Here is a 72,089-nt window from a genome sequence, read left to right as displayed (position 1 = left end):
CCTAAACCCGTATTATATTAGCCCGGATCTTAATTAAGTTCAAGTTCTAATGGAATTGACCTCAACCCCTAACCAACCTGTGGTTAGAAACCTTGGTATAATGTAGACGCCACAATAGGGGATGGTAAACCTATTGATAAGTCAAGCTAAAACAACCAATTCTCTAATGGTGTTTTAGGCGTTCTCAAAGAACAAAGAGATAATTAATCTCACAAGTATTTTCTCAATCAAATCAAAGTTGTATTCTTATTGAAAAATAAGCCTTTAAATAGGCTACAAAGCCACGAAATAAAACCCTAAAAACAAAGGGAAAACCAGCCATACAAAGTAGTTTCCTATGGTGGTCGAAATTCTCACTCCTTTCCTAATCTAATTTGGATTAATTAATTCCTTTATTTTGAATTAGGAATTAATTAATTTACAATGAAAATAATAAAATAATAAATTTCCTAAACTTATTCTTCCAGAAAATAAATAAATAAAAACTAAAAAGTAATGGTAGTTTCCTAAAACAAAAAGTAAAAACAAATTAGGAAACTAAAAATGCTAACCTTTTGATCAAGTTGACTTTGATTAATCTTTGACCTCTTTGAGCTCCAAATCAGCTTCTAGATGCTTTTTAGGATGCCAAATAAGCTGAATATGAAGTCCCACACGTTGCCCATGCTTGGAAAAATAAGAAAAGGCTAATACAGTAAAATACAGTAAAGCCAGCAAGCAATACAGCAAATTCGACCAAATTGTTGATGCTGTCCGTACAAGCCCTTTTTGATTGCATTTGAGGCTGCTTTAACATGATTCCATGACCTCTTCAGCATATGTATTGAACCCATAAAGCATTGGAACCATCTCATGCTTCTCGGACTCCAAAAATGTACCAAAACCGTCATCCTGGTCCGTATCGGCTTCAACCACTTTGATGCTTCGAATAGGCTTTGTATCTTCAAGTATGGACAAGCTCTGTTGAGATTGATTACCCTCTGTATAAATACTCCTAGGTTGCCCTTAAATCTTTTAATTTGAGCTCTTGTGATTGGCCTAGTCTTCATCCGTGTCGAGTCAGCACCCCAGCGGGTTATCGGTGGAGCGGGCTCGGGTGGAATCACATCACCTTTTACCCATTTTTGGCCACCAGAACAGTACAAGCACCACCCCACCTTGATGCCCACCTGAAAAACGACCGGCCAACCGACAGCCGATGCGCAGGGATCGAGACTTTTTCCGACGGCGGTGCCGATTACTTCAAACCCAGATTTCTCTCCATTCCGACCTCCATTTGCCTCACTGCCGGTCCCGTTGAGTCACCCATTCCTTGATTTACCTTTCTACCAAAAATCACGACCAGTGGCCACCTGACGCGCCACCGACAGTGGCGGATTCCGGTGACCACAGCGGCTCGTCGGGAAATCGACTTTCCGGCGAGTTTCCGGTTGCACCGCCCATCCTTTCCCACTAATTTCAATCCTCTAAACCCAAATCCGATGTCCACTTCCCTCAATTCTTAACGGATTGTGAGAATCGAAGTCCTAAAATTTGAGAGTTTTCCGGCGAGATTCCAGCCACCTCGGGTCTGATCTCCGAGAAGTAAGACCAGATTCGTAATCTTTGTTCCATAAGTTTCGTTTCGGTGTATTACTCATAAATTTTGGTTAACATTTGTGTTAAACCCCCCGGGTACCGGGTATTATTTATCTGAATAAAATATTAATTTATTTGAGATGTATAATATTGTTGTTCTAGGAGTACGTGTGCGTCGTGGAATTAATCCCATGGAGGATCTTGGTTGGATTGCGTGCTTAAGGTGAGTGACTCACCTTCAAATTAATTTGGGAATAAAATTTGTGAATAATTTGTATTAATTGAATATTTGAAATTTATATTCTATGTGATAAATATTTAGTAGATTCATATTTGGAAATTTGATGCTCAATTGAGTGAAACAAAATAATTATATATTAAGAAATATTTTGATCTAAAAAATTTTATGAAATTGAAATTGAAATTATTAATTATTAAATTAATTTGTTGGAATATTTCATAATTGAATATTTCAAAAATATATTTATGTGTTTGATATTATGAGAATTTCTATCTAGAATTGTATTGCCAATTTATAATGTTTTTAATATATGTTTTGGTGACAAAAGAATATATTTGGGAATTTAAAGAAATTGTGGTTTTGATTTATTTTAATTATTTCTATGGTTATTATTCAATTATTGTGCACAATTATATGAATTAATTATATATGAAATTTATATGGTTTTCATATTATTGATTTAAATTGATTTTTGAGAATTTGAGAAAAATATGGATTTAAATTATTATGTTTCAAAAATATTGATGCATTGAAATATTAATGGCTTGACCTTATGCCATTGAAAAGTTTGTATATTCAAATTGATAGATTTGAACTTGATGGATTTATAATGATGATTTAAAAGAGAATGTGGAAAATTACGGGTTTAATTGGATGGAATAAACCCGATGATATTTATGAAATTTTGAGATTTTGAAAAATATTGATTTATGATTTACGAGTTTTTAGATGCACCATACACGTACTGGTGTTCTGTGTGTATGGATGGAATTAGTGCACACATGGATATGATTAGCGTGCAGGTGTATGTGAGTAGCGCGCAGGTGATTTATGGGGTTGTCCTGTGGTTGCCATTGGATGAGGGTAGGCCGCCCCTCCATGGCCGGAATGCCTATTAGCAGCGGCACGGTAGGACACCACGCGACTGTATGCCAGTTTCTCTCTTTAACCTCCTGTCTAGCGGTACCTTGAGACGCTGGGAACCATTGGCGCCACTGGTATATAGTGGGTGCATCAAATGATTTTCAGAATATGGACTTCAAAATAAATATTTTGAAATTGTATTTAAATTAAGAATATATTTAATGTTGTTTTTATTATTTATTTCAAATGGAGGTTTTAATTTGGTTTAATTATTCCTTTTTTTAATTGATCAATTAATTAATTCATTCTAATTATTTTAATTATTTCCTGAATTGTCTTAATGTAAGTTTCATTAATATTTTTGTATTAATTGTTTATGACATTTATCAATCATTTAGTAACTATTACAAAATTATTTTTATTTCTATTTCTATTTTATTTTCATTATAAATTTTGGATTCTTGATTTATTATATTTTATTTGATATTCAGTTGACTAATTGTTTCCTTGGTTTTCGGGGAATACAAATAGCGGGTTTTGTAAAATGTTTTAAAAAAGGGAACATTTCTAACAGAGTGAATTGTGAGAGAAAACATTATTTCAAATATTTATTATAATTATTTATTTAATTGTTTAGTATTGATTAATTAAGTTTCTTTTATTGTTATATTATTAATATTATAATTGTGTAATAGATTGGGTCACTCACTAAGATGATTAACATCTCATGTTTTTAAATTCCATTCCCTTAGGTTCATGTTAGTAGACATTGATCGTCCGGGACGAGCCCGACGTATCAGTTCATTGCCGAAAGTCCAAGAGAAGCTTTTCCTCCCTTTTTCCTCTCCATCTTGTATTGCTTCTTTATCTGTCATTGTATTAAAGTCATATTTATTTGTATAACGCTCTGTATACGGATTGGATAAATATTTGTTTAATTGCTTACTGATTCCCTGTTATTATTTTGGAGTGCTGTAAATTTGTGAAAACAAATTGTAGTAAGGTGGGAGGAATAAGGTGGTATTTATTGGAGTGTGTTTTATGTGCAGAGAATTTTGTGGTAAGTCCTACCCTTAAGGGAGATGCTACTGGATTTTCCGTTGGAAGGTTCGGTGGTATTTCCTTGGGATCAGGGCTTGTCTAGGGTTCTGGTAAGGAATCTTGGACGGGTCCTGATAGAAGTCCTACTGGACAATCCCTAGAAAATATCCAATGGAACCTCACCTTAAAACGAGATAATCAAACACCAGCAGTAACATTAATACCTCAATATATATATATATATATATATATAAATAAGTCCACAACCGGCCTACTGTACTACAGGCCATAACTGCACACATGAGTATCATGGTCTCTATTGAGTCCCGTATTTAAAATCAGAGTATTCTAAGAGTGTGAACAAAGTCTATAAGTACAAATAAGTAATAAATAAGTCCAGAAGATAACAATAGGTAAAGGAAAGATAAATACGGCTGCTGTTGTGGAAGGAACAAAACGATAAGCTGTGCGTGAGGTAGACTGCTACTAGCTGCCTGAGCCTAGGGGAACGGATTTAAAACAATAAACGTGAGAGAAAAAAATCTCAATGAGTGGCATAGTATAATAGAAAAATAATGATTTATTTCTGAAAAATCTTTCTCTCAAGACCTTTCATTCCACTCATTTGAAAAGTTCCCCGTTTAAAAGTCATTTCACAAAACCCAAACTTGTACCCCAATTAATATCATAAAAACCGATGCTCAAAAGTATGAATGAACGATCATTATAATATAATGAAATGTCTCAAATCAAGATATAAACATTTAAGCATAAACTATAATAAATACAGTTCTACCAAATAAATATGAAAATACAGAAATCACCACAATATTTGTAAATCAACAATATATACAAACATATACAATGTACCATACGATGTACCAATTTATGAACCGTGGGATACACCCACCTCACGACCCTCAATATATGAACGGTGTCGTGGAAATAATAAATAACCGTCGGGACGTACCCAACCTCACGGTCCGTGGCAATAATAAACCGTTGGATGATACCAACCTCACGGCACCGTGGTAATAATAATAAACCGTGTGATAAACCCGACCTCACAGTCCATGGTAATAATAGATAACCGTTGGATGAAACCAACCTCACGGCACCGTGGTAAACCCAGCGCGCTTTAATATAATATAATATAATACTGATCCAAGGTATTGGCATTACATGGTACATCAATTTAAAAATAACCAATACAGTATACATGAAACAATCTTGTAAGATTATACATATATTTTTCCAAACGATACTATATCATAAATCATAATTTAACATTTAAACTTACACCGCTTAATTAAATACTTCAAAAATCTCAAAATATCATTTCATACGAAAACCAGAAATACCATAGTGAAATATATTCACCATAAACTAATTTTAAGCACATAACATTATAAAATATTTGATCATGCTTAAAATTATATGATTTCAACCTGGTTTCTCAAACCAAATAGTTTTCAAAATGATTTAAAACCTCAATTTAATTACCAAAATATTTAAAATTGGAAATCACTTAAAATATTATCAAAAGTCATATAAATGATAACACATATATGTGAAAGCAGATATTTATATATGCATAAAACAACATTTCAATCAAATGGTATATACGTAAAATATTTAAACCACATATATATTATACTATATACCCAAAACATTTAAAAATGATATAATCAATTACAGTACTGTAGATGCTCACGTCTGCCCCTCTACAGGATCGCCTCCAGGCTCAACTCAAGTGCCTGTAATATAATAAAATATTCGTCATGCTCTAAATGACTAAACCAGGGACACTTGTGTAATCCAAATGTCTTAAAATAATTTACAGTACTACAAAATTGCATAAATTGGACACGGACAGTCCAATTATACCGCATGTCCTTAGGACCCGGTACCCAAAATTGGGGATTTTCACCCGAAACCTAATATTTCGAAATCGAACCACCTAATGGATCCTAATAATATCCAATTTCACTAATTCAACTCCAATTTTAACTAATTTGACCAATTTTATCCAAACACAGTCCCAACTTATCCGAAAATTAACTAATTGATCCAAAAATGGAAAAATTATCAAACGACCTCTAAAATTCACAAACTTTATATTGAAGGAAAGCCCAAGAGACAAGGAACTCATCAGTATGCTCACCTTGGTCCAAAGTTTCCTTCGGTGGCCGAAAAACGCTGTTGAAGTGTCGGCCGAATTTCCCGTTGTCGAATCTTTCAAACGGTGAGGAATCTAGACAAAATAACCACGAAAATGAGTTCAGAGGGGTCGAAAATAGTAGAAAAGGTGTATGGGTTGGCCTGAAATGGGCAAAACTGCGATGACCTGGTTCGACGGTAAACGGGTCCAAACGATCCAGCTCAGACCCACGAGTCTGAGGAGAGAATTTCTCGGGTTTTGGGGAAGAGATGGGTATTTTAGGCTTTGTTTCCTGCTTGATATGCTTACCTAGGCTTATATAAAGCCTTGGCTCACTAACAGACAAAAACTGGGGACTGGCTTGGATACTGATTTAAAACTTATGCTTAAAAATTCTCAGAACCATAACTTTTTATCCATAACTCAGAATTTGACGTGCTGCTAGTCTATGAACTCATATCGATGAGATCTCCATAATGGTACCTTAGTCAAACCAAAAATATTGGCTATTGAAAAAGTCAACTTGAACCCATATATTGTTCACTTGGTCAAACTTGTTTAATCATGCATATTTTTGGTACGGGGTGTTACATAAGGTGGTACCATATACGAGTGTATCTTTGTGCAGGTAAATTTTGTGGTAAGTCCTTCCCTTAGGGGAGATGTCGGATTTTCCATTGGAAGATTTGATGGTGTTTTTCTGGGATCAGGGCTTGTCTAGAGTTCTGATAAGGGGTTTTGGACAGGTCCTGACAACAATCTTTTATAAATTTTCAAGAATCAGCTTTGAAATAATAAGGCCAAAGGTCAAAAGTATTGTAAGAAAAAGGCAAACAAAATAAAACAACAAAAGAAGGTGATTCATTTGAGTAATTATTTACATAAAATACATTCAGCATTGAAATAGTAAATACATGTAAAAATCACTTTTAGGAAAAGAAAGAAATGGGATAACTTCAAGCATCATATTTTTTTATTTTTTATTTCTTATATCATTTTCCATATCACAATACTCATATCACAATACTTTAACATTATAATTTTTTATCATTTCCCATATCACATCTCTTTAACATTATATATAACCAAATGCATATAAATTAACTTTGACAATATGCATCAATTTTAAAAGAAACAATTTACATATATGTTTATATTGCAGATGTTAATTACCACAACACAGCTCAGAAATGTTTTTTAAAAGTTTAGAGCAATACTAAACTGTATGCATGGAAAAGAAATATGTACCTTAATAAGACCAGGACGACCAATTGTAACAAGATCTTCAAGTGCTTCCACTTTGTCATCCAAGTGTAAGGAAGTATACAGCTTATCAACATCACTAAACTTTAGCAAAATACTCCTGCAAGGCATTTGGAAAATTTAGAAAGATTATAATTCAGGAGTACTCAAATGAAAACTCAAGGAAACCACCCCCCCCCCCCCCCCCTCCAAAAAAAAAAAAAAAACAAGGAAGATGAGCACCTTAGGGGTTCATTTGGTGCCAAGCACAAAAAATATCTCAATTGTTTTTATCATGTTTTCATAATATTCTATAAATTGAATATAACTTTTTAAATTTTTAAATAATTATTACTTATATAAATATTTTCTCTTTAAAAATTATTTTTTAAAACATTTTTTTTAATGATTGTTGCAAATTAATGTGGTCCCATGACTATGTCAGAGTTGAACGTTGGTCCCCGTATTAGAGTTTTGAATGGCAAATAGGCTAAGATCTAGCGGTTGACCTTTCGGAAATGCACCAAAAAAAAAAAAGAAAAAAAAAATCATGGCTAAATGTGCAAAAAGGCATTAAAAATCAGCGGTCAACAATGCAAACAGCGCTACCTTTAGCCGTTGTAATGTAGATTTTTGTAAGGGAATCTTGGAGGGACCACCGGCTCAGTTCATTTTTTTTTTTTTTTAATAAATCGAACCAAATCAAATCACAAACTTACTTGATTTGGTGGGATTGAATGTTTTATTATTTTTAATATTTTAATAATGTTTTAAAAAAGATTTTTTTAATAATTTGAATTTAACATTATTAATATTATTAATTAAATAATCTAAAAACATAAAAATATAATTAATTATAATAAAATGATAAAAATTATATATAATATATAAATTCAATTTGATTTGATTTGGATTAAAAACAACCTAAATTCAAACTAAACCAAATCATAAATCTTTATAAAATAATTCTAATTAAATTGAACCGATTATTAATTAAGAGTTGAACTGAATTAAATCAATCCACCCTTAGTGCATATCCTATTTGAAGTTTTGAGAATAGTTTTAAGTTTTGACATACTCAAGTAGTTCATGAGCCAACTACACAACGAAAGTGAGTATTAATTATAAGCAGCATAATACCCTTCAAGTTACCTAATGATAAAAAGAATAATTAAATTGGTTATTTATGCCCATTATTGATTATTATGGTGGGATTCGATGTTAATATATATAACAATTATTAATGGGCAGTATTTATTATTTTACTTTTAAAAAATAAATATAAAAATATAATATGAGAAAGTCAACTCATTAATAATAATCAATTACCTTCCATCTTTACGTAAGTTGAGTAACACACACAATGACACAAAACCATGTTAGGACATTTCGATGGAACAACATGAGGCGTGCTCAATTCATTTCTTTAACTTCTTACAATATAATACTGCAACTCTACGGAATTTACACTATTTTTTCTCCAAGTTTTTGTGTAACAAACAAATTTTTTTTTTTTTCCCCAAACTATTTTCTTGCGAACACTCTTTGAACAGTGCCACCACCGCAAGATGACTGACCACTGGAATGTTCTTATGTACATCTTGATGGACATGAAGCATCGCCACATTTTCCGAGCAGATTTCTCCCTTCACCATGCCAAATGCTACGCAACAAAATATCATAAATATTTGTTTTTATTTTTATTTTTATTTTGTGTTCTTGAAAAAAAAAAAAAAAAAACTTCAGCTGGGGAAATTTAAATAATTGAATAAATTCAATAGGATAGATAAGTATGAAAATATTATGTCCAAAAATATGTATATATATATATATATACAAGTATTAAAAAAAAATAGAAAATCAAAATTCAAATAAAAATAGAAGAAAGAATTGAACAAAGAGATATAAAAATAAATAAGGCATTAATAGGAGCGGTTGAATTATTCCACACAGTTGGATTTCTATTTTCATATCAAGAATACTAAAGTTCTCAAAATATTCATCAAATATCAATGGTTTCAGCTGATGTAATAACATTTAGATTATTTAGTTGGTTTATTTTTCTAACTAATTTATTTATTTTTAAAAAGTTACTTTTCCAACTAATAATATTTTGATAATGTTATTTAGTAAATAAATTTAATGAATATTTTAGTACTTGTAATATCATTATTTTTATATAAGATAAAATTATGAAAATTCCATAATAAAAAGAGATTTTTTATATATAAAAGGAAGGAAAACGATTTCATGATCAAGGACTCTCCAAAATCTTTTTCTTTTTTAATTAAATAAGATTATCCAGATATTTAAATGTGAATTTTCTAGAGTCAAACATAATAATAATAATAGTAATGAATCACAATTCCTTTTCATTCGGGAAAAATAAATTAGGGTCAAAAAAATATATTAAAGATAAAATATTATTAATATGTATATATGTATCAGAAAAAAAAAAAAGAAAGAAAAGAAAAGAATTTGAGATCTTACCTGATATGAATAGGAGTAGAAAAAGAAGAGTGCAATAAAGTGGGGAGTAACTTTATGGGAGTAACTTTATTGATGATATGATGATATGATATAATCATCACCGAACACCTAATAAATTTTGTAAATTTTTTATGAAGTTCATATGTCTTAGTTTGACATTGCATAAGAATATTACACATTTCTTTTGGTAATTAAAAAAAAAAAAACTATTACACATGATAATTTGAGTTGGAGTTTACACATCTGATGTGACATAATATTAGGTAAAATACTTTATCCGTTACCACAAGTCAAATTATCCCAAAACGAAAATGGAATATATTCTTCTAAAATTTTAAAACATAAAAATAAAAATAAATAAATAATATGAGCATAAGGTAAAACAAAATATGGAATGATATATACTTTGGCATTTCCTGAATTAATTAATTAATTTTTATATTGGCTGACTGATTTAGTTCAAGTTGACCAAGTATGGTGGAATACAATTATTGTTCTTCATAATTTTGACGTTACATATAATTATTATATTTTTAAATACGTTAAATATAGTTAAATATAATCAATGTTCATGAAATCATTAGAATTCTTATTAATCAATTAAATAATTTTTTATTTGTTTGCAAGTTGAAAAAATTAATTAATTTTCTTGAAACTTACCAATATGGAATAAATTGTAAAATCAGAGTCAAGTATGGAATATTTTAAATTTAAAAGTTTAATATGCAGTGTAACCCAAAAAGTACTGCAAAAACATATTTGAAGTCTTCAAATTATATTTATTTATTTTTAAAATACTTTGCTGATAATATAGTTTGATCTTATCCATTAAATTAAAAATCAACGGTGAGATTCAAAATCAACTATAGACAAAATGAAAAAAAAAAAAAAAAACATACGTACAGCATACAGAGCATCTTAATTCTATAGGTATTAGGCTGTGACCTGACCCTGAGGATGATATATCATTGGGATATTCTGTCCAACGTAGGGCCTTTTTTCTTTTAAATTGCCACCGCATGGCCCTATACTCCTCCTGCACATTTTATTTGGCAATATCACCTCCACCCTCGCCCTGCTCATTTCCTATCGCCATTTCATCTGCTGCTGCATGCATCCATGTCAAAATACAATTATATAGTACATTAGTATTAAATATATATGTGTAGGAATATTATACGGTGAGATCCGTACACATGTAAATCCCACAAAAAATCAATACTTTTTTAAAAAAATCAATCACAATTATTTACAAGCTAGCTTGTTTAATGTGTCAAAAATGGAGAAAAATTGGGGGATATATGTGAATGGAAAGAAAAGTACCTGATGTGAATACAATAAGTATTAGGAGAATGCATGAAATGGCGGGCTTAGTTGCCATCTTCAATTTCATCTGTGTTTTCTTCATTGCTGCATGTTCTTGAAATAATAATTGTGATATATTATTTTACAGATATAAAGTAACAGGATTAATCAATAAAGCATGTAAAATATTTAATGTTTTAGTATATTATAATCAGGGAATTTCTGGTGGAATCCAATATTTGCCTAATGCGAGATTCTATATTAATGTCGAAAAGAAATAAATGAGATTCTATATCTAATTAAAAAAAATTATTAGTTGGAAGTCAACGATGGAAAAAGATATACTTGATGAATTAAATATTGTATGCCTTTTTTGTCTTGTCATTCAAATTCATTGTTTACCGTGCTGGCTTGAGTTGATTTGTACATCGACACTTTGATAAATCTGCAATTATATAATTACTAGGTTTAATATAAAATTTGGATATTTAATAGTTTATATAAAATATTTTTAATTAAAATAATTTTATGATTGTAATGATATAATAATTTGAAAATCGTCTATTTATTAATTATTTTTTAATTTTATATTAATAGAAAGAAAAAATTTTGTTTGAATAAAATAATTATATAAAGCATTTCATGAAAAGTGATTTATTTTTGTAGAAAATAGATCATTTTTTTATTAAACAAAAAATTAAATGAACAGTAAAAATACAATGTATTTGCATTATAAATGATGATATTTTAGCACAATTAATACTTTTATAAGATAATTGCAAGATTTAATAGAAAAATATATAATATTTAAACTATTTTATATTACATCTTGCATTTTACAAAATATTAATGTTAGTGCTATTAATGTAGAATATTAAAAATAAAGTATTTTGTAATAGTATACAAAAAGTTACAATTGTCTATCATTCCAATATTGACGTAAAAAATATTTCATGATAGCCAATTAAGCATTCTTTGTTTGTCTTTATGCTGAGCAAACTTTTTCTCGCTACTCTCATTATACTGTAAGAGAGATGTTTGCATATATCATGGATTATGTTTTCATCATATAGTAAAAAATATAAAAATATTAATATTTGTTATATTTCTATTAACTTAACTAAGCCATTGATTTCTCTTCCTTTTATATTTTATTCATTATATTATACTTTTTTTATTTTCAAGTAACTTACTAAATAAAAATTTTGATTTTTTTAATTTCTTATTGGAGTTGGGGAATTTGATCTTTAAAAAACAATGTGTGAGGAGAGCTACTTGATTGTCCTCATAGACAGCATTGTTACACTTCAATACTCAAATATGGTAAATATCAAATCCAAAATGTAGTCAAAACGTAATACTTCAGTAATATTTTCTAATTTGTATGGTTATAAGTATTGTTTGAGGTAACACTTTACTGAATTAAGAATTAATGTTTAAAAAACAATAATTTTATTATTGATTTTTTTTTATAAAAATCCTTAAAATTTATTTAGAATAAAATGATATATAATAATAAAATATGGAAATATAAATCTATAGCTTTATTATCCAACTCTTACTACAGTACTCCCTTTGTTTTTACTCTTTTTATTTATTTCTATTTTTTTGCATTACTAATAACACTCATATTATATATTACTCTTTTCACCCAAACCATAAAATAGATATTTGAACATGATTTTGTATTAATGTTGAAATAATGTCTAACTCTTATGTATGACTATTATCATATTATGTGCATATCCACTGTATTTTACCACAACTATTTGCTTTTTATCATTTTAGCACCACTATTATATTAAAATAATGATTTAAATATCTTTTGATAAATTAGTGTTTAATTTAGTGCAACTAAAAAACTTGCTAAGTTATTAAAGTTCAAATTCCTTTCCATATATCAAAAAGTGAAAATTACATACTTCCTTTTTATTTTGACAAAATTAGACAAAATTTGAAATAGACAATACTATCATCTTACTTGTAATTATGTTTAATATTGTAAATAAAATAAATGATTTAAATATCTTTTGATGAATTAGTGTTTAATTGAGTGCAACTAAAAAACTTGCTAAGTTATTAAAGTTCAAATTCCTTTCCATATATCAAAAAGTGAAAATTACATACTTCCTTTTTATTTTGACAAAATTAGACAAAATTTGAAATAGACAATACTATCATCTTACTTGTAATTATGTTTAATATTGTAAATAAAATAAATGACATAGGCATTATTGACCTGAATTAAATAAATTTAATAGTAAGTGTAAACATTGAAATCAAGCTAAGGCCATACAAGTTATTCCCCCCCCAAAAAAAAAAAAAAAGTTAACTAAAATAAATAAAAATATAAGGAAAAAATAAACAGTAAAAAGGGACCAAAAATAGGTTGGCAAAACACATGGGAGGAGTGCCGTTTTGGACCAAAATGAACAGTAAAAAAGGGACCAAAAACCACTTATCTTCTCCTTTATAGTATAGACTTATAGTATAGATAAAGTATCTATCTATGTCTAGTTTCCACACCTATGTAATCAAATAAAGTAATTATTGTTGGTGTAGCAGCTATTTGCTTGCTATGGCACCTCAATGATTAAAAATAAATAAAAATGGAAAATAGGAAAATTAATCATACATAAATGATAATGTTGACTATTTGTCCAACCGGGTTAGATGTAGCTGTGTATTATCCTATTAGCTGTACTATTTATCTTTATCTACAGTGATATATTAGCTCACAAGAGTTTGTATCTATCTGGTAACTTGTACAGGCTTTAGATAAGTCTCCAATCTCTTGTATATATTTTTGGAACTTGCACGTGAAATACAAGTCAATTACCTTTGGTTATTTCATTTATTTTTAATGTTTTACATGTATGGAGATGTGCATGCAAAGCTCGGAAACATGAGAATGAGCAGCCCACGGCGTTGGGCATCTGCGTCGATTCGCGCAGACGCATGCAACCGACTTTGGCAACGCCGCGCTCAACGTGATAGCGATGAGCACGGCGGGCGAGTTGGTTTCGAAGCCATTGAGTTTTGCAGCGAGCAAGATAAGGGAAGCCATCGAGAAGGTGACAGACAAGTACGTGTGGTCGGCCATTGATTACTTGAAGAATCAACTGGACCTCACGAGGTTTCAAGACCTCCATGCTCTAGGGAGTGGTCAGGGTCCTTTCTATGGAAACCCTAATCTTGGAGTCGTCAGCTAGTTGACCTTGCCCATGTACGGACTCGATTTCGGATGGGGAAAGGAAATATATATGGGACCCGAAACGCATGATTTTGATGGGGACTCGTTGATCCTTAAAGATCCTAATGAAGAAGGAGGTTTGCTTTTGGCTTTGTGTTTTCAAATGGAACATACGGAAGCTTTCAAGGAGCACTTCTATAAAGACATTATACATTAATTATGTTAAGACATAAATTGATGATGCTAAGTAAGAAGGGCTGGCTACCTATATATAATTTAACTGAAAATAATGGTAATTATATAATTTGTGAAAAATAGTTAGGTTGCTGATATTGGTCTATATATATATATTTGTATAATAAGTTGATATATGATTATTTGTTTAATTTCCACCAAAATGAAGGAACACGTCATGTTAATGATTACGGGTTGTTGGAGTTATAGTTCATCTATAGCTGTTTTTCAGATAATTAATGCTTAGGAATGGAGTTGCTCATTTTTTAAATTTTATTAATTAAACGAAGTGAATTATGGTTATAATTGGAATGAAAATTAATATATAATGGAAAAAAAATAAATAAAAAAAATCCTTACGTATTGAATCTATTCGAATAAATTAAAATAGTAATAATAATAATAATAATACTGAAAAAATATTAGTTAAAACAAAAAGAGTTATCTAACCCATCTATGTGTAGGTGGGTTTTCTTTCCTAAGCCCGGTCTATGACCACTCTCAAAGGAATAGGGCCAATATAGTTTGACCAAACCAGGTTCAAAGGCAAAATCGATTATATTATTATGCAGTTTATCTAGCGAGGAATTTTATATAATATACCACAAAAAAAATAGAAAAAGGTTTCTCAATGATCAAAAAAGAAAAAGAAAAAGTAAAAGAAAAAAGAAAAAAGAAAAGAAGGTTTCTCCTTTTTTAGATAGAAAAAATCATTTGGATTATTTTTCTACAAAACGTCAATAAAACAGGAGAATTCGGACCTTTCTTTTTAAGTAAATAATAATAATACTAAATTAATAAATTAATAAAAACGCAAAAGCACACGGGATAAACTTATATATTAGCTCTATTAATATTGCCTCTTGATTCATATGTGATAGGCTTTTAATTATGAAAAATCAATTACATTTTTTTTTTTTGTCCTTTAGGAATATAAAAGCAAGAAAGGCACGCCTACAGATCCACAACAAACTAATAAACTTCCTTTGTAATTTTGTCATTCTTCTTTTTGCAACATACACATATCAAATTTGATTGTAGGATCAGTTAACTATATGTATCCTATTTTATTCTACTGGACTTTATAGCACACCACAATTACATATAATTAATCAGGCGCTAGATGTACCTCTAGAAAATTAGACCATATGTATCATTGTCACCTTTGATAATTTTTTTTTTTTTTTTTGTTTTCCCCTACGGATTTACATTTCTACCTTATATCATTATAGAAATGCTCCTTGAAGCTTTCCATATGCTCCACATGTAAATCCATTTTGACAAGCAAAGATCCATCTCCATCAGGGTTGGAAAGAATGGATGATTCTCCATCAAAATGCTCATGAGTTCCGGGATCCATATAAATTTCGTTTCCCCATCCAAAATCAAGACCATAAACTGGCAAAGTCATCCAACTCATAACAACAACATTAGGGTTTCCAAAGTAAGGTCCTTTGCAACTCCACAGCCCATTGAAATCTTGAAACTTGGTCAAGTCTGGTTGAGACTTCAAGTAATCAATAGCCGACCAAACATATTCCTTTGTCACTTTCTCAATCGCTTCTCTCACTTTGCTCACCACGAAACCTAAAGGCTTCGACTTCAACTCGCCTGCATTGCTCGTGGCGGTCACGATAAATGCGGTGTTGCTGAAATACTCGGCCAGCAATGTCGTCCGCATTCGCTTACACAAATTGGCACAGACGCCTAACGACGTCGGTTGCTCATCCTCGAGCTTTCTTGCTTTGCAAGCACACCTCCAAATGAACCCTGCCAGGATCTCATATCTCGTGTAGGGTTTTCTTTTCATATTCCGTCCTTCGTTTGCCATTAGTTTCAATTTTGCCACATGTTCTTGCGAAAGCTTTAATAGTGCTCCAGCACATTTCTTCTTCCTCTTGTCTACGCTGCAAGAATGTCCGATCAACAGCGGTGGATGATGAAAATCCGAACGGTCGACATGAGGATTTGAAAGCGGGGACAGCGGATCGCCGACTCGCAAAGTCTTTCGAACGAGAAAGGGAATTTTCAAGAAAGGCTCACCGCGGGCGAGCTGGGCCCACTCGGTGATGAAATGCAAGGTGCTTAGACCATCGACGATGACATGTGAAATGGTCAAGCCTAGGCTTAAGCTCTCGCAGGAGAACCTAGTAAATTTGACAAGAAAAAGCGGTTGCTCATCAATTGGACTGGTGTTGTCAGGACCCGTCCAGAATTCCTCCCCGGAACCCTAGACAAGCCCTGATCCCAGGAAAATACCACCGAACCTTCCAACGGAAAATCCGACAGCACCTCCCCTAAGGGTAAGACTTACCAAAAAATTACCTGCACTGAAAACACACTTCTATATTCACCCCCTTATTCCTCCCGCAAAACTACAAGTTGATTCCACAATTCACAGCACTTCACAACAATAGCGGTAAACCAGTGCATAAATAAAACATAAGTGTCCAAATAGTATACAGAGCTTTATGAAGTGCTAATCAACAGAAATACAACAAAGACGAAAGAAATAATACACTGAAATGAATGAGTACAAGGGTACTTCTTGAAACACGATAGCAGCGGAAAATTGGTTCGCTCCGGAAGAACGTCTGCCACCTCTTGCACCTAAGGGAACGGAACTTAAAAACGTGAGATGCTAATCATCTCAATGAGTGATCCTAACTACTGAACACTTTTAATGATAATAATAATAATATAACAAATAAAGGAATTGAATAAATACCAACAATTAATAAATAAATAAATAATAACAGTTGGAAATAATAATTTCCCTCAAAACTCTCACCAATCACTCCGTTGGAAATGTTCCCTTTTTAAAACGATTTCACAAAACCCGATATTCGTACTTCCCGAAAACCAAGGGATCAAACATTTGATAAACCATAATTAAATAAATACCCCAATATATAATTAAAATGTAATAAATTATAATAAATAATTTTTGAACACCTTTGGGGTTTGAAACTTTATTTAAAATTTACACTTGACGCATCATACCATATACCAGTGATGCCCTCCGATACCCAGCATCCTGAGCACTGACTGGCGGGGAGATTAAAGAGAGAAACTTGCAAATGGCACTTCGGCGTCCCGACAGTACCGCTGCTGAAACCATCATCCCGGCCAAGGAGGGGGGCGGCTGTGGCCAATAACAAACTTGCCTGCCCACGGTCCAATGGCAACTCACGGGAGAAATAATAATACTTGCGCGCTGAACCACATATACATATACCAGAACACTAATACTGTATGAATGCGTCTAAAATAATTATAAAACCAACTGTACCGTTTTCCAAAATTACCGTGGGAAATATACCAAAATTTCTCACTTACCATCCCACATATTTTTATTTAACAATTCGGTACGAAAATATCGATAACAAATAAATCAAAATTTTTTCGTAATACGAGGTTCAACAATTAAAATACCGCGGGCATAATTTATACAATTTAAACAAATATTTTCATAAAATATTTAACCCAATTACGCCCGAAAATAATACTTAAAACCTCGTACGATTATTACCGAAATATACTTTGCTCATGCATAATAAATAAATTAAATGACAATAAAACCATAACTAAATTGTACCACATGAGCATAATTTAAATACCAATTAAACATAATTAATTGCCCAAAATATTTTTGAAGGTGGGTCACTCACCTTAAGCGCGTAAATTAGCTAAGATCCTCCACAGGATCAACTCCACTACTCGCGCGTGCACCTAAAACATCCACAGTATACCAACCAAATATATTAATATTTTATTCGGGTAATTCCCAAATGGGTACCCGGGGAGCGAACACAACGACAACTAAAAGTTACGAGTTATATACCGAATCGAAGCTTGAGTGATGAGGATCACGGATTCGGTCTTACTTTCCGGTGATCGGACCCGAGGTGGCCGGAATCTCGCCGGAAAGCTTTCGAATTTTGACTCCTTAATTCTCCCAAACCATCGCGAATTGGCGGTAAAGGATGCTGGATTTGGGTTCAGGAGGTCGAACACAGTGGACAAGGATCGGCGGTGCGACTAGGTACTCGCCGGAACAGTAACTTTCTGCGAGCCGCTGCGGTCACCGGCAACCGTTGCCGGCGGAGGCACGTGCAGTGGCCGTTGGCTGGGATTTTTAGCAGATTTGTAGATCGAGGGGAGAGGAATCCAACGGGACCGGCGGTGAGGCAAACGGAGGCCGGACGGCGGAGAAATTGGGGTTTGAAGATTTTCGGCCCCTAGGCGGAAAAAGCTCCGATCCCGGCGCGTCAGAGGTCCGGTGGCCGTGAAATTTGGTGGGTAGGCCGGACTTGAGGAGGTGGTGAGGGGTGGCTGGCGCGTGTGGCCTAAAAATGGCCAGAAAGGGGTCAAACGGCGGTGGCCGGTGGTGGAGGGAAAAATCATCGCCGATCTTCACCGCCTCGATCCGGGCTCGTCCGACGACCAACGGCCGTGAAACTTTGGGGTTTTTCCAGAAATGGGGAGGGGCGTCTGTCTTGCTGGCGCGTGTAACGTGAATTGGCCGAAAAATTTGAAAATTCCGGTGGCCGGTCGGTTTCTCTCTCTCTCTCTCTTTCTCTCTCTTCCCTGAGATTTTTGTTAAATAAAAGCCACCGTGTGACACTGTTCATTTCACATGGACCAATCAGGTGCCGACACCTGGCTTTACTGTGCACTTAAGCCAGATATAATAAAATATTACGGTATTCGGTGAACTTCAAACGTGCATAACTTTTTAACCAAACGTCCGATTTAAGCATGCCGCTAGTCTATGAACTCGTATCGACGAGTACTTTACAACCATACAAGAGTCAAAACAAAATTACACCACAAGGAAAAGTCAACTCCCGGCACCTTTTGGACTGTTTGCACCTCAACTTGTTTTGCCCATAACTTTCAAACCGTAGCTCCGTTTTCGATGTGCTATAGTCTGCAAACTCGGGGCATCATGCACTTCGCCAAGGTACCCTGGTCAACTAGAAATTTCAATTGGGACAAAAAGTCAACTTTTGACCCGCTCGGTCAACGTGCACGGATTCCGGTGCGATTTGGGACGGGGTGTTACAGGTGTAGTCCACTGACGGGCTAAGCTGACCCAGTATTTCTGATAAATAAGAAGAAGAAGAGAAGTCATCAAATTCTTCTAGTTTAGTTTTGGACTCGGCCTCGATGAATTGGACCCCTATGGCATTGCAGTTGAGCACGAGTCGGCCTCTGCTGATCCTTCGAAGATGGCCTGCTAGTGGATAGTGTAACACCCCGTCCCGAAGTACACCGGAAATTTCTTAAATTTCACAAAGGTTGACCGGGGTTGATTGTCGTTGACCGAGAAGGGTCAAATGTTGACTTTTGGCTCCTGATGAAATTTCACATTGACCAAGGTACCGTTAAAAAGTACACGTTGTCACGAGTTCATAGACTAGTAGCACGTTGAAAAAGAGCTACGATTTGAAAATTATGAGCAAAACAAGTTGAGGTCCAAACTGTACAAGGGATGCCAGAGTTGACTTTTTGTTTATGCAAAGTTGAGTTTTGACTCATGCATGGTTGTGAAGTACTCGTCGATACGAGTTCATAGACTAGTGGCCGGCTTCTTCTCTCTTGACCAGTTTTCCGGCTGCGTGACTAGTCCTTTCCCATGGATTTAGGCCCCTTGAGTTCGTTTCCAAGCTCGGATTGGCTCAAATCTTGCTCATTCGTGAGATATGACAAGAGCTCATTTCGGCAGCAACTTCAAGGCAGGATTCCGGCGACCTCCGACGGCGGTTGGACCAATTGAAGGTACCTTCTTGATGCTTTCATCATAAGCTTCAAATTAGTAGCTAGAATGTGAATTATAATTGAGTAATTAGGAAGTTGCCATTGATGGAGTTAGGTTACGTTTATGTTGAAATTGGATAGAGATTGGACAAGTCCTTAGCCAATTGCCATTACATTTAGGTTCTTAATGGTTGCTAGAGGGTAAAGGAATGGTTAATTTGAATTAATTGTCAAGATATTGAAAAATCCCAAGTTTGCAGTTTATGAAAATACATAATTATATGTATGTGGATATATATGTGTGTGTGTGTGTGAATATATATATCTATGTACTTGTATGCATCAAGACATTTATACATATGTATTTTATATCATTCAAAATTTTGAAGTATATCATATATGTTTTAAATTTTAAGAGATATTGTTATTTGATTTTTATGTGTTATTTTAATGTGATTTAAATATATTCGTTATATAGAATTTATTAGATCATATGTGTTTAATATTTAAGAAATTGCTATTTAAATTTATGATACTAAGTTATGTTGATTTAGTATATATATTGCCTCATATTTATATTTTGGGTTGTTAAATTAAGTATATTTTGTGTTAATTAAATATTTGAAGAATGAATTTTATGTGTTGGATATTTAACTAAGTTATTATTTATATTGAAAATGCCAAATTGTGTTGAATTGAATTATTGTGGAAGAGACTAATTTTCTAAAATTATGATTTAAATTTTATTATGTTTATTGATGCTAAATGGAAATTTGGTTTATTAAGGAATTCTTGATTTTTATTATTATGATTTAATTGTATTCATTACATATGAGCAAGGTGTTTTCATTTAATTAAGTGTATTTGGATTTTAATATTATTTTTGGGCATGATTTGGTTTTAAATATTTCGAGGAAAATATTGGTTTAAGTTTGGTGGTTTCAAAATTATGTAATTATGCCCTTGGAATATTATTTGATTGATTTTATGATTTGAGGAAAAAAAAAATTAATTGTATACTATTATCGGTGGATTTATGCTGGTGCTATTAAAGAAAAATGTGGGATGGTGAATTTGAAAAATGGTATAATTCCCACGGTGAATTTTGGAAAAATTGCGTATTTTAATAATAAATATGATTATTTATGTTAGATGCACCCATACACGTACCGGTGTTCTGTACTGTATATGTGATTATGATAAGCGCGCAAGTTGTAATGTCTCCCGTGAGTTGCTATCGAACCGAGGGTAGGCAAGTTTAATATTGGCCATAAGCCGCCCCCCTCCATAGCCGGGATGACAGTTTAAGCAGCGGCGCTGTCGGGACTCCGAAGCGACCGTATGCAAGTTTCTCTCTTTAACCTCCTATCAGTCGGTGCTTGGGACGCTAGGTACCTTCGGGCACCACTGGTATATAGTATGGTGCATCAAGTATTTTTTTTTATGTGTTCGTACATATATTTGTATGTTATATTATTGATATTATACTGTATATACCGCATCATATGGAGGCGGTGAACCAATGTGGTCCATGTAGAGCTAGCCTCATAACCATGTTGCCTACGAATCCAGGGGATTAGACGGCCATTATAGGCAACCACCCTGGTTTGTATTGGTAGCAAAGTGCCGACGACAGCTGGAATCATGGATCACGTAGCATGTCAGAAGGTATCATACGTATCTCCATTACGAGCGTGCATATTTCATTTTATGCTATGGATTTTAAGATATGATTTTATATATTTATGTTATGTTATCTATTTGTGATTTAATTTCTTACTAATATTCTTAATCGATGTTATTATATTCTTATTACTATTAATTGTATTTGACTATTTATTTAATCATTATTGTCATTGTTATTGGGATTGTTATTATTATTTATAATGATTATTTTTATTGTAATTCCAATTTCTATTATTATCATTATTATAATTATAGTTGATATTATTGTTATTATCAATGGTATTTATTAACAAAACTATTATCAAGTATTATCGCAGTTGCTATTCTTAGTTATTGAGATTTTAGTAAATAATATTGATTATTATTTTTATTTTTATTTTTATTTTTATTAACATTATTATGAGATCTTTAATTTTAATTTCGTTATTTTTTTTATTATTATTACTACCATATGGTACCTTTGGATAAGTATCACAGCTTACGGGCAAGAAAGATAGCCGTCGGACAAGTGGTAGCCTTTGGATAGATGAGATAGCCCTCAGGCAAGTTGCATTAATATATGTATGGGAATATGACAGCCCTCAGGCAAGTTACATTAATATATTTATGGGAATGTAATAGCCCTCAGGCAAGTTACATCAATACCATCATCATTAAAACGTTTGTTATAGTTTTTTCTTGATTGTTAATGTGATGTTGTTTTACCTTTCTTTCTATGTTACACATTGGTATATTTGTAAAACGATATTTAAAGTGTATTTGACATGTGTAGCACTAAGTGGGTGGTGTGGGCGAATGAGAATCTATGATGGTATATCTTAATTGGTTATTTACTAAATTAATTCCATTATATGCCTTTTATATAATTTGTTATCGAAGTGCTGCCAGTTGTAGAACTTAAATTGTAGTAATGTGAGAGGAATAAGGTGGTGTATATAGAAGTATATTTTCAGTGTAGGAAAATTGTGGTAAGTCCAACCCTTAGGGGAGGTTCTGCCGGATTTTCCATTGGAGGATCCGGTAGGGTTTCCCTGGGATCAGGGCTTGTCTAGGGTTCCGGTGAGGAATTTTGGATGGGTCCTGACAGATAGAATGGAACAAGTGCTCGGCTCAAGGATTCTTTGAAGGTGTTGCTCATGGAGTCATCGAACGGTGTCGTCGGACTTAGTTGGTAGAAATACGTGGTGGGAATATGGTTTATGAACCCAATTTGATCCCACTCTGATAGAGATAAACAACCTTTCCATGTTGTCTCTACCGGCTTTATCATTAAACTGCTCTTCAACTTCACCTCCATTTTTTTTTTTTAAATTTGTGAGAACTGTAAGAGTGAACAAGGAAACTTGGTGAAAAAGGTGGGCTACGTTATTGATTATATAGCAAACAAAATTTGAACTTGGATAACGCTCTTGGTTTGCTGGATACACTGGATTTTTTTCTTCCTAGTATAGTAAGAGAAAGGTTATTTATTTGGTGGAAAAGGTGTGCTACGTTATTGATTATATAGCAAACAAAGTTTTAACTTGGATAACGCTCTTGGTTTGCTGGATACATTGGATTTTTTTTTCTCTCTAATATGGTAAGAGAAAGGCTATTTATTTATATATTTATCAAAATGGTAAGAGACAGGTTGATACATTGAATGATAAAAACTCGAAGATATTCTGACCAAGAAAGAATAAATTTCGAGATATCCTTGCTCAAAAAAATGACTAAAACAAATGTATAGATCAGATCTACTTGGATAGAGAACAAATTTAGTTGCATCATATGCAAATGATTGGTAGTTCTTTTATATAGTACGTGCTTTAATTCTAAAATAGAAGAAAATGGTATTCCCACTTTAAACCCATGTGTTTAAATGGGACCTACATGTTCTGGCCCTTTTTTCCATCTTTATTCTTGCCCTATCATTTAAAAATATACACGTCATTTAGGCTCCACTTGGTATAACTGATGAAAATAAAGCTTTAATCTGTAAATATTTGTATAATGGATCTTTTTGAAAAAGTGCTATTATTAAAAAATTAATAAATGTTGGGCTGTAAATCAAAAAGCTATATTAAATGCTCAAAGAGTTTCTATATAAGCTATAATAGCTGTATTAAATGTTCATTTAGTTTCCATATAAGTTTAAAAAAAGAGTTTTTATAAAAGAATATAAATTTTGAGCTTCTCTAAAACAACTTAAAAAAAGTTTTTTTTTTTTTTTGTCAACAAGTGTTTGTTGATTTTTGTCAAACACTCTTATTTTTTAATAAAAAAGCTTTTAACCTTCAAATAGAGCTTTTGATCCAAAAAAAAAAACTCTGAAAAATAGACACTTAGCATACCTCCTCTTCTATTCCTTTCCTCTCTCTTTTACTTTCGTTACTCTCCGTTCTCTAATAAGGCCACACACTTATCAATGAATAATGTTAAATGAGATTTTATTACGTTTTTTTATTATTATTTTTTAGATAATAGAAAGGGGGTTTGATTTCTTGGAGAGGTTTCATGGAAGAGTTTTGACTTTTTTTCTTTTGAAGAAGAGGCATCTTGATATTGTAATACAAAAATATTAGAATATGCATAATATATGAATATATGTGTGGAATAAGACACAAATAAAGTATGAAAAATTAACAAAAAATAAATACAAATATAACCTGAAAGTCCTTTAGCTTTAATCTGTGTATGAAGAATAAATTGATCCGAGGCCTGTGTGGTACCACAGTGTCCTTAAGACAATTTCCGTCCCACCGGTGCAGATGTTTTCTCAACGGTTGTCTCCCAGGATACAATAGAATTGAAAAACTCTCGAATTTAGCACCTCCGAAGCTTTCTCTTCGAACCTTTTAGTGTACTAGAACTTTTCCACTCTTCCTATGTAAAATATGCCAGGAAAAAACAATATGCAAGAAAAACACATTTTTCTTATTTTTTCTCAAAAAACGTGAGGGAGAGTGAGAGGTTTTTCAAAAATTAATTAAAAAAAATGAAAACCCTTTGTTTTCTTTTTCTTTTTCACTTTTTCCAAAACGTAAAAACCACTTAAAGCTCATTAACTCCCCACTAACCCAAATCATTCAATAAAGAAAACGTTTCAAAATGTTACAATCCCCCACATGAATGATTTGACTAGTAAACAAGACTCTTATGGTAAAGTTCTGCAGTTGGAACCTGCATAGGATAGGTAGATGTTATTCTTTGAACCTTCCCTTATGAGACTACATTTTCTTTACTGACTAATGGTAGATGCGATATCTTTGAACCATTTTATCGTTTGTGTAAATGACAACATAGTTCACACAAATTCCTTCCTGGTACACTACAGTTCTCACTGTTGTGTTCATTTTGGCCTTGAACACCTGCCTGGTTCTGCGAGAGTTTCTAAAGAATTGTGCCCTTAACAATTCTCTTTTGAAGCGGTCACTCTTCTCTCTCACATAGGTGATTCCTCTTCCAATGTAATTAGCATAACTATGCTTAGATTACTATAAACATATAATGGAATCATTAAAAGCATACTTTTATGCTTATCCTCTTTTTATCACTGTTTCATCATGGGAATGAGCAGAGACTTAACCCCCACAGTGATCCACACCAGTCTTTACAATTGCGTTGTCCCATTGAACCTAGATCTTGGGATCTCCAATCAACGAGGTTGGGTTTCCATCGTATCGACTTTATTCACGGGCTTTAATCCCATTCCCTTCGATGATTTCTCAACTAATTCTCTATTTAACCCTTTGGTTAGCGGATCCGCAACGTTATCCTTCGACTTCACATAGTCTATTGAGATAACTCCAGTTGAGATTAGTTGTCTAATGGAATTATGTCTACAACGAATATGTCTAGACTTTCCATTATATATCACATTTTGTGCCCTGCCAATCGCAGATTGACTATCACAATATATACTTATTGCTGGTACAGGTTTCGGCCACCTTGGAATGTCCTCCAAAAATTGACGTAGCCATTCTGCCTCCTCACCACATTTATCTAATGCGATGAACTCAGATTCCATCGTGGATCTAGCTATTACTGTTTGTTTTGAGGATTTCCAAGTCACGGCTGCACCTGCTAATGTAAATACATAGCCACTAGTGGATTTAGAATCCTTGACATCTGATATCCAGTTAGCATCACTGTATCCTTCTAATACAGCTGGATATCTTGTGTAGTGCAGTCCGTAATCACGAGTATATCGTAAGTATCTTAATACTCTAACGATTCCTTTCCAATGATCATTATTTGGATTACTCATGTATCTACTTAGTCTACTTATAGCGTAGGCTAAGTCTGGTCTTGTACAATTCATTAAGTACATTAGACTTCCAATCACCCTTGCATATTCTACTTGAGATACACTCTCTCCTTTATTCTTAGATAAGTGTAAACTCACATCTATGGGTGTTCTAGCTATATTAGTATCATCTTTACTAAAATTAGCCAATATTTTATCTACATAATGCGTTTGACTAAGAATGATTCCATTCAAAGCCCTAGTGATTTTTATTCCTAAAATCACATCAGCAAGCCCCATATCTCTCATGTCAAATTTGGATTTCAACATTGCTTTTGTAGTTCTGACCATATTGTCATCACTACCTACTATAAGTATGTCATCTACATACAGACAAAGAATGACATATCCATTCTCTGTATCTTTTACATAGATACACTTATCACACTTATTTATCTTAAATCCATCACTAAGCATGGCACTATCAAATTTTTGATGCCATTGCTTTGGGGCTTGTTTAAGTCCATACGAGGACTTTACCAATCTACAGACTTTCGTTTCTTATCCTGGTGCGGAGAAACCTTCAGGTTGCTCCATGTAGATCTCTTCATCGAGATCTCCATGAAGAAAGGCTGTTTTCACATCCATTTGATGTACTTCAAGATTCCGCAATGCAGCAATCGCCAGTACCATCTTTATGGAATTTATTCTCGTCACCGATGAATAAGTATCAAAATAATCAAGGTCTTCTTGTTGCTTGTATCCTTTAATTACAAGTCTTGCCTTGTACTTATCTATTGTTCCATCTGCTTTAATCTTACTTTTAAATATCCATTTATAACCTAACGGTTTACAACCTGGAGGAAGATCTACTAGTTCCCAGGTATGATTTTGCAAGATGGAATCAATCTCACTTTTTATGGCTTCTTTCCATAAATTTCCTTTAGGAGAACTAACAGCTTCTTGGAAGCTTTGAGGTTCACTTTCTAGCATATAAGTAAGAAAATCCGAACCGTAGGATTTTTCCGTTCTTACTATTTTGCTTTGTCTTAATTCAACCTCAGTCTCAACTTCGTGCTCCTGATCTTGATCACTATCATTATCATCATCACTGATAGCATCATAAGTTCGTTTAGACGTACTCAATCCTGCTTCAATTTTATACGGAAAAATATATTTGAAAAATGATGCATTTCTTGATTCCATTATTGTATTCTTGTGTATATCAGGAATCTCTAACTTATACACAAGAAACCGATATGCACTACTATTTTGTGCATATCCTATGAAGATGCAATCTACTGTCTTGGGACCTATCTTTACCTTTTTAGGAGTAGGTACCACAACTTTGGCAAGACACCCCCACACTCGTAAATATTTATAGGTATGTTGTCTTCCTTTCCAAAGTTCATAAGGTGTTTTCAGCTGATCTTTACGGGGCACCTTATTTAAAAGGTCGTCTGCTGACAAAACGGCTTCCCCCTACAAGTTCTGAGGTACTCTAGAAATTAACAGCATTGCATTCATCATTTCTTTCAAAGTTCTATTTTTCCGTTCAGCCACACCATTCGATTGCGGCGAATATGGTGGAGTAACTTCATGTATTATGCCATGTTGAGCACAATACTCTCCAAATGGAGTTACATACTCTCCACCATGATCATTTCTGATCACTTTAATTTTGCGGGTGAGTTGATTCTCAACTTCCGTTTTATAGAGAATAAATTTTTCTATAGCCTCATCCTTGCTCTTAAGCAGGTACACATAGCAATATGTCAGGACCCATCCAGAATTCTTTCCCCGGAACCATAGACAAGCCCTGATCCCAGGGAAATACCACCGAACCTTCCAACGGAAAATCCGGCAGCACCTCCCCTAAGGGATTTACTTACCACAAATTTACCTGCACTGAAAACACACTTCAAAAATATCCCCTTATTCCTCCCACAATACTACAAATTGATCCACAAATTGCAGCACTTCAAAAATAAAACAACAGCAGCAACCCAGTGCATAAATAAAAACAACACGTCCAATACAGTATACAGAGCGTTATACAGATAAATGTGGAATTTATAAAATGACAGATAAGGAAGCAATACAAGACAAAGAGGTAAAAGGGAAGAAAAACTTCTTGAACCTTCGGCAACGAACTGAGACGTTGGGCTCGCCCCAGACAATCAACGTCTCCAACCTGGACCTAAGGGAATGGAATTTAAGAGTGTGAGATGCTAATCATCTCAGTGAGTGACCCTACTACTATACAATATAATACCACGGTAATACAGTAGATAAATAATAATAAATTGGAAATAATAATTTCTCTCAAAACTCTCACAATTCTCTCAGTTGGAAAAGTTCCCCTTTTAAAACCTTTTCACAAAACCCTTGTTCGTAATCCCCAAAAACCAAGACATCAATTAATTCACTAAATATCAAATAGAATATAATAAGTCAAGCATCCGACAATTTTGATTTAAAGGAATTTAATTTATTGAATAATTAAGTAAAGAGAAAATTAAACCAATTTAAGATCCCCAATCAAATAAATACCAGAACAGTAATAATTATATTTTTAATTCCCATACAGTTTCAAAACATTTTATTTTTTAAAACACAGTTCCGAAAATCAGTTGATGCACCCACTATATACCAGTGGCGCCAACAGTACCCAGCGTCCCAAGGTACCGCCAGACAGGAGGTTATAGAAAGAAATCGGCATACGGTCGCGTGGCGTCCCACTGCGTCGCTGCTAACCTGGTGTCCCGGCCAAAGGGGGGTGGCCACCCTCTCCGATGGCATCCACAGGACACCCTCATAATATCACCTGCGCGCTACTCACACCCACCTGCGCGCTAATCATATCCGTGTGCACAATATCCATATCACATAATCAGAACACCAGTACGTGCACGGTGCATCTAAAAATCATAAAATCCGCAAATTTAAATTATAAAACAAATTTCACATTTTTCATAAACATAGCGGGCATAATCCATCCGCTTGAACCGGGAAATTCTCCACAATTTCTTTATAATCAATACCATAAATTCCATGATTTTCAAATCCACCAACTCCCAAATCCATCAATTCAAATATCCACATTTTTCCAAGCATAAATAATTTCTCGAAATATCATAATCAAATCTCATAATATTCCATGGGCATATTTTATAAAAATTGAAATCACCAACATAACCAAATATTTTCTTTGAAATATTTGAAAATCAAATCATGCCCAATTTAACATTAAAACCACACCAATTTCAAAATCCTCAAAACCATAAAATAATTTCACATGGCATAAATTTGTAAAATGCACATTTTCTTAAATTCAATAAATTCATAAATCATTCCACAATAAATCCAATAAATATTTGGCACATAGAAATTAAATTCCAAATATTTAAATCGCACATAATATTATATTCACAAATTAAATTCCCCAAAATTAATTTGAAGGTGGGTCACTCACCTGGAGCACGCAATTAACCCATGATCCACTATGGGATCAATTCTACGACTCACCGGTGCTCCTAGAACAAAATTCACAGACAGTCAAATAAATTAATATTTTATTCGGGTAAATAATACCCGGTACCCGGGGGGTCAAACACAAACGTTAACCAAAATGGTTGAATAATATACCGAATTGAAGCTCGTGGGACGAGGATCACCAATCCGGTCTCCATCGACCCCAATTCCGCCGGAGGTCGCCGGAATTTGGTCGGGAAGCTTCGGCCGGTTTTGATCTTGAGGGATCTTTCAAACGGTGGGGATTTTGGACAAACTAACCCCGGAAATGGACTCAGAGGGGTCGAAAATAGTGGGATAGAGGTATGGGATGGGCTGGTTTGGTCGGAAACAGCGAGAATCGCCGGAAAAATTTCACCTCGCCGCCGTGACTTCGCCGGCCCGATCTGGGCGCGTCCGGCGGCGGCTGGCCGGGAAACTTGGTGGCCGAGGTAGCGAGGTGGCGGGCTTGGACGGTGGCCGGCGCGTGTACAGTATGGGTGGCCGGAAAAAGTGCAGCAAGGAGAGAGAGAGGGACGACCGGTGGGAGAGAAAAAAAAAAAAAACAACTGTGCGTGTTTTGGTGCTTGGGGAAGAAGAAAGGAAAAAAAAGAAAAAAAAAAGAAAAAAAGAAAAAGAAGGGTGTTTTCCCACGTGGGGAAAGGAAAAGAAAAAGAAAAGAGAAAGAAAAAGAAAAATAAAAGAAACAAATTCAAATTAATTAAATAAAAATATTATTATTTAAAATAATAATAAAAATAATTTGATTTTACACATGGTTGACATGTGGTATTTCACCATGGTGACACATGGTCACCTTCATTATGTCACACGTGGCACATCGTTACGCGTTTAAAAATAATACAGTATTTGAAAAACTTTACAGGTCCATAACTTTCAAACCACATGTCCAAATCGGACGTGCCGCTAGTCTACGGACTCGTATCAACGAGCACTTCACAACCATGCATGAGTCAATGCTCAACCTTGCATGAATAAAAAGTCAACTCCGGCACCCCTTGGACAGTTTGGACCTCAACTTGTTTTGCCCATAACTTTCAAACCGTAGCTCCGTTTTCAACGTGCTACCAGTCTACGAACTCGTACCAACGTGTACTTCGTAACGGTGCCTCAGTTAACCTAGAATTCCGACCGGGTCAAAAAGTCAACTTTTGACCCCTTTGGTCAACGGTCAAAGTCAAAGTCAACGGTCACCTCGGTCAACATGCAAAAATTCCGACATGGTTCGGGACGGGGTGTTACAAATATTTCGTGCTATCATTAATAAAGGTGATAAAATATTTATTACCACCTCTAGTCAGTGCAAACTTTAAATCACATACATCACTATGTATTAAATCTAGAGGTTCATTATTTCTTTCAATTGTTTGATATGATAACTTCGTTAATTTTGCTTCTACACAAGTTTCACACTTATGTTTGTTATCGATATCAAAAGTGGGAATATGATTCAAGTTAATTAATCTCTGCAGAGAATTAAAATTAAAATTAAAATTATACGGGACGCTGAAGCGACCGTATGCCGGTTCTCTCTTTAACCCCCGCCTGAGGGTGCTTTGGAAGCTGAGTACTTTAAGGCATCACTGGTATATAGTGTGGTGCGTCAGGCTATTTTCGATTTGAATTTTTAAGCTTATTATTTGGAAATACTATTCAATTAAAATGGTTAATTTATTTAAGTTTTTCCGTTTATTTCAAGCAAATACTTTTTATGGCATTTTTCTATATGATTTATTAATTGTTATTCAAAATTTACTTTATTCCAGATTATTTTTCTGAGTGCATTGGGTTCCAAAAATTGTTGCATTTTATTGGTATTTATTGATTAAATATTTTCATATAAATTGTGGAGCTCTATATTATTATTTGCATGATTTTGTATTTTAAATGTTGATATTCCATTTATTTATTATTTAATTAATTATTTATTGGCTACCTTGATTTTTGGGGAAATATAATTGCTGGGTTTTGTGAAATATTTTAAAAGGGGAACTTTTCCAACCGAGTGAACCGTGAGGGTTTTGAGAGAAATATTATTTTCAATTAATTATTATTTATTTACTCATTTATTGTTAATTATTCAAATGTACTATAATTTTCGTTACTATTATAATTGTACAGTAGATAGGGTCAGTAGATAGGGTCACTCACTGAGATGATTAGCATCTCACGTTTTTAAATTTCGTTCCCTTAGGTTCAGGCTGATAGACGACATCAGAATCAAGCTCGACGTTTGTTGCTGTTGAGTTTCAAAGAGTTATGCTTCCTTGTATTCTATTGTATTATTGTTTCCTATTTTATGTTGTATAACTTTCACACTCATTTGTAACTTATGATGCTTTGTATATTTACTGGACCTATTATATCAATACTGCATGAATTTCATGTTTATTTTATAGGAGTGCTGAAAGTTGTGGATTAATTTGTAGTAATGTGGGAGGAATAAGTGGATGTTTCTAGAAGTGTGTTTTCAGTGCAGGAAAATTGTGGTAAATCCAACCCTTAGGGGAGGTTCTGCCGAATTTTCCATTGCAAGGTCTGGTAGGGTTTCCCTGGAATCAGGACTTGTCTAGGGTTTCGGTAAGGAATTTTGGACAGGTCCTGACATATCATGTGGGTTCATATCAGTATTACCCAATAAGATCCAATAAATTAATAGTTAATGGGTGAAACACGATAAACCCATTTGATCCATTAAAGAATGGTAATTTGAGAATTATATAAGTTTTATAATACTAAAATTATTTAATTTATTGTTAAATATGTATTAATTATTTTTAGCTTAATTTTTAAAAAATCTAAATAAGCAATAATTCTTGTAATTTTTTAAAAAAAATATTATTTTATTATTTTATTATTTCAAAGCTAAATGAAATTTAAATTTTCAAATTTGTATTTATCGTTAGTGGGTTAACGGGTTGGATGATGGGTTATACGATAATTTATCGAATGGGTTCGGATTTATCTATTTTCACATGAAATATTAACGAATCGTGTTTGGGTTAAGTTAATTCCACACGAACACGATACGAACATAATTTAATACAACACGTTGCCAAGCCTAGTTTACATGAGAGGAGAGTAATCCAACACTTTTGAATGTTTTGGGACTAAATTTGAAATCCTGTATCTAATTCGAGCTGTATTTTAACACCACGGGTTAAGGATTAAGGTTGTCTTGTTCTTGTTGGTGCTTTGTCCCATTTAACCATAAACCCACCTTAAAATATATATATATATATATATATTAGCGGTGAGAGAGAAAATCGCAAATCCATGTATCCTGAACTATTCTAATTTTCTTTTTGATCATAACAGTGCTAATTTTCAATTATTAGTCAAACTATGGAAAGACCAAGCATTGGATCAAGGCAATATGAAACAAATATATATATATATATATATATATAATGGACTCAACATTTCAAGGAAATTAATAAGCAACAAATATTACATTTCTTAAGAAAAAAGAAAAAAAAAATGTACCGAAACATTTAATTGATTGCAAACCCCATAAGTATAAAATTAACATACGAAACAGAAATAAATGTTCTTTGAAATGTGTAAAAATATACAGAACGTTCTCTTCTACGGTAACTTTTAAAATTTAAAAGTTTATTTCCCCATATCAACCTCTTGAATTAGCTTCTTTTCAATTTTTTTTTTAATAAAACTTTTGAATTAGTTATTAATAAATATTTAGCCACGACTGCATCCTGCTTGCCATTTTTGAAATGAGATGGCTGATATAGAGTTTGATTTTTTGTAAATAACATCGCACTCTTTGATTGGTGGAACAGATAATATAATAGGATTTAGAGATAAAAAATCTTGCTCCTTACTGATTAAAATTTGAATATATATTCACTTTATAGGGGCCAAATATATATACATATTATTTTTATAATCTTGAAAAAAAAATTATGAATATTAGTTCATCAATTTTACCAAATTCTAACAATTTTTTTTAACAAAATTAGGCCTTTTTTTTTGGACAAAACAAAATTAGATCAATTTGATATTGTACTTTAGAAATTATCTGATCACTACTAGCAGGGGTGGAGCCAGGAATGTCAGGGTGGGAGTCGGAAGTTAATTTATTGTTTATAAAAAAATTAATATCTATAATCAAACTATTTTTAAAATGCCAAAAATAAAATGCATTTTTTAAAAATAAATTAAACAAGCATAAATTAAATTATTTAATTTTATTGAATATAAAGAAAAATATGTTGGAAGAGAAAGAGCAAAAAAGTAAGATTTTTTATTTGTTTTTATTTATGAATTTGATGGTAAAACACTCATATTCTCGTACTCTATAAAGTTCAGGATAAGAAATTATAACGCACATAACGTCAATAGCAAATCAATTTATATTTTTTATATAATAATTTATTATATTAATAATAATTAATAGATAATTACAAACTCTATATTGTAATATTTAATTGATAAAGAAAGCTAATAAAATAAAGGTGGTCAATATATGTAGAAGACTAAAATAAATTTAAAATATAATAACATATACATGGAAAAAAACAAAAAAGGGGCGACCCCAGGCCCAAATGTTTGAAAAGAATCGTTAATTACTCCGTATATATTTTATGAGTAAAGTCTTTTGTATTTTATTATTTTATAGCTATTCTAGAAAATGTCTTGTTGACTATTTAATGGCTCCGTTCGGGTCCAGCCCCTGACTTTTATTTATTTATTTATTCTCTTTTCCAATACGATTTTTTTTTTTTAACATTACAAATAACCTCGAATCCCTGTATCCTTATTATTCAAATTTATACTTTTATAATTAGGTAGTAGTATTCAATCATTAAAACTATTTTCTTTGTCTTTTTCAATTCAACGTGGAGAGGGGATTTTTCACCGCCCTTATCTTAAAATGAAATATTAATACATAAAATGTGGCCTGATTGAACAAAAACGAGTTAAAAAAATTAACTAATTTTGACCGACTTTCTCAATATATAGTACGACTCAGGGGCACAGTGACGTCGTTGGATGGAAAGAGGAAATATAAATAAATAAATAAACAATATATTTGATAAATAAATAAATATTTGGCTGGAAATTGAAACCGCTTTAGGAGTCGATGACGGTTCTCTGGCTCATGATCAAAACAAGACAATCTATTTTAAGCGTCAACATACTCTAATAACAATTTATACAATGAACACACACCCATTTACAATATTTAAAAGACAAGGATATAATTTAAACAGACAAAAATTAAAATTAATTAAACACACTAGTGCAAATCAAAATTCAAAAACCAGCTGAGGACTTCAAAAAGAAAAATAAACGTTTGACTCATATATATATATATATAGGTCTTCATTAAAAAAAAAAAAAAAAGGCATACAATAAAAACATAAACCCTAGTCTTCATAAAAAAAAAAAAAAAAAGAAAGAAAAAAAAGAAAAAGAAAAAGGGCATACAATAAAAACATAAACAGTTACAACTGACAAGAACAATAAAACGTACAAAGCAGTGCAAAATGACTCGGTCACATACGATGAAGCAAAAGGAGTACTTAGAAGCTTAATTTAGCTTCATAGAATTGTGGATATCTCTGTAGAAATCCTCTTTGAAAGTTTCCATATAAGGCGCTTCCAAGTCTAGTGCAACAATCACTGATCCATCACCACTAGGACTAGGCATAATAAACGTCGCTCCATCAAAATGTTCATACGTTCCTGGATCAAAATAGATTTCATCTCCCCACCCGAAGTCCACACCGTATATCGGAAACGTCAACCAGCTCACAACGAACTGATCAGGCTTTATTCCAGTACTGGTAAACCCTAGATCGTCAATACTCTGCGGTTCATCAATATCTTTAAACCATGTCAAGTCCGGTTGATTCTTTAAGTAATTAATGGTTGACCTAACGTACTCGTCCGTCACTCTCTCGATCGCTTCCCTCACTCTGCTCGCCGCAAACCCTAACGGCTTCGACACCAACTCGCCCGCATCGCCTGTGGCGATCACATCCACCGCCGCGTTGCCGAAGTAGCCCTTCGGCAACGGCGGCTTCATACGGCTACGTGCATCCACGTAGATGGCTAATCCAGTTGGATGATGATCCATCCTATGCTTCCGAGCTTTGCATGTGCATCTCCAAATGTAGCCAGCCAAACTCTCGAAACGAGTGTAAGCCCTAGTGGTTTCGCTGCGGCCCTCGTTTGCCATGTGTTTGAGTCTCTCCACTTGATCTTTTGAAAGCTTTAGAATCGCGCTGGCGACTCTTTTCCCCTTCTTCTTTTTATCCTTGTCTGCATGGATCGATAACGAAGGTAGAGGAGGATTATCAATAGTTGGAGCAAGTGGAGGATCTCCAGCACGAAAAGCGGCTTTACGGTCTAGAAACGGAACCGTCTCTAATGGCTTATTCCGGGCAAACCTAGTCCACTCAGACAAAAAATGAAACGCACTGTAACCATCAATAACTGTATGCGACATGGAAAGGCCGAGGCAGACGAGACCACAAGAAGAGAAGCTTGTGAGTTGGACAAGCAAAAGAGGACGCTCATGGATTGGCGTGGTGCTATAGTCCACAGTTGGGACGAGTTTATCATATTTCAGTGAAGACGGAGCTGCATACAAGTCTCTGAAATATTCGTCGAGTTCGGAATCCGATTCGGCTTCGATGAATGGAACCCCCATGGAATTACAGTTGATTTGGACTCGGCCTCGGCCTATAGATTGCAAACGACCTGCTAGTGGATAGAAAGGGACGAGTACTCGGCTGAGTGATTGTTTGAGGATGTGAGTGATGGTGTTAATGTTGTTGGCTGGTGTTAACCAGTTTTGTGATGGTCGATAAAAATAGAGACTAGGTACGTGGCCTATGCAACCTGTTTGATCTAATTCAGATAAAGGTTGACAGCCTTCCCATGTTTTCTCTTCCGGCTTCACTGTATAGCACTTCTTCACTCTCACTTCCATTTTTTTTTTTTTTCCACCCTCTCTTATAAGAAGTATATGTGATGTATCCATAAATATATATATATATATATATATATATATATAGATGGATAGATAGGAGAAGTTTTTTATAAGTTAATAATTTTGAGAAACAAAAACAACTTTTGTGTTTTTTCACCCCAAAAAAAAAAAAAAAAAAAACAACAACAACAACAACGTTGGTATTCGATATGATTTTACAGCTCATTGTTATTTCTTAGAATATAAAAGTAATAACATTTTTATTTTATTTTTTAATAAATGGAATAATATAATAGTTTGTAATGAGGTGGCATTAATTCATTGCTCACATAGGGTTGGGAATAGCAATTTGCGATATATTTGATGTTAGGTCTAATTGAGCTGTTGAGGGTGTATTAAATGCTGTGCCCGGGTACAGTTTATGCACATGGTAAAGGTGTTAAATTCACCAACATCATATACAATTTATATAAGTGAGATTCATTTTTACACCCTAAAATTATATTGGATTTTCCATATTATACTTTAAACAATAAAAATAAACGGAATTCCTTGTTTATCAACCAAAAACTAAAATAAAAATCAATTTAAAATATATTTTTAATTTTTTAACATAAAAAATAAATATTTTATACAAACATATTATAAATGATACAAATATATTGTATAGATACAATATTTAGGAAACAACTTTATAAAAAGGTAGGAACATATATTTAAAATAGAATAAAATATATTTAAATACAATTATATATATATATATATATATACAAAGCAGGAAGTATCATTTCTGATCCAAAGAAAGATATAGATTGATAGGATCGTTCCAAAACCCTCCCAGGATCTCCCATGTATGATGCACTTTGTTAAACTTAATCAAACTTGTATAACAGATGTATTTTAGTTTAGATTGTTACATAGATATAGAATATTCTTAGCATACCCATATATATAGATAAATAGTATATATAATATCTAGGGCGGAGCCACATTGTGGTCTGAGGGGGTCATGCTCCTATGGTCCCCTGCCCCTCCCTAAGAAAACATTTGTTTTCTTAGTGTACTTTTACATTTTTTTAAATTATTTACCCTACATAATCTTATCTGATCCCTAAAATAACTCATTTCTCTTTTTACCCCTATTTTATGCTCATTAATTTCAAACTTTCTTAATATAATATAGTATTATTTGTTATAGTAAGTTTTTATTATCTTTCCTTATTGATCTTTCAATTAATTTCTTGATTTTACAAAATTAAGTTAAATAGTTTGTAACTTTATAATTTTTTACCCTAATTTAAACAACTATACTTTTTCTACCATATAAATACATTTTATTTTATTTTTAACTCTCCTCCACAACAGAAATACTATCTTTTACGTTCAACTGAATGTCAACTCCTGGTTTTTAAAGGCTCGTGCCATAAATGAACTGGAAAATAAGGTCTTTCAAGTTGTGAAAACACAAATTAATACTTAGAATTTTGAAATGGAATTCTTAGGCCTCAAAATGATTATAATAATTCATTTAATAGAACAAGAGCCAAAAGAATGCTACAAAAGTCAAATCTAGTAGCATCATACAGGAATCATCAAATTTAATTAATGCCATGTTCATTTGGCAGTTCTTGAACCATTAGGAGACGTTTTCGAGTAACAGGAAAAACTTCTATGCCTGTATATCCACATACCATTTGTCTTGATTGGGAGATTTCCTCAATGACAAACTTTAGTTTGACTTCTTGTTGGTTTCTTCTAGTTCATATATAAAGAAGCAATGGTGAATGAATTAGTAACCACCTTCCATGAATGTTTTTCGTATTTTTTGGTTTTCCATGAAATCTAGGACTCAGGTATTGTTGACCTTTTTCAACACAGGATGTCACTGTTATGTGCTCTCTAAACTTGCCCAAAATTTTCAAATAGAATCATCTTCTAGAGCTTCATGTTCCAGATGAGACTTTTTTTTTTATTTTTTTTTATTTTTTGGTAACATACTATGACTCATATTGGAGCTTTGGTTTTAAACTTTTGTAAGTATCTGTAAGCCCAGAAACCAGTGTAAATTGAACGCATCAATACCACCCCCGAAGCTCTGACTTAAAAACGAAGATGATATTTGTACAGAATTTAATTGCTTTTTCCGACAGGCTCATGCGATGTTAGAAAATGTTGATGTTTTGAAGAAGCAGATCGGCGTTAGACATATAAACCTTTGATTATATACTGGTTTTGTTTAGCATAAGTACTAGATAATGAAAGAAATTTATGAGAATAAAATTATCCTATTTAAATTAAATTTTTTTTTCTAATCAAATTAATTTTTTTATCTACAGAGATAAAGCACATTTAAATTTATATTAAAAAACTAAAAATCAAAAGTAAAAAATTGAATCTAAAAAATAATGTAATTGAAATTCAAAATCATATTTTATCTGGAACCTCCTAACTCTATAAATAAAGGAAAAAAGCTAGAAGAAAAGGAAGTTGGAAAAAAAAATTAACAAATAATTGTGGAAAAAATTAGAGAGAAAAGAGAGAGAGAGAGAGATTTATAAATTTTTAGCATTGTGATGGCTTTGGTGGATGGAATGTTTTTTTTTTTTTTGGTTATAAATTTAATGTTAATTATTTATCTAATAACTTTTTTTTTTTGGTATAAATTATTTAGGATTTTTCCATTAAATTCATAGGATAGAAGGATACCAAGTCTTTTCATTATCTCAAATATCATTTTTGAAAGACTCTTAAAACAAATTCCAAAAATTCAGTTCCCATGTAACAAATAACGTTAAATCATAAACCATAAAAAAGCATCCATCATTTTTTTATATTTTAGCGATGCTCCAAAAATCATACTTTTTAGATTTTCAGTAGAAATATCAACTATTATAGATCCATAAAATATTATTAATATAAAAATCTCAATCTCCAAAAGACCAAATATCAAAATAAAAATCTAAAAACTATCACAAGAAACAATACAAAATCAACTTATGAAATTCTGAACTTTATTCTTAATAACTTGCCCCATATAACATCGCTAAAATGCAACAATCACTTTAAATCTATACCAGGTTCAGATATTAAAATCTTAATTTCTAAAAAAATAACATATCCAATAAATCCCATTAACTACCCCCTTCCAAGGTAGCAAATCAGCTTGAAGGCTATTAAATAAATAAACTACCTCGATCTCCCGGACACTGCTATATGAGTATATGAGTATATGACCTATTATGAAAAGAAAAAAAAAAATATATATATATATATATATATATATGTGTATTTTTTATTTTTTTTTAATTCTGACTTTACCCAAAAGGGACGAAAAAAGGGACGAAAGTTATTAAAAAGAGAAAGGACAACCAAAAAATAAAAAATAAAAAAAAAATTAAATAAATATTTTAAAAAAATAAATAAATAAAGAAGGGGGGAGTATTAAATGGTAGGTCTAATAGGGCGGTTCTGGTGTATTAAATGGTCGGGCAGGGTTTAGTTGGTGCACATGGTAGTGTTAAGTTCACCAACGTTTTACACTTTTAATAAGTGATATTGGCATTTTTCATCCAAAAATTATATTTGATTTTACATATCATATCCAAACGATGTTATTGATATTGTGGATCCTAAACTAAATAAAAACTTCCATTGTTGATTCCTTTTCCATTTTATATCAAAAAAATTACAGAATCAAGGGTAATTAAATCTTCTCTCTATTCCTAAGGACAAACTTGTCTTTTTGCAATTTCTAAAGGCAATTGCAACCTCCACGAAAACACCATGGTGTCTATGCATGGCATTTTCTTTTTTCTTTTTTCTTTTTTCTTTTTTCTTTTTTTCTTTTTTTTTCAGTTCAAAGGCACTACTTGATGCTTAAAAGTTGTTTTTCAACAAAAATAAAGTATTTAAGAACAGTCAATAAGCATTATTAATTAAATAAATAACTTTTTTAAGTTGTTTCAAAATAATTTTAATTCTGAACTTAAAAACAAAACTTTTTTTTAATCTGGAAAACCAATATAACATTTAGTGCAATTTTATTTTTACTACTAAATACATATTAGCCTTTTTTTTAAAAAAAATGATTTTTCTAAAATAGATTTGCAATGAAAAGCTTTATATTTAAAAAAAAAAAAAATGAACCTTTACTTTCACGAGTTATAATAAATGACACTATAACTGTGGCCCTTCTTTTACGACCTTGGCCTCTTTAATCAAACGAGCATTCCTCTCCCATTAATGCGTAGTCCACAACATCAATGCATTCTGATCATCATAATCATTAAACCAAACCCTCCCCTCCACATTGAAGCATTTAATTTTTTTTTCATTTTTTAGTAAAAACAAAAATATATTTAGATGCGTGGATAAAATTATATGTAGATAGCATATATATCTTTAATAGGGCATATCATGAAAAGTCTTCCAATAATATTCTTCCAAGTGTCCTTATGTACAAGGCAGTGCCAAAAAAATCTGGAGCAATGGAATACCCGTTTCTCCGCGTGTGGATCTACTTTGTTTTTAAATCCCATCTTTATTAATCATAGCTTCAAGTGCGGGCATGGAACATATGTACGAGAGTATCATGTGTGAACATTGCAATTAATTAGGTTGTTCCGGTAGGCAGGACTACTAAATCCTATCCATGGGAAAAACATGGGATAATTGTACATGCCAGCTTGAATCATAGAGCAACAAGTTGACAGGTATCAGCTGTGCTGGTACCTCCGATGCACTGAAGATTTTCTCCTCCCCTCCACATTGAAGCATTTAATTTTTTTTTTCACTTTTTAGTAAAAACAAAAATATATTTAGATACGTGGATAAAATTATATGTAGATAGCATATATATTTTTAATAGATAATATATAATAGGGCATATCATGAAAAGTCTTCCAATAATATTCTTCCAAGTGTCCTTATGTACAAGGCAGTGCCAGAAAAATCTGAAGCAATGGAGTAGCAGTTTCTCCGCGTCTGGATCTACTTTGTTTTTAAATCCCATCTTTATTGATCATAGGTTCAAGTGCGGGCATGGAAAACCAAACATAAACATATATACGAGAGTATCATGTGTCAACATTGCAATTAATTAGGTTGTTCCGGTAGGTAGGACTACTAAATCCTATCCATAGGAAAAACATGGGATAATCGTACATGCCAGCTTGAATCATAGAGCAACAAGTTGAGAGGTGTGACCACCCATCATTTAATAATTCTTGTTGAACATACCATCCCTTTTCTGTATTCTTAGAAGTTAAAACCTAAAAGGAAAAATAAGATAAGAGGTTGTGTTCAAGACATCAAAATAAATGACAAATAAATAAAGAAATTATTATAAATGATAAAAAGAAAAGAAATAAAACCTTTCAATTAAATTTTATGAATACTGTAGCCTTTAGAACCATAAAAGAAATAAACACTTTCAATTAAATTTTATGAATACTGTAGCTTTTAGAACCATTTTTAATTAGAAATTAGAAATACAAAATTCCCAGCTTTTTCCACAATATATAATAAAGTATTGATACGTACTTGTTACAATATGAATTTCACATTGGAAGAGGTTCCTTAGTACGCACGCATACAAACTCTAGTATCATTATATATTTAATATCAATAACAATATAATTCTTTATTCATCATCTGAATGTGCGTGGTATTACAATAATATAAATATAAAGCATGGTATGTGCGGTGCATTTTGAGCTAGCCACACAAACACATACATGCATACATTTATTATATGTACATAGCATATATATATATATATATATATATATATATATATATATATGTGTGTGTTCACACCCATTTATAAGGAGTGTTTCGTACGCATACAAACTCTAGTATCATTATTTGTATATTTAATATCAATAACAATATAATTCTTTTCGTATTTGCGGTGCATTTTGAACTAGCCACACAAAATTCACACCCACTTATAAGGAGAGTATTTCGTTCCCCTTTCCAAATTCACACCCACTTATAAGGAGAGTATTTCGTTCCCCTTTCCAACTGATCCAGGTACTCGCTTTGATACCAACAGCATAAGATATTGTCCTCTTTGAGACTAGAAAATCCTCTTACAATCTAGCCTTCAAAGTTTTAAAAAGCTTCTTAAAGGAAAAGTATCTACAGCTACTTATAAAATATGTTTTGTTTCCCTTTTCAACCGATGGGGACTTCACATATATATATTTTAATACATAATATATAATAGGCCATACGAGAAGTCTTCCATTTATATTCTTCCAACTGGCCGCTGCTTAATTGGTTGGATATATAATAATATCCTCATTAAGCTAGAGCTAACTGCCTGATATCATGTGGATAAGCGTAAGTAGGCAACAGAGCTTTGTATGCTCTACTTGCAATCGCACACTTGCAACCTCAGTTGGATGAAATGCATCCCAAAATACGTATTCATTCCTATTCGCACTTGTATTCCCAAATGGAATACATCGAACTTGACGAATAACAACTTCACAACAAGTAGCATACAAATAAAAAAAAAATATTGTTTACTCTTTTCAAATAAAAAAAAGATGTGAAAAAAAAAAAGAAAAAATATGTACCAGATGAGGCATTGGTGGATGATTGGATTTCATAATTGTTAATGTAGATGGATTTAAAATTGGAAAAATTGGCGTTGAGGTCATCTACAAGAGATCTAAGTCTGGTGTTGAAAAGTTGAACGGCAATGTTAATGTTGTCCACACATGGACCGCCATTTGTACCATACGTAGCCACTTCATATGGAGTGCAACCTATCAAGCTCAATCCAGAAAGTGCCAGCTTCCTTGCCCCAAGATTGTACAATGTCTTTGTACATCATCAATTATAATTTTATTTATTTATTATTTATTTTATTTTGGAATCATTGTCCAGAAATATAACATAGACTTTGTCAGTATTGAAATGTCCAGAAAAGATATGTGACACTAATTGTTTTCTTCTATGTTTGAAACTATATATGAAATAATTAAAGATTGATATATAACTTAATAAGTAGAAACCTGTAATTGTAGACGCAATTGTTGAATGAGAACTATGGAATACCGCTCAGGAGTAAATAGTCTGCTAGTTGGGTAAAACTGGCGCAGGAAGTAGTTGTTCGCATAGTCGTTGCTGCCTATTCCAACCAAGTATACGCATTTGCTCAGGTGTTGAGCAGCCAATTCCTTATTTCCTAATATCTGCACAATTCTTGCTACTATAATTTTGTGATTTAGCAGCTCCAGATTCAAGCTTATCCGAGCACCCTGCAAGGTATAACAGAGTTGTTTTTGTGTGTGTGTGTGTGTGTGTGTTAGGACTACAGGAGGTGTCTGTCTTATCTTTTCTTTTGCACTCCCATACAAACATTAATAAAGAAATAAAATAAATTTAAATGGAAAATAATAACTGCTTTTGATATCTGTACCGAATATTATACTAAGCTATTTTAATTTTTTATTAGAATACAAAATTTAAAATAATTCAATTCAACATTATAAATGAATCCAAAAGTACTAGATAAATAATATATTTCATTAAACTAGAAAAAACAGATTGTTAACTTGCATAACTATATATATATATATATAATTATATGTGTGTATATGAATATATTTGACCTCAGTGTATCCAGATTCATCACGAATACCGGATGAACCTGATGCATAGTTTACACCTTTGAGAATATCTGTCCCTGATGTTGCAGAAGCAAATGGTACTGGAAGGTATTTCTCAAAACCCAGAAGCTCAGCTGAAAGTTAATTAATTATAAGTTCAGTAATTACCATTAATACAATTTATACAAGCAGGTAAATCATATAATATATATAAACAAATTAAAAATGAAGAACCTTCTATTTTGATATATAAAAATAATATTTATTATTTATTAACTCAAATATATCTATATATACATATATATATATATATATATATGAAAATTATCATATGCTGTATTCCAATTTTTTATGTTTTTTGGGTAACCCTGTAAATATACACATTATCCAAATTTTTTACAAATTCAGATCTCTTATGTGAAAAATATTATAACATGCAGTTTCCTATATCCTGAAGATTAATCAATTCTAATACACAATTTCGAACACATATGAGACCAAAACCGATTATTGATCAACCATGTTCATAAATGTTCTCTTACCAAATTATAGAGACACATTAAAAACCTTCCGAAAATTGAAACTTTTCTTAATAAACATATAGCGGTACTTAATTTTTGAAAGGAGAGGAGGGGAGCAAATAAAATAAAATAAAAGAGAAAGGAAAAATAGCAGACCTACAACATCGGCATAATTGGGGCCATTGGAAAACCTTCCTGTGGGACCCCTGGGAAAGTCAATCCCATATGGAAGGTAATTGACTTTCGACAATGTGAGAAGCAAATTGTTATTCCCCGTATCCAACAAAGAGTCTCCAAATATGAACAAACAAGGCACTTGCGATACTCCCTCAACCAAATAATAGTATTGCAAATTTGAAACCAATAAGAGAGTCAAAAACCCCCAAAATGTCTTAGTTAGCTCAAATGCCATTTGAGTTAAACAAAATATGATGAAATTATTGGCAAGTAATAAGGTAATAAGGTATGTTTAGGACTGATGGACAAAAATAAGACAATTTTGGAGAACAATTTATAAGCTGAGGATTGAGAAAGAAAGAAAGCTTCCGTGATGAGCTCGAAATTCACAAGCACAGAATGGTCCCATGTTTTGTAACTAACTAGGCCTTTAAATTAAATGTGATTTGACTAATTGGCACATTACTTAAACAATTTCTCCTTTTTTTAACTAATTTTTTTTATGTTAGCATATGTTATACCCATTCTAATTTGATAGGGGTAATGTTTTCGGCTGTTCCCTTATCTATGTGTGTGTGTGTGTGTGTGTGTGTATATATATATATATAACCAGAGTTCATTCCTGCATTACAATCTATTCAAAAAAAATAAATAAATAATAAGGTAGATAGTGTTTATTACAAATTAACCATGCATGCATCAAATTTAGTTCTGTCGTATGAATCTTGTATGTGGATATGTATTTTGCCTCAAATAAAAGCCTTCACTCTTCATTTACTTCTGGCCGATCAGGGTAAGCTTCGCCCAAACCAAAAGTTGAAAATTTTAAAATTTATTTATTAATACAACTTATAAAGTATTATTACATTTTCTGCTTAATTATAGAACTCAATTTTTTTGTCCCTCGCTGCTTGCAACTTGCAAGGATATTTATATTATATACGCTCAAATCAAACTATAGGTTTTGCAAAATAAATAAATAAATAATAAATCACTATAGGATGGTCAATATTTATATGGTATAGCACCTATGTCTAGGAGAGGGCATTGTCGGTTCAGTTGTTGTTTGAATTTTTACAAATTGAAACGAATTCAACCATTAAAGAAAAAAAAAAATCAAATTGAACCAACAACCATTGGTTCGAGACTTTTAGTTTTAGCCCATTATGATCCATTTTAGGCCCCAAAATATATTTTATATTTTTTTAAAAAATATTAAATGTTTTGTAGTAATTTATATTTAACATTTTATAATTTAATATAAAAAATTAAATATTATAATAAATATATAAATATATGTATATATATATATGTAACAGCCCAGACCACCCGTGTCCGATATTATCCTTTTTAAGTCTGGAGAATCCTTTTACAACCCAGCCTTTAAGGTTTTGTCAAAATGCGTCGTAATGGTTAGGAGGAATTCTCTTACAACCCCTACCTACCAGTTTCGATTTTGTCAAAACGCATCGTAATAGTTAGAGAGCTAAAGGTCCAATTGCAAGATTTGGTAGATAAGGGGTTTATTAGACCAAGCATATCGCCATGGGGAGCTCCAGTTTTGTTTGTGAAGAAGAAAGATGGTAGTCTAAGACTGTGCATCGACTACTGACAACTTAATAAGGTAACCATCCCTAATCGCTATCCGTTGCCAAGGATAGATGATCTATTTGACCAACTCCAAGGTGCCAAAGTGTTTTCCAAGATCGACTTGAGATCTGGATACCATCAGTTAAGGATCTGAGAGTCGGACATTCCTAAGACTGCCTTTAGGACGAGGTACGGACATTACGAATTCTTAGTGATGTCGTTCGGACTCACCAATGCCCCAGCAGCTTTTATGGATTTGATGAACAGGGTGTTTCGTCCGTACTTGGATCATTTTGTCATCGTATTTATAGATGACATCCTGATCTATTCTAGGAGCCAAGAAGAGCACGTGAGGCATTTGAAGAGAGTGCTCCAAACTTTAAGGCAGCATCAGCTATATGCTAAGTTCAACAAGTGTGAATTCTGGTTAAATCAAGTGGGTTTTCTCGGACATATCGTGTCAGTTGAAGGCATCTATGTGGACCCCGATAAGGTAAAGGCAGTGTTGAGTTGGGAGCACCCTACCACTGTGAGGGAAGTACGAAGTTTTCTTGGATTAGCAGGATATTACCGTCGTTTTATAGAAGGGTTTTCGAAAATTGCTGGACCACTTCATAACTTAACCCGAAAGAAGGTTGAATTTAGCTGGACGGACAGGTGTGAACAGAGTTTTCAGGAGTTGAAGCAAAGGTTAGCATCCGCACCTGTCTTAACTTTACCTAATGGGAATGAAGGTTTTGAAGTCTATTGTGATGCATCCCATCAAGGGTTGGATTGTGTGCTAATGCAGAATCAAAGGGTGGTAGCGTACGCATCACAGCAATTGAAGCAGCACGAACAGAACTACCCTACGCATGACTTAGAATTGGCGGCGGTAGTTTTTGCTTTAAAGAAGTGGAGACACTACTTGTATGGGGCCACATGCCAAATTTATACCGACCACAAAAGCCTCAAGTACATTTTCACTCAGAAGGAGTTAAATATGAGGCAAAGGAGATGGATGGAGTTATTGAAGGATTATGACTGTGTGATTGATTATCACCCAAGTAAGGCGAATGTAGTGGCAGATGCTTTGAGTAGGAAGGCTATTGGATCTCTTGCTCACATCCAAGCCACCCAACTACCTCTCATGGTGGAGTTGAAGAAGATGGGGGTGTTAATGCATATGCATCCTTCGGGAGTTCTTATGGCTAGTTTTCAGGTGCTACCGGTGTTGGTGGATCGTATATTGGAGACTCAAATGGAAGATCCAAAATTGAGAACAATTAAGGGCAAGGTACAAGAAGGTCTTGATCCGGAGTTTTCCATAAGGAAGGATGGAGCCCTCGTGTATAAAGGACGACTTTGCGTTCCTGATATCCCAGAACTCAAGAAGGAAATCTTAGAAGAGGCGCATAGCTCGATGTATGCGATGCATCCTGGAAGTACCAAAATGTACTGAACGCTTGTTAAGTATTATTGGTGGATTGGCATGAAGAGAAAAGTGGCAGATTTTGTATCAAGGTGTTTGATTTGTCAACAGGTGAAGGCAGAAAGACAGAAGCCTTCAGGACTACTCCAACCCTTACGTATTCCTGTGTGGAAGTGGGAAGAACTCAACATGGACTTCGTATTCAAGCTTCCTCCCACACCTAGAAGGTACGACGACATTTGGGTAATCATCGATCGTCTTACCAAGTCAGCACACTTTCTACCTGTGAGAGAGCGCTTCTCACCCGAGAAATTGGCCCAATTATTCGTGCAACGTATTGTAAGTCTTCATGGAGTACCACTAGCCATCATATCCGATCGAGATCCACGTCTTACTTCACGATTATGGCGGAAGTTGGCTGATGCACTAGGAGCAAGACTTAACTAAAGCATCGCTTTTCACCCGCAATCTGATGGACAAGCTGAGCGCACAATTCAGACATTAGAAGACATGCTAAGGTCTTGTGTTATGCAATTTCGCGGTAACTGGGATGAACAATTGCCATTGATAGAATTTGTCTACAACAACAGTTATCAGGCGAGTATTGGGATGTCCCCGTATGAAGCTTTATATGGGAGGCAGTGTCGGACACTTTTGTGTTGGAGTGAGGTAGGAGAAGAGAGACTCCTTGCAACGAATAATGCGGTTGGATCTGAGTATTTAAGGATGACCTTGGACAAGGTGAAGATCATTAAAGACCAATTGAAGGTTGCCCAAGATCGACAGAAGAGTTACGCCGATGTGTGTAGGAAGGATTTAGAATTCGAAGTAGGAGATTGAGTATTCCTAAAGTTACCTCCATGGAAAGGAGTAGTATGCTTTGGTCAACGAGGTAAGTTGGGTCCTCGTTATATTGGGCCTTACGAGATTATGGAGAGGATTGGCCCTGTGGCTTATAGATTGGCATTACCGGAAGAGCTAGCCCTAGTGCACAACGTGTTTCATGTTTCGATGCTACGGAAATATATTGCAGACCCCTCACACGTACTCGAGACTCCTGACATAGAATTAAGGGAAGATCTTTCGTATGTGGAGGAACCAGTATAGATTTTGGATCGCAAGGAGCAGGTGCTACGTAACAAGACTATTCCTTTGGTTAAAGTTTTATGGCGGAACCATTTAGTCGAGGAAGCAACGTGGGAACCCGAAGCGCAGATGTGTGATCAGTATCCTTATCTGTTCCAGTGACGTACGGAATTTCGAGGATGAAATTCTTATAAAGGGGGAAGGTTGTAACACCCCGTCCCAAACCACATCGGAATTCATGCACGTTGACCGTTGACCGAGTGGGTCAAAAAGTTGACTTTTGTTCCAGTTGAAATTTCTAGTTGACTAGGGTACCGTGGCGAAGTGCATGATACCCCGAGTTCGTAGACTAGTAGCACGTCGAAAACGGAGCTACGGTTTGAAAGTTATGGGCGAAACAAGTCGAGGTGCAAACTGTCCAAAAGGTGCCGGGAGTTGACTTTTTATTGTTGTGTAACTTTGTTTTGAATTTTGTATGGTTGTAAAGTACTTGTCGATACGAGTTCATAGACTAGCGGCACACTTAAATTGGACATCTGGTTAAAAAGTTATGGATGTTTGAAGTTCGCCGAATACCGTAATATTTTATTATATCTGGCTTAAGTGCACAGTAATACCATGTGTCGTCACCTGATTGGTCCACGTGGGTGAACAGTGTCACCCACGGTGGCTTTTATTTGGCAAAAACGCCGAGGAGGAAAGAGAAAGAGAGAGAGGGAGAGAGAAACGACCGGCCGTCGGAAATCGTCCAATTTTTCGGCCGATCCTTGCTACATGCACCGGCCAGATGGGAGCGCCTTCCCATTTCCGGCCGAAGCCTGAAATTTCATGACCACCGGTCGCCGGACGCGCCCAGACCAAGCCAGCGAAGCTCGGCGGCGATTTTTCCCCTCCACCGCCGGCCACCGCCGTTTGACCCTTTTCCGGCCATTTTCAGGCCACACGCGCCAGCCACCCCTCACCACCTCCTCATTTCTGGCCAGCCCACCAAATTTCACGGCCACCGGACCTCCGACGCGCCGAGATCAGAGCATTTTCCGGTGAGGCACCGAAAATCTTCAAATCCCGATCTCTTCGCCGTCCGACCTCCGTTTGCCTCACCGCCGGTCCCGTTGGAATCCTCTCCCCTCGATCTACAAAACCCCCAAAAATCTCAGCCAACGGCCACTGCATTCGCCGCCGCCGGCGATGGTTGCCAGTAACCGAGGTGGCTCGCCGGAAGTCACTGTTCCGGTGAGTACCCAGTTGCACCGCCGGTCCCTGTCCACTAATTCCGACCTCCTGAATCCAAATCCGGCATCCTTTTCCTCCAATACGCGACGGTTTAGGAGAATTGAGGAGTCGAATTCCGAAAGCTTTCCAGCGAGATTCCGGCCACCTCGAGTCCGATCTCCAGGAAGTAAAACCGAATCCGTGATCCTCATCACTCAAGCTTCGATTCGGTATATCACTCGTAATTTTTAGTTGTCGTTTGTGTTCGCTCCCTGGGTACCCATTTGGGAGTTACCCGATTAAATATTAATATATTTGGTTGGTGTACTGTGGCTGTTTTAGGTGCGCCTGCGATTAGTGGAGTTGATCCTGCGGAGGATCTTAGCTGATATACTTGCTTAAGGTGAGTGACCCACCTTTAAAAATATTTTGGGGCAATTAATTATATTTAATTGGTGTTTAATTGATATTTGAATTATGCTCATGTGGTGCAATTTAATTATGATTTTATTGTGATTTAATTTATTTATTATGCATGAGCAAAGTATTTTCAGTAATAATTGTATATGGTTTTAATATTATTTTTGGGCATAATTGGTTTAAATATTTTGTGAAAATATTTGTTTAATTGGTGGTTTAATTTTTATAATTATGCCCATGGTATTTTATTTGTTGAACCTCGTATTACGAGAAAAATTATTGTTTTACTGTTATCGATGTTTTCATACCGGGTTGCTAAAAGAAAATATGTGGGATGGTAAATGTGAAAATTTGTATATTTCCCACGGTAATTTTGGAAAGACCGGTACGGTTATAATTTATTTAATAATTATTTTAGACGCATTCATACAGTATTGGTATTCTGGTGTATGTATATGGTTAGCGCGCAAGTATTATGTCTCCCGTGAGTTGTCATTGGACCCTGGGCAGGCAAGTTTGATATTGGCCACAGCCGCCCCCCTCCTTGGCTGGGATGACTGTTTCAGCAGCGGTACTGTCGGGACGCCGAAGTGCTGTTTGCAAGTTTCTCTCTTTAATCCCCCCGCCAGTCGGTGCTCGGGACGCTGGGTATCAGAGGACATCATCGGTATATGGTGTGGTGCGTCAAGTGCAAATTTTCAGACAAAATTTCAAACCCCAAACTGTTCAAAAATTATTTATTATATGTATTTACATTTTAATTACATTTGGGGTATTTATTTATTTATTTATTGTTTATTAAATTGTTTGATCCCTTGGTTTTCGGGAAATACAAATATTGGGTTTTGTGAAAATGTTTTAAAAAGGGAACATTTCCAATGGAGTGATTAGTGAGAGTTTTGAGAGAAATTATTATTTTCAACTGCTATTATTTATTTACCTATTTAATTGTCGGTATTAATTAAATTCCCTTATTGTTATATTATTATTATTAAAAGTGTTCAGTAGTTAGGGTCGCTCACTGAGATGATTAGCATCTCACGTTTTTAAATTCCATTCCCTTAGGTGCAAGGGGTGGTAGACGTTCTTCCGGAGCCAACCAATTCTCCGCCGCTATCGTGTCTCGAGAAGTACTTTTGTACTCGTTCATTTCAGTTGTAATATTTCTTTCATCTTTGTTGTATTTTCTATTGAATAACATTTCATGAAGCTTTGTATACTATTCTGGACACTTATGTTTTATTTATACACTGGATTACTGTTATTCTTGTGAAGTGCTGTAAAATTTTGGAAATCAATTTGTAGTATTGTGGGAGGAATAAGGGGATGAATATAGAAGTGTGTTTTCAGTGCAGGTAATTTTTGGTAAGTCCTACCCTTAGGGGAGGTGCTGCCGGATTTTCCGTTGGAAGGTTCAATGGTATTTCCCTGGGATCAGGGCTTGTCTAGGGTTCCGGGGAGGAATTCTGGACGAGTCCTGACAACTGGCACGGGCATCCTAGGCCCAATCACAATATTGTCCGCTTGTTTTGTCAAAACGCGTAATGGTTGGGAGAATTCTCTTACAACCCCTACCTACCAATTCCACTGGCACGGGCATCTTAGTCCACTGGCAAGGGCATCCTAGGCCCAATCACAATATTGTCTGCTTGTTTTGTCAACTTTCAAGGTTTTGTCAAAATGCGTCGTAATGGTTAGGGGGAATCCTCTTACAACCCCTACCTACCAGTTTTGATTTTGTCAAAACGAGTCATAATAGTTAGGGAAATCCTCTTACAACCCCTACTTACCAGTTCCACTAGCACGAGCATCCTAGGCCCAATCACAATATTGTCCGCTTGTTTTGTCAAAACGCGTAAAGGTTGGGAGAATTCTCTTACAACCCCTACCTACCAATTCCACTGGCACGGGCACCTTAGTCCACTGGCACGGGCATCCTAGGCCTAATCACAATATTGTCCGCTTGTTTTGTCAAAACGCATAATGGTTTGGAAGAATTCTCTTACAACCCCTACCTACCAATTCCACTGGCACGGGCATTTTAGGCCCAATTATGATATTATTCGCTTTGGAAGCTAGGTTGTAAGCCCAATCCTACCCCTCATGGTTTTCCTCATGGGAACGCATCGTACGAGAAAGATATCCACACCACCTTATAAGACGTGCTTCGTTCTCCTTTCCAACCGGTTTATATCCATTTTTCATATAGTTCTTGTTTTTTTTTTTTTTTTTTTTTTTTTTTTTTTTTTTTACGGAAGTTCATTTTTTGTTATTTTTTATGTTTCTTTTTCTGTGAAAAGTGGAGGCTAAAACTCCAACACAATTATACGGAAGTTCATTTGTCTCCTTCCATATCAATATCAAATTACTGTAGTGTGGTCAATCTTCCCCCCCTTTTTTTTTCAATCTTTCTCATTTTAATTAGATTCCAATAAAAAAAAAAATGGTTAGCTACACTTTTTAGGCGTTCTGGTTTACCCTCAATTTCAAAATGGTGCCTTTATTTTCAATTGTTTCTGGTAGTAGCCTCTATTTCAATTTAAGTTTCAATCTCGGTGATTTGTTAGTAGAGGTTTTATCTTTCTAACTCATATGCTTCTCACTTGCTGCAAACTTCAAATATTCTTTATATGCCTACATTCATTCATTGTGTTTGAGAGGGGGAAAAAAAAAGAAAAAGAAAAAAAGAAAAAGAAGACATGGATAGAGAAGCCTAAGTATAAAATAAATGAATGAATGAACATATGAGAATGATAGGTCGAGGTCCAAAATTATAAACTGCTAGTATTCTGGAGACTTTAGTATTTTCATCCTCAAAGACAATATTTTTGTTTAACATTGAAGAATTGATTACTTATTTCACTCACTACATTGTATCATTAATACACATTTAGGGAAGTCTAATTAAGACAAGGAAACAATTTTTAACAGAGTATCTCTTACAGAGCTTTTACACTCTACAGAAAAAATTCTGTCTTTATATATCTTTCTTATGTTAATTTAATTTTCTGTGTATTTTGTTAAAGGATTGGGAAAAAAAAATAGCTATTTAAATATCTATGTTATATTTTAGTAAATATATTCTGAACATTATAAGTATGTCATTGTATAAGAGTTTATGGAAAGTTCTGAACAATTAACTATATATACTATAAAGATACACCTATTTACAATATCGATCTATAAGACAATAATATGTAATACAGACCACCAAAAATTAAAAAAAGAAGAGAAAAAAACAAAAAAAGGCGGTAGTATACGGCAAATCAAATATTCAAAAAGCAAAGGACTCAATTTTTTTGCTTTGTAATTGTAATCGTTGATATCACTACACGTAGAAGTGATGTCTGAAAACTTCAACAGGAGCCACATCCCGCGAGGCCTTGTACACTTTTGCTTGCCTTGCATATGCGCTTTCTATGGATATACCCGAAATCCGGGGCATCCACATGATCTCGGATCGAACCGTTTCAAGTCCGGTTGCATCTTTAAGTAATCGATAACTGACCACACGTAATCATTCATCACTCTTTCAATTGCTTCTCTCACTTTGCTTGCTGCATACGCTTATGGCTTCCACACCACGGCACCCGCATATCAGTTGTGCCAATCGACTGCATTGCCGCAGTGGCAAATGATTCGTACTTGTTAAAATATATATGAATTTTATATTGGACCGAGACGTTCCTTAATGCGCATACAACTCTCGTATCAATATATATATATATATATATTAATAACAATAAATTCTTTATTCATCGTGCATAGTATTACAATGTTATATAAAGCACTGTATTTTGCTGACGCATTTTGAGCTAGCTAGCCACACAAACACGTACATAATACATAATACATACTTGCATACATTTATTATATGTATATAGCATATTTATACTTGTATAAATATATTATATATATATATATATATTTTTTTTTTCTTTATGGATTATATATAATAGGGCATATGAAAAGTCTTCCAATAATATTCTTCCAGCTGGCAGCTGCTCAATTTGTCATCAAGCTATAGCTAACTGGCTGATATCATATGGATAAGCATCAGTAGGCAACAGAGTTTTGTATGCTCTACTTGCAAACGCCACATTTGCAGTCTCAGTTTGATGAAATGCATCCCAATATACGTATTCATTCCTATTCGTACAGGTATTCCCAAACGGAACACATAGAACTTGACCAACAGCAACTTCACAACAAGAGGCATTTCTAACAATCAAATTACCTGAAATAGCAAACAAAATTTTTTTTTGAATATATATAATAAATAATAAATAATATTTTTTCCTCTTTTCATATAAAAAAATTATGGGAAAAAAGAAAAAGAAAAAAAAGGTACCAGATGAGGCATTGGTGGATGACTGGATTTCATAATTGTTAATGCAGATGGATTTAGTGTTGGTAAGATTGGCGTTGAGGTCATCTACAAGAGATCTAAGTCTGGTGTTGAAAAGTTGGACGGCATTGTAAATGTTGTCCACACATGGACCACCATTTGTCCCATACGTAGCCACTTCATAAGGAGTGCAACCTATCAAGCCCAATCCAGAAAGTGCCAGCTTCCTTGCCCCAAGATTGTACAATGTCTTTGGATATTGTCAATTATAATTTTATTTATACATTATTTATTTTATTTTCGAATCATTGTCCAAGAAAATAATATAGATTTTGTTAGTATTAAAATGTCCAGCAAAGATATGTGGCACTAATATATATATATTTTTTTGGGGGAAAAAATGATATATAAAGCTAAATATCAAATAATTAAGGTTTGATGTATAACTTAATAAGCAGAAACCTGTAACTGTAGACGCAATTGTTGAATGAGAACTATGGAATACCGCTCAGGAGTAAATAGTCTGCTAGTTGGGTAAAACTGGGGTCGGAAGTAGTTGTTCGCATAGTCGTTGGTGCCTATTCCGACCAAGTATATGCATTTGCTCAGGTGTTGAGCAGCCAATACCTTATTTCCTAATATCTGCACAATTCTTGCTACTATAATTTTGTGATTTAGCAGCTGCAGATTCAAGCTTATCCGAGCACCCTGCACCCTGCAAGGGATATAACAGAGCTGTGTAAATGTGTATATATATATGTGTGTGTGTGTGTGTGTGTGTGTGTGTGTGTGTGTGTGTGTGTGTGATGGGACTTTAGGAGGTGTCTGTCTTATCTTTTCTTTTGCACTCCCATACAAACATTAATAAAGAAATAAAATAAATTTAAATAAAAAAGAAAACTGCTTTTTAATATCTGTACAGAATATTATGCTAAGTTATTTTAAATTTTTATTAGAATACAAAATATAAAATAGTTCAGTTCAATATTCTAAATGAATCCAAAAGTGCTAGATGAACAATATATTTCATTAAATTAGAACGTAAATTTTTAACTTGCGTAAATATATATATATATATATATATATATATATAATTATATGTGTGTGTGTGTGTGTGAACATATTTGACCTCAGTGTATCCAGATTCATCACGGATACCGGCTGCTCCTGATGCATAGTTTACGCCTTTGAGAATATCTGCCCTCGATGTTGCAGAAGCAAATGGTACTGGAAGATACTTCTCAAAACCCAGATGCTCAGCTGAACGTTAATTAATTATAAGTTCCGTAATTATCATTAATATAATTTACACAAGCTGGTAGATCATATAATATATATAAACAAATTAAAAATGAAAACCCTTCTATTTTGATATATAAAAATAATATTTATTATTTATTGACGCAAATATATCTATATATATATTTATATGAAAATTATCATATGCTGTATTAAAATTTTGTATGTTTTTTGGGTAACCCTGTAAATATACACATTACCCAAATTTTGTGAAAATCCAGATATCTTATGTGAAAAGTATTATGACATGCCGTTTCCTATATACTGAAGATTAATCAATTCACATACACAATTTCGAACACATATGAGACCAAAACCAATATTGATGAACCATGTACATAAATATTCTTTTACCAAGTTCTACAGACACATTAAAAACCTTCCGAAAATTGAAACTTTTCTTAATAAACATATAACGGTACTTAATTTTTGAAAGGAGAGGAGGGGAAAAAATAAAATAAAAGAGAAAGGAAAAATGGCAGACCAACAACATCGGCATAATTGCGGCCATTGGAAAACCTTCCTGTGGGACCTTTGGGAAAGTCAATCCCATATGGAAGATAATTGACTTTGAACAGTGTGGGAAGCAAACTGTTATTCCCAGTATCCAAAAAAGCGTCTCCAAATATGAACAAACAAGGCACTTGCGATACTCCCTCAACCAAATAATAGTATTGCAAATTTGAAACCAATAAGAGAGTCAAAAACCCCCAAAAGTTAGCTCAAATGCCATTTGAGTTAAACAAAATATGATGAAATTATTGGCAAGTAATAAGGTAATAAGGTATGTCAAGGACTGGTGGACAAAAATGAGGCAATTTTGGAGGACAATTTATAAGCTGAGGATTGAGGATAGAAAGAAAGCTTCCGTAATGAGTTCGGAATTCACACGCACAGATTGGTCCCATGTTTTGTAACTAATTAGGCCTTTAAATTAAATGTGATTTGACTAATTGGCACATTATTTAAACAATTTTTCCCTTTTTTGTTTTTAATCTAATTTTTTATGTTAGCATATTTTATACCCATTCTAATTAGATAGGGGTAATGTTTTCGGCTGTTCCCTTATATATGTACATATATGGCTAGAGCTCATTCCTGCATTACTAATATTCAAAAAATAATAATAATACTTTATGAGATCGATAGTGTTTATTACAAATTAACCTTCCATGCATCAAATTTAGTTCGGCCTTATGAATCTTGTGTATGGATATGAATTTTTGTAACATCCCACATCGGTTGGAAAAGGGAACGAAACACGGTTTATAAGCCTGTGGATACCTTTCCCTTCAAGAGGCATTTTCCTGTGACCCACCGTTATACTGGGGTCGGGAAGAGCAAAACCGTACGGACCGGACCCAAAGCGGACAATATCTTGATGCGGGTGGTCTGGGCTGTTACAGTGGTATCAGAACCGGATCCGGATCGGTGTGCCAGCGAGGAGGGTGGATTGTAACATCTCGGTGGCCCTAAAGAGGGTGGATTGTAACATCCCACATCGGTTGCATGGCGGTTGCATGGCTTATAAGCGTGTGGATACTTTTCCCTTCAAGAGACCTTTTCCTGTGACCCATCATTGTACTGGAGTCGGGAAGAGCAAAACCGTGCGGGCCGGGCCCAAAACGGACAATATCTTAAAGCGGATGGTCTGAGCTATTACAATTTTACCTGAAATAAAAATCTATACTCTTCATTTACTCATAGTCAGCTTCGCCCAAATTAATCAAAATTTGAAAATTTATTAATTAATATAATTTATAAAATATTATTGACATTTTCGGCTTAATTATAGGCTGGCAACTTGCACGGATACATTATATATTGTATATACTCAAATGAAATTATAGGTTTTTCAAAATAAATAAATAAATAATAAATCACTATAGGGTGGTCAATATATTTATATAATATATAGCTCCTATATCTGGGAGTGAGCACTGTTGGTTCAGTTTTTGTTTGAATTTTTACAAATTGAATATAATTGAACCATCAAAGGAGAAAAAAAAAAAAATCAAATTGAATCAACAACCATTGCTTTGAGACTTTTAGTTTTAGGCCATATGATCCATTTTTGGCGCCAACACATATTTTATATTTTTTTTAAGATATATTAAATATTTTTAGTAACTTATATTATATAAGTTAAATTTTTTAACATTAAATTATAAAATGTTAAATTATATATATATATATATATATATATTTATATATATTTAGACACACACATTGTATGTATATAAGCATGTTCAGTTTCTCTAAAGCTAAAAATTCTCCAACCCAATTATAGAGAGGAAAAAAAAAAAAAAAAACAATTCAGTTTAGGCTCTGCGATGGTTCCGAATCCCGATTTAGTTTATATTCATTCGCTTCACATAGTTCGTGTTTCTTTTTACGGGAGTTCATTTTTTGTTATTTTTTATTTTTCTTTTTCTGTGAAAAGTGGAGGCTAAAACTCCAACACAATTATATATAAGTTCATTTGTCTCCCTCCATATCAATGTCAATATCAAGTTCATTTTAGGCCTTCTAGTTTACCCTGAATTTCAAAATGGTGCCTTTATTTTCAATTGTTTCAGTTAGTACCCTATGGTTGATTTTTAGTTTCAATCTAGGTTATTTGTTAATAGAGGTTTTATCTTTCTGATCCATATGTTTCTCACTTGCTGCAAACTTTTAGACATTCTTTATTAACCTACATTCATTCTCTAAGAATAAAATAAATGAATGAATGAACATATGAGAATGAGAGGTTGAAGGAGACTGAATATCTGGTAGTTCCAAAATTCTAAACCGCTAGTATTCTGGAGACTTTAGTATTTTCATCCTAAAGACAATGTTTTTGATTAACATTGAAGAATTGATTACTTATTTCACTCACTACATTGTATCATTAATACACATTTTGGCAAAGTTTAAGATAAGGAAACAATTTTTAACAGAGTATCTCTTATATAGCTTTTATACTCTACAGAGAAATTTTGTCTTTATGTATTTTTCTTATGTTAAATTATTTTCTGTGTATTTTGGTAAAGGAGTTTACAATATATATATATATATATATATTCTTTATAGACAATATATAATGGGGCATATGAAAAGTCTTCCAGTAATATTCTTCCAACTGGCAGCTGCTTAATTTGTCATCAAGCTAGAGCTAACTGGCTGATATTATATGGATAAGTATCATTAGGCAACAGAGCTTTGTATGCTCTGCTTGCAAACACCACACCTGAAGCCTCAGTTGGATGTAAAGCATCCCAAAATGCGTATTCATTCCCATTCATGTCTTCCCATACGGAATACATAGAGCTTGGCCAGCAGTAACTTCACAACAAGAGGCATTTGTAACGATCAAACCTGAAATACCAAAAAAAAAAAAAAAAAAAAAAAAAAAAAAAAAAAAAAAAAAAGAAGGTTGAATATATATAATAAATAATATTGTTTCCTCTTTCAAATAAATTATATTCATGGGAAAAAAATGTACCAGATGAGGCATTGGTGGAAACTTGCATCCCATAATTGTTAAGGTAGATGGATTTAGTACTGGTAAAATTGGTGTTGAGGTCATCTGCAAGAGATCTAAGTCTGGTGTTGAAAAGTTGGACGGCATTGTTAATGTTGTCCACACATGGACCGCCATTTGTGCCACACATAGCCACTTCATAAGGAGTGCAACCTATCAACCCCAATCCAGAAAGGGCCAGCTTCCTTGCCCCAAGATTGTACAATATCTGTTGTACATCATCAGTTCGAAATTAATCTCTACCTCTTAATAAGAATCTGAATAATATTTCAGCCACTAAATTGTTAATTATATATTATATATATATATATACACATATGTAGTTTAGTATGAAATGGTTTGTAAAAGACAGTCATCCATAATATATATATATATATATATATTGTCAATATTTAATATCAATATAAATCAGAATTCCTCTAATCGTTATTATATTAATAAATAACAACATAAATGAATAAATATACTATGGCTAATTATACCACTCTTTTGATCACTTTAATTAGATTGCAATAATAGAAAGGCTTACTACACTTCTAAAAAATAATGTCTTTATTTTGAATTGTCGCAATTAGGGCTCCTGTTTTAAATACTTTTGGTTTCAATGTAGGTAAGTTGTTAATAGATGCTATCTTTCAAACCCATATGCCTCTCACTTGCTGCAAACCTCAACCATCTTTTATTTACCGACATTCATTCTCTGCATTGAGAGAGAGAAAGACATTGAAAGTAGGGGTGGGCAAAATCCAATCCAACCCGCTCAATCCGCCCAATCCAATCCATTTTTAACGGTTTGGATTGGATTTTTATATCAATTGGATTGGATTGGGTTCAAAATATTATAAATTGTATGGATTGGATTGGTTATGGATTGGAAATATAAATCCAATCCAATCCAATCCAATCCAAATAATATATTATATAACTAAAAAATTATATATTTTTTATTTTTTTCATTTTTATATATTAATTTTAGAGTATTTTTTTCATTTTCATATATTAATTTTTAAATTTTTTTTTCCATTTTTATATATTGATTTTTAATATATATATATATATATATATATATATATATTTTTTTTCTTTTACATCCTCATATCCCAAATTTCAAATCAAATTATAAGTTGTAACCCTAAACTAAACATTTACCTTTGTTGCCGCCCACCACCAGTCCATCACCATCACCATAATATATATATATATATATATATATATATTTACATCCCCATCATATATATATATATATATCTACATATATTGTATCCAATTGTTACTTATATATATATAAATGTTTAAATATAATTTATTGCTAATTTTATTGTTTTGATCTTTGTAGAGCTTACAAAATCAACTAAAATTAGTGAACCTGTCAACGTTGATTGATTTATAATTTACCAAAGTTTTAAGATTAAGAAAAAAAAAGGAATTATGCATTGATTCTTGAATGAATGAATTTTGACGAATGTATTATTTTACATTATTTGTTCTAACAATTTTAATTTGATTTTATAGGAGTGAGATGATGACATTAATGTTTGTTATTTAATAAGTGCATGATGTGTGTCATTTGCTATATTTTCTTCTTTATTTTCCATTTTAAACTATGTTGTATTATTCTAATTGTATTTTATGCTTGAATAATTATAATTTATTATTTATATTTTAAATTTGGAAAATTTTTTATTTGTATTATATATTTATAAATTAGTAAGTTTCAAACCGATCAACCAATCCAAACCAAACCGATCATAAATGGTTTGGTTTGGTTTGGTTTTAATATTTCAATGGTTTGGTTTGGATTGTAAATTAGAAAAACCGATATGTATGGATTGGGTTGTATTTCGGTCCAAAACCGAACCAACCCAATCCATGCCCACCTCTAATTGAAAGAGGAACCTAAGAATAATAAATAAATAAATAAACATATGAGAATGGGAGGTTGTAAAAGACTGAATATGAGAGTGAGGTGGTGGTGTGTGGGGTTTAATGATGACCAGAAATGCTGCAAATTAATCTCAGAGACTGAGATAAAGCAAAGCAGCAAACATAAGCAGAGTTTAGGCCCTTTATTGGCTCTCAAAGTCATCGAAAGAAGCCCTTCTCCTTGTCATCCTTTTTTTTTTTTTTCCCTCAACTTCTTCTCAATTAAATGCAAAATTATTTCTTTTCTTTTTTTTTTCCCCCCTCATTTCTAGCCTATAACTTTTCGGATGTTAACAAGAATAGCTTACTTACCAATTCAGCCTTACTTAACTATGCAAAGTTCTTTTTGGTTCTAAGATATTGAAAGCCACTCTTAATTATTCTCATTCTCTGCCTCTCACAAATGCAGACATCTATAATGGATATGTGCAAGAAGGGAAGGAAAAAGAAAACGTTTACAGTTTGCAGATGAGAGACAATTGGGCAAAGATCACTTCAGTGAAAGCTCTGTCAAGGATTTACCTTTGAAACCAAAAGTAAAACAGAAGAGGGCCCTAATTAAAACATTTAAAAATGGAAGCACCGTTTTAAAATTTGAAACTAATGCACTTTAATCTTAACAAAAATTACTACTTATGATATTAATTTTTCTTTGGGCCAAAAATCAAGAGTTAGGCGTCTCACCATCTTTTTGTTCAAAGGGGCCCAAATCCATTGGCCTCGGCCTCATGTCTGGTCAGACGTCCTTTGTGGTTGACTTACCGATGCTCTCCTTGTGGGATTTGTAAATTCCCTTTGTGGGTTGTAAAGGATGCAACTCCCCCAAGTCTCACCAAACTCTCGTTAACTCTTTTTATGTCTTATACATTAAAAAGGTAAAATCAGATGCAGCCTTGTCATATCACAAATTCAATATTTTTACTATAACTTACATTTGAAAAAAAAAAAAAAAAAAAAAGGAAAATTGGTTTCTACAGCTTCATATTGAGACAATTAGCTTAAAATGTAGAGGACCACGTCAATGTCTATATCTTCTTTTGCCTATATTCCGATCTACCAACAAATATGGGACATTATTTTTTTTATTTTTCCTTTTTTTTTACTTTTGAATAGAATTTTTATAGGTCAATTTATTTATTATTATTTTCTTTACTAATTTACAATAATTTTTGCTTCAAACGAGGAGGGCGTATTCCCAACTAACTATTAAGATATGGACGTAAGAGACTTACTATTAAACCAATCATTTTTTTGACATTTTGAATTAATTTTGAAGAGCATTCTGATTGAATAGCCTGTTATAGACCCAGGGGAAAACAAAAATGGGTCTGTATGTTGGTAGAACTTTATATATATATAAAAGAAAATTTTACTATGCGGATAGTCTACATGTGAATGCAGTATTGATAATAATTTCTTACAAGATCGTTATCAATATTACAGATCCGCATACAAATGATCCGCACCATAGATGAATTTTATATATATATATATATATAGGTTACATTTTCCATCTTATCTAAGCAACAACTGAGTCGGAACTTCAGTTGAAACAGAGCAAATAAACAAAGGCGTATATATACGTTGGCTGTAGTAGGAAGAACTCAAAATAGTCATGATACAACTTATATAACTTGTGAATTTGATATTTTCAGCCACAAAAACAATGTTTTTGTTCGACATCAAAGAATTGATTACACAGTTCACTTGCTTCATTGTATCACTAATGCACATTTAGGCAAGTTTAAGATAAGGAAACGATTCCTAACAGAGTATCTCCTACAAGACAGAATTGTGATTAGCCAAATCACCCCCAACACACATAAATCCCATTAATTCCTTTTCTCCATAAACAACTCCTTAGTTAAATACTAGTAGAGAAAACTAATTTGGAGGAAATAAGACAAAGAAAATTTTACAAAAACGTGCACAGTGTCACAGTCCCACCGTTCTAAATGTACAACAGGGCCGTATGGTGCTTACTCGCCCCTCAGTAAGCCAACCGTTAATGTCCCTCGCAAGCAAGCACCAAGCAAGCAACAAAAAAAAGTATGTAATTACAATCGTTTAAAAAGGGTCAGTAAACAAGGCAACAACACAATTAAATAGAAATGTGTTCATTTTATTTGGTCTCGATGGAGAGAACAGTAGAGAGGTTTACAAGCATGCTATCAAGAGTTCTCACCTATGCCAGTGGTCTAGCCCAACAACTCGCCGACTAGTCACCCCCCTCGAAAGAGCTTATTAAGCCATTTTCATTCCAACAGGAATATATATCAAAATATGCGAGGAATCATAATAGCACTATTTCGTATAACAAAAGCAAAAAATCCAAATAAGTGACCATGGGCTTAACTAATGACCCTGGATGAACTTGGCTTGGTATTTACAATCAAAATGTGGAGGTGTGTGTGACTCTTACATCCTCCCCCACTTATTCTATCGACGCCCTCGACGACTCAGCTGCTTTGGACTCCTCGATCTGCTGCTTGTAGGGTGCTATGTTGACTTCTTGCTCCCAGCTGGTTTCTTCTTCTCCTAGTCCCTTCCATTTGATGAGGTACTCTCGTACTGGCTATCGATGCACGTGTCTGGTTCTTTCTGCAAGGATCTCCTCCACTTCCTTCGTTGTCTTCAGCAGCTTGGTTTTGACTTCAGCTCTTGCTGGAGTGTTGTGCGCTGGATCCTCCTTGTCATCGTAGTATGGCTTGAGGTTGCTGATGTGGAATACCGGATGCACTCTCATCCATCTTGGGGTAACCACCTTATATGATGTCCTCCCTACTTTCGCAATGATTGGCATTGGTCCCTCATATTTTCTCATCAACCTGGGATCTCTATCCCTCAGCCAGTGCTCTCGAGTTAGCTGAACCATCACCATATCTCCCACATTGAACTCTAGGGGTCTGCGGTCTATGTCTGCCCATTTCTTCATCTGATTTTCCGCCTTCTCCAAGTAGGCTTTGACTATTTCCATGTTGTTCTTCCACTCTTTGGTGAAGTTAAAAGCGCTTAGGCTCTTATCTTGATACTCATCGACTGTGTGCGGAAGTAAAGGCTTCTGGCTATTAACTATTTCGATTGGGCACTTACTTGTGGGAGATCCCTTTTGTGTGTTGAAGTAGAATTAAGCTACATCAAGGAGTTGCACCCAATTCTTTTTTTTGGCACTAAAAAAGTATCGCAGGTACTCCTCCAATATGCCATTGAATCTTTCTATTTGCCCATTCGTTTGCGGGTGATAACTGGAGGAAATGTTGAGCTGGGACCCAAAAAGCTTGAATAGTTCCATTCAGAAAGATCCCGTGAACTTAACATCTCTATCACTAACAATGTGTTAGGGCACACCCCAATATTTCACCACAAACTTGAAGAATAACTTGGCGGTTTCCTCGGCCGTACAATACTTCGAGGCAAGGATAAATGTTGCATATTTTGAGAATCGATCCACGATAACCAGAATACTCGAAAGATCCCTGATGTAACACCCCGTCCCGAACCATGTCGGAATTTTTGCACGTTGACCGAGGTTGACCGTTGACCGTTGACCGGGGGTCAAAAGTTGACTTTTTGACTCGGTTGGAATTCTAGGTTGACTGAGGTACCATTACGAAGTACACGTTGGCACGAGTTCGTAGACTAGTAGCACGTTGAAAACGAAGCTATGGTTTGAAAGTTATAAACAAAACAAGTTGAGGTCCAAACTGTCCAAGGGGTGCCGGAGTTGATTTTTTATTCATGCAAGGTTGAGCTTTGACTCATGCATGGTTGTGAAGTGCTCGTCGATACGAGTCCATAGACTAGTGGCACGTCCGATTTGGACATGTGGTTTGGAAGTTATGGACCTGTAGAGTTTTTTTCAAACACCGTATTATTTTAATATTATTTTTAAACGCGTAACGATGTGCCACGTGTGACTAAATAAGTGTGACCATGTGTCACCATGATGAGATGCCACATGTCAACCATGTGTAATACCAAATTATTTTATTGTTATTTTATGTATAATATTATTTTAAATATTATTTAATTATTTTTATTTTTATTTTCCTTTTTCTTTTTCTTTTTCTTTTTTTCTTTTTCTTTTCTTTTCCCCACGTGGGAAAACACCTTCTCCTTTCTTTTCCTTTTCTTCCCTTCTTCTTCCCCGAGCCCGATAGAGACAAAACAAAACGCAGAGACTTCTCCCTCTCTCTCTCTCTCCTTTGACTCTCTCCCTTTCCCTATTTGACTGACCGTTTGGCCGGATTTCAGTCGCCGGAATGCCACACGCGCTAGCCACCGGTGTAGCCCATCTCCTCGCGACCTCAGCCCTCAAATTTCCCGGCCAGTCGCCACCGGACGCACCCAGATCGGGCCGGTGAAGTCGGCGGTGGCCGGTTACGTTTTTCCGGCGATTCTCGCCGTTTCTGACCAATCCAGCCCGACCCATACCTCTATTCCACCATTTTCGACCCCTCTGAGTCCATTTCCGGGGTTAGATTGCCCAAAATCCCCACCGTTTGAGAGATCCCTCAAGTTTAAATCCGGCCGAAGCTTTCTGGCCAAATTCCGGCCACCTCCGGCGGAATTGGGGTTGATGGAGACCGGATTTGTAATCCTCGTCGCTCAAGCTTCGATTCGGTATATTATTCGACTATTTTGGATAACGTTTGTGTTTGACCCCCCGGGTACGGGGTATTATTTATCCGATTAAAATATTAATTTATTTGACTGTGTGTGAATTTTGTTCTAGGAGCACGGGTGAGTCATGGAATTGATCCCATGGTGGATCATGGTTTAATTGCGTGCTCCAGGTGAGTGACCCACCTTTAAAAATATTTTGGGCAATTTATTATATTTATTTGGTGTTTATTTGATATCTGTAATTTGTGCTCATGTGGCGTATTTTAAATATAATCAGGAAAAATACTATTTTATATATATTTACCCATTGGTGTTAAACGGAAATTTGGGGGTCATTAAGAAATTTCCGATTATTATTTTATTGTGATTAAATGGTATTTATTACACATGAGCAGGTATTTTCAGTAATTGATTGTGTCTGGATTTTATATCATTTTTGGGCAATTAATTATGTTTAATTGGTATTAAATTATGCTCATGTGGTACAATTTAGTTATGGTTTTATTGTGATTTAATTTATCTATTATGCATGAGCAAAGTATATTTCGGTAATAGTCGTACGTGATTTTAAGTATTATTTTGAGCATAATTTGTTTAAATATTTTATGAAAATATTTGTTAAATTGGTGGTTTAATTTTATAATTATGCCCACGGTATTTTATCTGTTGAACCTCGTTTTACGAGAAAATTATGGTTTATTTGTTATCGATGTTTTCGTACCGGTTTGTTAAATAAAAATATGTGGGATGGTAAGTATGAAATTTTGATATATTTCCCACGGTAATTTTGGAAAACGGTACGGTTAGTTAATAATAATTATTTTAGACGCACTCATACAGTATTGGTGTTATGGTGTATGGACACGTGGTAGCGCGCAAGTATTATGTCTCCCGTGGTTGCCATTGGACTGGGCAGGCAAGTTTGATATTGGCCACAGCTGCCCCTCCCTTGGCCGGGATGATGGTTTCAGCAGCGGTACTGTCGGGACGCCGAAGTGCCATTTGCAAGTTTCTCTCTTTAATCTCCCCGCCAGTCAGTGCTCGGAACGCTGGGTATCGGAGGGCATCACTGGTATATGGTGTGGTGCGTCAAGTGAAATTTTCAGATAAAGTTTCAAACCCCAAAGGTGTTCAAAAATTATTTATTATAATTTAATACATTTTAATTACGTATTGGGGTATTTATTTATTTATTGTTTATCAAATGGTTTGATCCCTTGGTTTTCGGGAAGTACGAATATCAGGTTTTGTGAAAATGTTTTAAAAGGGGAACATTTCCAACAGAGTGAATAGTGAGGGATTTGAGAGAAAATGTTACTTCCAATGTTTATGATTTATTTATTATTTAATTGTTGGTATTAATTAAATCCCTTATTTGGTATACTATTAATATTAAAGGTGTTCAATAGTTAGGGTCACTCACTGAGATGATTAGCATCTCACACTCTTAAATTCCGTTTCCCTAGGTCCAGGTTGGAGACGTTGATTGTCCAGGGCGAGCCCAACGTCTCAGTTCGTTGCCGAAGGTTCAAGAAGTATTTCTTCCCTTTTTCCTCTCTATCTTGTATTGCTTTTTATCTGTCATGGTATTAATTCCACATTTGTTGTATAATGCTCTGTATACTGTATTGGACGTGTAGTTATTATTTATGCACTGGGTTGCTGCTGTTGTTATTTGGAGTGCTGTAAATTTGTGGAATCAATTTGTAGTATTGTGGGAGGAATAAGGGGATGTTTATAGAAGTGTGTTTTCAGTGCAGGTAATTTTTGGTTAATCCTACCCTTAGGGGAGGTGCTACCGGATTTTCCATTGGAAGGTTCGGTGGTATTTCCCTAAGATCAAGGCTTGTCTAGAGTTCCGGGGAGGAATTCTGGACGGGTCCTGACGCCCGATCTTTGGAAGGTTGGTGATGAAATTGATTGACACGCTCTCCCATGTGCATGACGGGATGAATGGAAGTTCCAACAGTCCTGGGGTTTTCTGCCTCTCAACTTTGTCTTGTTGGCACACAAGACAGGTTCGAATGTAGTCCATAATATCGTTGTGTATCTGTGGCCAATAACATCCCTATTTGATTAAGGCATACTTCCTTTGCCACCCCAGGTGTCCAGCCCACAATGTGTCATGGCATTCTGGCATTAACATCTTCCTTAGGTCTCTAGCCCTTGGGATAAACAACCTATTTTCTTTTGTCCATAGCAAACTATCATCCTCCTAAAATTGATGAGTTTTTCCCTCCTTGCACAGTTTGAGGATATTCTGTGCACACTGATCTCCTCCTAGATGCTGCTTTATCAATTCTCGTATTGAAGTCACGATAATACTCGCAGCCATGTTAGCCAACACCCTTAGTGCCGCAAACTCTGTCTTACGACTTAGGGCATCCACCGCCTGGTTTTTAATCCCCGCTTTATGCTCTAAATGAAGGTCAAACTCTGCAATGAATTCCTACCAACGAGCTTATTTTGGGGTTAGTTTTGGTTGTGTGAGGAAGTGACTAACGACTGAGTTATCAGTCTTTACTACAAAGCTTGACCCCAATAAGTAGTGCCTCCAGGTTCTTAGGCAATGGATTATGGCAAGCATCTCCTTTTCTTGAGCTATATAGTTTCTTTCTGCCACTGACAACTTCCTGCTTTCATAGGCGACAGGATGACTGTCAGGACCCGTCCAAAATTCCTTCCCTGGAATCCTAGACAAGCCCTGATCCTAGGGAAATACCACCGAACCTTCCAACGGAAAATCCGGCAGCACCTCCCTTAAGGGTAGGACTAACCAAAAATTTCCTGCACTGAAAACACACTTCTATATTCATCCCCTTATTCCTCCCACGATACTACAAATTGATTCCACAAATTTCAGCACTTTAAAAATAACAGCAACTCAGTGCATAAATAATAACTACACGTCCAATACAGTATACAGAGCATTATACAGATAAATGTGGAATTTATACAATGACAGATAAGAAGTAATACAGGATGGAGAGGAAAAAGGGAAGAAATACTTCTCGAACTTTCGGCTACGAACTGAGACGTTGGGCTCGCCCTGGACAATCAACGTCTCCCAACCTAGACCTAGGGGAACGAAATTTAAAAAATATGAGATGCTAATCATCTCAGTGAGTGACCCTATCTACTATACACCTTTAATATTAATAATATACCAAATAAAGGGATTTAATTAATCAATACCGAACAATTAAATAAATAAATAAATAAAAATTGAGGTAACAATTTCTCTCAAAACCCTCACTATTCACTCTGTTGGAAATGTTCCCCTTTTAAAACATTTTCACAAAACCCGATATTCGTACTTCCCGAAAACCAAGGGACCAAATAATTTAATAAACAACAAATAAATAAATAAATACCCCAAATATAAATAAACTGCAATAAATTATAATAAATAATTTTGTACTCTTTGGGTTTGAAATTTCTATCCGAAAAATTTGTACTTGACGCACCACACCATATACCAGTGATGCCCTCCGATACCTAGCGTCCTGAGCACCGACTGGCGGGGAGATTAAAGAGAGAAACTTGTAAACGACACTTCGGCGTCCCGACAGTACCGCTGCTAAAACCATCATCCCGGCCAAGGAGGGGGGTGGCTGTGTGCACTATATAAGACTTGCCTGCCCACGGTCCAATGGCAACTCACGGGAGAAATAATAATACTTGCGCGCTGAACCACATATACATATACCAGAACACCAATACTGTGTGAATACGTCTAAAATAATTATTAAACCAACCGTACCGTTTTCCAAAATTATCGTGGGAAATATACCAAATTTTCACACTTACCATCCTACATATTTTTATTCAACAAACCGGTACGAAAACATCGATAACGGATAAAAATAATTTTCCTCGCAATACGCGGTTCAACAAATAATATACCACGGGCATAATTATGAAAATTAAACCACCAATTTGAACAAATAATTTTCTTAAAATATTCAAACCAATTATGCCCAAAAATAATATAAAATCCAAACACAACTAACTACTGAAAATACTTGCTCATGTGTAATAAATACCATTTAATAACAATGAAATAGTAATCGGGAATTTCTTAATGACCCCAAAATTCCATTTAGCACCAATGGGTAAATCTATATAAAATAATATTTTTTTCCCGATTATATTTAAAGTACACCACATGAGCATAACTGCAGATATCAAATTAACACAACATAAATATAATTAATTACCCCAAAAATATTTTCAAAGGTGGGTCACTCACCTAGAGCACGCAATTAATCCAAGATCCACCATGGGATCAATTCCATGACTCACCCGTGCTCCTAGAACAAAATTCACACACAGTCAAATAAATTAATATTTTATTCAGATAAATAATACCCGGTACCTCGAGGGTCAAACACAAACGTTATCCAAAATAGTCGAATAATATACCGAATCGAAGCTTGAGCGACGAGGATTACAAATCCGGTCTCCATCGACCCCAATTTCGCCGGAGGTGGTTGGAATTTGGCCGGAAAGATTCGACCGAATTTAAACTTGAGGGATCTCTCAAATGGTGGAGATTTTGGGCAATCTAACCCCGGAAATGGACTCAGAGGGGTCGAAAATGGTGGGATAGAGGTATGGGTCGAGCTGGGTTGGCCGGAAACGGCGAGAATCGCCGAAAAAATTTAACCGACCGCCGCCGACTTCACCGGCCCGATCTGGGCGCGTCCGGCGGCGACTGGCCGAGAAAATTGGAGGCTGAGGTCGCGGGGAGCTGGGCTTCACCGGTGGCCAGTGTGTGTGGCCATCCAGCGACTGAAATCCGACCAAAAGGAAGGTCAAAGAGAGCGGGGGAGAGACTCAAAGGAGAGAGAGAGAGAGAGAGTCCTTGCTGTGTGTTTTTTGTCTTTGTCGGGCTCGGGGAAGAAGAAGGGAAGAAAAGGAAAAGAAAAGAGAAGAAGGTGTTTTCCCACGTGGGGAAAAGAAAAAAAAATAAAAAAAAATAAAAAGAAATAATTTAAAATTAATTAAACAATATTAAAAATAATATTATTACATAAAACAACAATAATAAAATAATTTGATATTAAACATGGTTGACATGTGGCATTTTAACATGGTGACACATGGTCACATTCATTAAATCACACGTGGCAGATCGTTACACGTTTAAAAATAATATTAAAATAATACGGTGTTTGAAAAACTCTACAGGTCCATAACTTTCAAACCACATGTCCAAATCGGACGTGCCGCTAGTCTACGGACTCGTATCGACGAACACTTTACAAGCATGCATGAGTCAAAGCTCAACTTTTCATGAATAAAAAGTCAACTCTGGCACCCCTTGGACAGTTTGGACCTCAACTTGTTTTGCTCATAACTTTCAAACCGTAGCTCCGTTTTCAACATGCTACTAGTCTACGAACTCGTGCCAATGTGTACTTCGTAACGGTACCTCAGTCAACCTAGAATTCCAACCGGAACAAAAAATCAACTTTTGACCCCTTCGGTCAAAGTCAAAGTCAACGGTCAACAGTCAACCTCGGTCAACGTGCAAAAATTCTGACACGGTTCGGGATGGGGTGTTACAATGACCATCTTGGAGTACAACTCCACCTAAAGCAAAGTCAGATGCATCGGTTTGGATTTCGAAGGGTCTTGTGATGTCCGAAAGGGCCAACACCGGGTCTTTCATCATAGCTTCCTTTAGATCCTCGAATACACCCTCGTATTCCTTGTTCCACTCCCAAGGTACCTCCTTCTTTCGTAATTTTGTTAGGGGAATTGCTTTCTTCAAGTACCCTTTTACGAAATGACGGTAGTAA

At 34.3% G+C, this 72,089-nt stretch overlaps 3 protein-coding genes across 3 annotated transcripts in view; all 3 read right to left on the bottom strand.

The window, feature by feature from the left end:
• The window catches only part of LOC125418479 (spermidine hydroxycinnamoyl transferase), a 24,675-nt gene extending 1,580 nt beyond the window's left edge, over positions 1-23,095 (bottom strand). The window contains exons 1-4 of the mRNA XM_060820424.1: positions 22,890-23,095; positions 19,435-19,602; positions 15,567-16,538; positions 7,134-7,248 (exon numbers count right to left, since the gene is read on the bottom strand). Coding sequence (XP_060676407.1) covers positions 7,134-7,248; positions 15,567-16,538; positions 19,435-19,602; positions 22,890-23,095 — 1,461 coding nt within the window. The remainder of the gene's footprint in view (positions 1-7,133; positions 7,249-15,566; positions 16,539-19,434; positions 19,603-22,889) is intronic.
• A 12,019-nt stretch (positions 23,096-35,114) lies between these two features.
• Positions 35,115-36,239, bottom strand: LOC107421389 (spermidine hydroxycinnamoyl transferase). Its single transcript, XM_016030653.4, has one exon. It carries the CDS (start codon positions 36,237-36,239, stop codon positions 35,115-35,117), a length of 1,125 nt encoding a protein of 374 aa, XP_015886139.4.
• A 6,599-nt stretch (positions 36,240-42,838) lies between these two features.
• LOC132805431 (GDSL esterase/lipase At1g29670-like) lies at positions 42,839-45,076 on the bottom strand. The gene is made up of 5 exons (XM_060820413.1): positions 44,821-45,076; positions 44,147-44,277; positions 43,547-43,792; positions 43,106-43,352; positions 42,839-43,011 (listed from the first exon to the last, which is right to left on the bottom strand). The coding sequence occupies exons 1-5, from the start codon at positions 45,074-45,076 to the stop codon at positions 42,839-42,841; spliced, it is 1,053 nt and encodes a 350-aa protein (XP_060676396.1).
• Positions 45,077-72,089: the final 27,013 nt, after the last annotated feature.

Source organism: Ziziphus jujuba, chromosome 1, assembly GCF_031755915.1.
Source record: "Ziziphus jujuba cultivar Dongzao chromosome 1, ASM3175591v1".
Taxonomy (NCBI): domain Eukaryota; kingdom Viridiplantae; phylum Streptophyta; class Magnoliopsida; order Rosales; family Rhamnaceae; genus Ziziphus; species Ziziphus jujuba.
The sequence above is the reverse complement of the archived record's forward strand: the minus strand, read 5'-3'. Positions and strand labels throughout refer to the sequence as shown.

Bases quoted from the DNA above. Each gene is read 5' to 3' on its own strand.
- LOC107421389 (XM_016030653.4), bottom strand. From the start codon at position 36,239: ATGGGGGTTCCATTCATCGAAGCCGAATCGGATTCCGAACTCGACGAA.
- LOC132805431 (XM_060820413.1), bottom strand. From the start codon at position 45,076: ATGGCATTTGAGCTAACTAAGACATTTTGGGGGTTTTTGACTCTCTTA. The intron at 43,353-43,546 runs GTTTCTACTTAT...TGATGTACAAAG, and splicing joins AATTGCGTCTACAATTACAG to ACATTGTACAATCTTGGGGC. The intron at 43,012-43,105 runs GTACATATTTTT...CTTGTTGTGAAG, and splicing joins ATCCACCAATGCCTCATCTG to TTGTTATTCGTCAAGTTCGA.